The following is a 72089-nucleotide window of genomic DNA, read 5'->3' on the forward strand; positions in this document are numbered from 1 at the left end:
AGAGGAGCACACACACACACACTGTATACGCCCGCACCTGGACAGGTGAGAGGAGCACACACACACACACACACACACACACACACTGTATACGCCCGCACCTGGACAGGTGAGAGGAGCGCACACACACACACACACACACACACACACACACACTGTATACACCCGCACCTGGACAGGTGAGAGGAGCGCACACACACACACACACACACACACACACACACACACACACACACACTGTATACACCCGCACCTGGACAGGTGAGAGGAGCACACACACACACACACACACTGTATACACCCGCACCTGGACAGGTAAGAGGAGCGCACACACACACACACACACACACACACACACACACACACACACTGTACACCCGCACCTGGACAGGTGAGAGGAGCACACACACACACACACACACACACACACACACACACACACACACACACTGTATACACCCGCACCTGGACAGGTGAGAGGAGCACACACACACACACACACACACACACACACACACACACTGTATACACCCGCACCTGGACAGGTGAGAGGAGCACACACACACACACTGTATACACCCGCACCTGGACAGATGAGAGGAGCACACACACACTCTCTCTCTCTCTCTCTCACACACACACACACACACACACACACTCTCTCTCACACTCACTCTCTGTCTTTCTCTCTCTCTCACACGCACACTCACACACACTCTCTGTCTTACTCTCTCTCTCTCTCTCACACACACACACACAAACTGTCTGTCTTTCTCTCCCTCTCTCACACTCACACACTCTCTGTCTTTCTCTCTCACTCTCTCTCTCTCTCTCACACTCACACACACACTCTGTTTTTCTCTCTCTCTCTCTCTCTCTTACTCTCTCTCTCTCACTCTCTCTCACACACACACACACTGAGGGAGGAATCTGGATGAAGTAATATAAAGCAGACTACATGTACCTTCATATATAGACACACAGGTAGACAGATAGAGAGCAACTGTAAGTAGGCTAAGCATGCTAAATTCGACATCCAAACAGTATTCTAACGTTAGCTTTGAGATACTGCTTGATTTCATAACTTAACTTAGTTTAGTCTCTTCAATGTAGCCTACTATGTTGTGATAAGACCTTAACAGAGTTCACTTCAATGCAGCAGTTTTGAACAAATTTGCGCAGCATGGTCACGATGCTAAGCGGATTTAATAGCAATAGAATATTCATCTGTGGCGGCCGATTTTTATTTCGTGGCGCCCCGCCACAGATTAGTCAATGTATGGGAAACACTGCACACACACACTCCATCCATTTTGTTTTGGTATTCTAAGAATATCCTCCTGTTTCTCTCAGCAGCAGTTCTGGAGTTGACTACCCCCTCTCAGGACCCTGTGTGGATTGAGGAAGGCTCTGGGTCTGGTGAAGACATAATGAGTAAGCAGTCACTGGATGAATTTGGCAGGGGTCAGACACGAAGGCCACTGCGAGATCATCTCTGGCCATTTCTATGTTGCCCAGGGTACTATTTTACAACGGTGCAGCAACACTTCACATCTTCAGCTGGTTTTCCGTATTACAGATCAGGCATCAGATGATAGAGTGGTGTTCTTACACCAGACTAGGGGAAGAGAGGGCAGACGTATCTTTCTCTTTCTTTGGCTCTTCCTTAATCCCTCTTTACTTCTGACTCTCCACAGCAGATGCAGCCGTGTCCGAGGACTCGTTTGACATGTTTGGCAGCGTGTTTGGCGTCTGCGTGCTGGCGGGAATGGTCATTCTGCTGTCGGTGTATGTGTTTAGGTATTGACCGCTGCTTATTATGGAGTGTGGCCATTCCATACTCCTATGCTAATGATGCTAAGTCTTTTGAAGCTGCATCGTTTTTATAAGACTTTGAATATGTGTGACTATACTTCCCTTTCTCTGTATTTTTTTTGTCAAAATGTCAGTCATCTCTTTCTCACTTTTTCTCTCTCCTTCTTTCTCTCTGTCTGTGTCCCTCTCTCTCTCTCTCTCTGTCCATCTCTCTTTTTCAGACACAGGATGCGTTTCGCGTCCACGCTGGGTAAGCTGGGTTCAGCCTCAGCCTCTGCGGCGCCCCCTGCTGCCCGTCCTCAGCCACCCGCCCTGGAGGAAGACAAGCCTCTGATGTCACCCGTCAGCCCCACGCCCTCACAGTTCACCTTGCAGCATCAGCTCCCGCCTGTACAGGAGGACAGTGGCCAGAATGTCCATTTCCACAACATGGGCTACTTTCTAGTGCCCAAGGAATGAAGATGACACAAAGGACTCAAAAACACTTTGCTGATTCGAAATGAATCCAACCGTTTCAGAAAGTTTATACTTTACCTCTGTACCTGTTTACCTCAAGTTTGTACTTAGTTTTTCATGGCTTGGTTGTGGTCAAATATATATTTTTTTCAGCTTTCTATCTGAGTGAAATGACCCTGAAGTGATAGCAATGATAAAAAACTGGTAAGATTCTCTCAAGTCTAAAGAAAGGTGCTTCCTTTCTCATCTACACTGGGCAATCCTTTACTAAGAAAATGATCCCTGATAATGCGGTCCCACAGTCCCTTGCTGTAGCAGCACTGAAAGTGACACGCCATTTGGCTATTCACAAAAAAAAAATATAGACAATAAAAATGTAAACAGTAAACAAACAACCAACATAAACTATGTCAATATTATCAGCCATTGCATAATTATGTAGCCTAGAGTAAATGTCAGATTCTCTCAACAATGCATGTCCTTTACATCTTTCCTGAAACTTCCTTTACATCTTTCCTGAAACTTTCTTGACTTCCCTTCTTTATCTAGGTCAAGAAAAAGTGCTTATGAAAATACATAGAATGTAATTTTTTGACTATTCAACCTCAGCCTCTGTACAGTATATTATCATGTGTATGTGTTACAACTTTATTTTTATTGATGTCAGACAATAGTCAATAAAGTATTTTGATACAAAACAGTGTCTATGATGTGCCGTGTGATTCAAGTTAATATACCAGATCTTAATTGTGATGTCATAGTTGTCTATGATGTATTACCACAATTCATTTGCTTGGCGGATCAACCAGTGGCTACTTGGCTGACCACCACCAACACCCATAGTTGGATCAACCATACTACACCTACTATGGTAATAACGCCTTGGCTTGAATATATTTCATATTGAGAGAAACAACCAAAAACAGATTAATTTAATAGGTTTCCATGTCCTGTGGCTTCAACATGTTTTTAGACTTTTAGACTAGCTATGATTTTAGGGATATTGGAAATATGGATACTATGATGGGATCGTGATTAATTTCATACTGCAATCTATAGCTTCACACTTAAAATGATGGAATGAAAGGTTAAAGGCTTGAGTGTTCAACTATTTCTCCATTTCTCAATGTTGTGAATTCAAACCAATGCCTTCATACAACACTGTAGACCATGGAGAGCAGGCAAGTGTAAAATGGCATTGCTGACAGGTAAACACTGTTGCTGTTGCAGTGCTTTACAATATTGATACAGTATTAGTACATATCATCCATTTCCCATTATTTAATCCATCATTTGCTCTCTCTCTCTCTCTCTCATTTCCTCCTGAATGCCAGGCTCAGTCACCAATTCCTTCTCACACTGATCCTTTGCAGTACTCTCAGGAAGAGCTCAAGGTACACTGTCAATGGAACTGCAGAGTACTCATCTACCAAACGTATGATTCAAAAGAGCATTTGCATTTCAGGGAATGGTATTCTGTTGTATGAGTACACATAGGTAGGACAGCTATTAATTCCTGTTTTATTTTACTCATTTAGAGGTACCTGTAGGATCACATCAGATGGCAGAACATTCTGACACTGGTTCCATGGAGTCATATCCAGAGGAGCTTATGGTAGGCCTAATAACGGAGAACGCTGATTAACCACTTTTGATTATAATTGCAAAAACAAAATTCTAATCTATGTAACATATTCCTAGATGCAGAAAGTAATTTTGTTTGTTTGTTAAACACAATCAGTCAATCTTATGGAAGTGCTATTGGTTACACAGTTGTCAGACCTGTCTTTGTCTCTAGATATATCCTAGATCGGGGTGAGCAAACTGCGGCCCGCGGGCCGGATCCTCCAAGCACTTTCATCCGGCCCGCCGAGCATTTCATTTGGTTATCAGGCTGCTCGCTATTTTTTCCTGCGATAGCGACGACGTTGGTTAGCTTTACTGCAAACTGCGTTTCACTCTCCTTAGAGAACGTTTACAATGTCAATGTCAAAACATCATGATTAATGTTAAATAGAGATAACATCATGTTAACTCTTAGTTATCTCCTTTGCAGCAGATCTAACGTGAACATTATGCGATCCATTTAATTGGGAACGCGCCTGCACTCACGAGAGGGAGAGAGAGCCGCAGGTTCCAGCTGGCTTGTCATTGTTGATAATTGATATGTCCTTCTTATAAGAAAATTTTAAAAGGAAATCATGAAGGCAACAGAAGTTCCCACTACTGACCATTTAAAAACTGTGAGAGGGCCTAGCCGTAGTGCGGCCCGCCGGCCAGTTTTCAAAACCCAATGTGGCCCTGGAGCCAAAAAGTTTGCCCACCCCTGTGATGTTTATACACCTGTGGGTTTATGGAACTGGACTAGGAGGCTGTAAAGAGACCTCTATTTTTCTCAGGTTGAAACAAATGCAGATTGTGGAGATTATGTGGTTGAGGGAGATGTAGGGGAATGCAGCCTACAGCCCATCTGTCTCCTCACGGAAGGTCCAGGTTAGTAGAGGACCTCCCTCAACACCGGTTATTCACACTCATGATTGAAGCAAGCATGTTAAGCCAGGCTATTAAAGACATGGCATTCATTTAGTGAGGTAATTATAGTTTCCAGCGTATTAGATGTAGGTTGCAAGATATGGATCTGTGGATGCCCTTGTCTGGGATGCATCATCAGTGATGTTCAATGGAGGTTTCAGGTCTTTTAACATCAGACCAACTCGCCCAGGTAGTAGTAGCAACAAGCTACATGCTCGCCCGCTTAATCCGCCACCTAGTGGCTTTCCCTACAACATCCCTAATCTGTTAAACTTTCCTTAATAAGCGGGAAATTACATTACATTACAATACATTTACGCTTACTTGCTGGTAGTTTTATCTCAAACTGTGGACAAATGTACAATATACTACATTTAGTAAATCTGTAAGAGTTCTCTCCGGGTCAAACCTATGACCTTAGTGTTGCTCAAACAGTTCAAACCCATGACCTCAGCGTTGCTTGCACCTTGCCTTACCAGACAACAAGACCGTAGAGTTGTTATGAGAGCAAGCCAAGGCATGAATAAGAAATGGCATCTCTAATGAATCCTGTGGGGCAGATGAACTGTGTCTCATAACACCTCTGTTCCCCATTTAGCGGTAGCTTTGAGACCAGAGCAGGTAGCAGTGCCTTCTCAAACTCTACAGTCTACAGAGTTCAGCGAAGGGGACTTGGAGGTAAGCAGAAACGGTTGAATGCAATAATGATAATAATAACAAATAATAACAACAACAACCTGTAACTTTCTCCCCTCGGGACCAAAGTCATACCTACTTATGTGGCTATTAAATGGTCCAATTTGCAGAAGAAAAAAATGATATAATGTATATATTATTATATGTTATATATTACTTATATTGAACTTAATGTGATACATTAACAGATACACTTATATTCCACAGGTTGAGTCTGATGATACATGTGTGGACTGGGTTATTGAGGGCCTGAATTTGGGGGAGAGCAGCCATCAGCTCAACCTCCCTTCTGCTGTGAGCTCCGGTCAGTACAAAGTCTTTACCCAATCTAACATGCTTGAGTACGGCATTGATTATAGATAGGGGAGGTGTGTGTGTGTGTGTGTGTGTGTGTGTGTTGAATGAAGATACTGTACAGTAGGTGTACATGGGGCCGGTTTCCAATCACTGGATGAATCCCTAGTACTGAACTTGGAGGTCTCTATTGAGAAAAGATTTCATCCATACAGGAATCTGGCCCATAAGGCCTCAACGAAGCCAAGCACATAAACAGCAGCAGGCAATAAGACTTAAGTACTTTGTTTACATTTGACACAGATGTTTTTTTATCCATACCAGTCATCAGAAAGATACTTCTCTGGGAATTGTACATCGTATGTTGTTTCACAGTAGGGATGATCAGCTTGCCTTTGTGTACAGAGGCAACATCTTAACCCAACATCCATTCTCCTCCATATAGCCACCAATGGGCTTGAGGCTGCCTTGCACGAGCCGCTGAGAGACCACTTATCTAAATATACTTATTTAAATATTTAACGTCATTCATGATGATAATGGGGCCATAGCAAAGCAAAGCAATGTCCGGGTGCACACTGGCAATATCAGAGACTTCTTTCTTTTTATTGTATGCCATTGTGCATGGACATTGTGTTGATTTAAGTTGCTTTGCTGTAAGCCTGAAACCTGAAGTCTGTCACTACAGCAAGATGCACTCCATTCTCTGACATGTGTTGTTGTTCTGAATGTTTCAGTTCAGCTACATCTTTGGGAGAAGATGAGGCAGCAGGAGCCTTTCTGACACATGATGGTGCTCAAGCCACAGACACGGATGAAGCTAGAGGAGAGAGGACGCCACACAGGGCCCAGAGGCTTCCACCAAAGGCCTGAGGGAGATGATGAGCCGAGTTTGTTGTTTCATAAAATGGGAAGAGGTGTATCTGCCACCTTCACCCAGAGAAGGTTTACGTTTCTGCAGCGCCTCACCAGAACGGCTCCCCCACCACACCTTGGATGTGAAATGCTCATTGACCTCGCCAGGAACTGCTCCTGCTCCCATTCCAATCAGGGGACGGTAACTGTAGTGCCTAGCAGCTCGAGGGAACCCTAGCAGCTCGAGGGAACCCTAGCAGCTCGAGGGAACCACAGCAGGCCAAAGCACCACAGAGCCCTGAGAGGATAAAACTGGGATTTTGATGGAGGTCATACACATGTCCAGATTTTCTGTAAAACATCAATAAATAAATAAATAAATAAATAAATGCAATTACATGTCCAACTTTGCCTTCCTAAGTTAAATGAGTGAGTTGAGTTACCCCCCTTTTGATCATCTAAGATTGTTCCATCTCATACATATGCACAGTGTGTTCTTATTTGTGTGTTCCTGATTGAAAAAAATAATATATGTGATATGTAATAATGTATATGTAATAATACAGGTGAAACTAGAAAAAATAGAATATTGTGCAAACGTTCATTTATGGCAGTAATTCAACTTAAAAAGCTGAACTATATTATACCCTCCTGGGAACCAAGAAAAAAAAGTGTCCAACAATCTCTTTTTTTTGTGTGATTTCCTTTCTATTTAGGATTAAAAAAAACATCTTACAAATTTTATTTTTTAAAATGTATTTTTATTTCAAATTTTATAGCATGTCCCCTGTGGTGGACAAAAGGACCGTTTTACTATGAAAAGGTAGCCATGAAAATAGACAAAAATGGACAAATTATGCTTTTAGTGGTATTAAATTAAGGGTAAACTTAACCAAATATAAGGGAAAATATAATTTATTTGCCTTTTTGGACAGTTGTATTTCTTTTTTCTGGATTGTTCATTTCATTTTCATGTTTTTCTTTCATCTGCGATAATTCATTTTTTTGTCTTACTCTTCCTCGCTATCTTCTTGAGGCACAGGATCATAGTCCTCATCTCTGATTCACTCACTCATCACCTGAGAGCTCCAAATCTCCCCCCCCCCCCCCCCCCCCCCCCTCATTCATCCTATACAAATGATCTCCTAAGGGACCGTTTGTTATGTATAAACGGGGTCACCGGAGGAAAATAGGGGAGGGTCATATCTTTTTTTCTTTGTTGAGGGGAGGGTCACCTAACTTTTTTTTGTCTAGGAGGGGGGGGTCACCCATCTTTTGTATTAATGAAAACAGCAAAAAATCAAAGTGGCTTGTTTGATTGTTGATTTCTGTCGCCATATAACGTTCTCTTTCGTTCCTTAGCTCTGTCAACATTGAACAATGAAAATAAGGGAGATTTTCCAGGTTTCTCACGCAAAATACGGAAAATGTCAACATCCGTCCCCATTAACGTTGGAAGGGTTGGGGCAACAAAGTAGCCTACTTTATTCAAGCCTAACAGCCTATATCCATTTGGTCAACTTTATCCAGCCCTAAAAAAGCTAAATTTTACTTTGGTTTACTTGTAGTTTACCGTGTAGCCTAGCCTAACTTTAAACAGTGTGCATGCTTATAAAGCCATTCAAGTCATTTGAGAAGGAAGGAGTGTAGCAAGCTTCCAAATTGACGCTCGTCTGAGAAATTGAGTTTTGGATAATGTTCAGCTTCGACAACTTTACAATGACTGAGGAAGCCTAGAGACGAGTCCATAGCAACAAGTTCATGTGTTGAATTTGTTATTACCCAGTGTGCTTTGTTGAATGGTCTCAATGTTTTATTGTTTTATTTCATGTGAATTCTTACTGGAGGAGTAACTTATTTCAAGTAGGCTAATGCAGTTGCAGGAAGTGTGCATTTAGGGCCCGTCCACACGGAGACGCGTTTTAGGTTAAACGCAGAGGTTTTGCTTCGTCTTGGCCGAGCGTCCAAACAAATCCTGTAAACGCACTGCCCGAAACTGCACTTTTCTGAAACCTGGTCCCAGAGTGGAGAAATCTGAAACCGTAACCCGTTTGAATTCGTTTAGACAGCGAAACCGCACATCCTGCTTGCGTATCGATGATGTCACCTCAGCTGCCCTGGACTTGCACTTATAGTATTGCCTAACAATACTAGTTTTCATACATGACATTACCTACGATTACAATCCGTAAGATAAATATCACAACTGGTGCTGCGCAGCGCCGATAGCTTATGACTTGGTGGACTGAACACTGTTTTTCCCGTTTTTTTTTTAATGCATTCTAGCTACTGTCAGTGACGCGAGAGAACTTAAGTTATTAGGAAAGTGCGGTGTAAGTTCAGGCTACATTGATTTGTGCGTAGTGCCAGTGTCATTCATTTATTTTACATGTCTTACAACATATGTACATGCATTCACAGTCGAGTGAAATCAGATATAAGCATACAAAGACGCTTAGAACTCATGTTAAGCAGATGGTAGCACACTGATTGCAAATGCGCGATTTGATTTGATGCAGGCAACGTATTGTTACTAACAAAGGTTTTATAGCAATATTATAAATGTGGCGACAGAATAGCCTAGAACTTGGGTAAGCCTTGCGTTAAGTGATCGCCAAAACTAATGTGAATCACTGACTACAACCAAAGAAAGTAAATGTGATTATTAGGCCTACCTGCATTAGCCATATAAAGGACGGGACTGCACCCTTCACAAACCGTAAAATAAAGTTTATTAGTTTTACAGTTGACTACAGTTGACAGTTCACCATCAGTCCACACAAACAATTCTGGTTTCCTTGCACTAGCCATTTTGTCATAGCTTATTCTGTCTGTTTGTACAGCACAAACTTTGGTCAATTTCTGTAAAGAAACAGTGCCACCTATAGGCCTGGGGTATGAAGTAACGTGTTGAGTCGTGTTGAGATGGATCCGTTTGGACGCAAATATTCTTGATGCGGTTTCAGGGAAGACGGAGGAAAAAAAGATTGGTTTCGTACGTGTGGACTAGGCCTTAGTTTCCATGCTTATTGTGTTTCCACAACAATGTTAGTGAGTAAATCTACTGAAATGGCCACCATCTTGGTGAAGTGTGATGTGTAAGATCAAAAAGCAGAGGGTGAGTTTAGAACGACAGCTTAAGTTGATGTGTTTTCATAGCGCTCTATAGCGTGGGTGGAAGGTATCGACAATTAGCTGGGGAGGGTCATGTCTTTTTTGAAAAGGCTGTTGGAGGGTCGTTGATAATTTTCTTGCAGGCAGGAAATCCCTCCGGTGACCCCGTTTATAAATAACGAACAGTCCCTAAATTTCCCAAAAAATCTAAATATTTTGGTCCTGGTGTCCATTATAATGGACATTCATAAAGTCACTATTATTTCAAAATGTAAATAACTTAACTTCTTTCAAAATGAATCATATATGATTCCTGACATTTTCATTAACAAGACCATATATTGCCATCATAATGAATGCTTAATAAGAAGACACTATTTGACTTATCTCTCCTCCTTCCATAAAATGTGCTTGTTTTGATGTCAACCATTTTTGAGAACCAGGAAGAGGAGGTTCCCAGCAACCCAGCCAATCACATGATATATCATTAGAAAGCCCAGGATGTCCTCTTTAAAAGACCACGGGAATTGATAGAATAGCTCAAAGGGGTAAAGGGGTATGCTTCTAGAACTTATGTCCACTACAGAGGACATAGGTCTATGGATTGGTTCTCAGGAGGATATAGTACTCATTACATGCCAAGTGAGATATTTCAAGCCTTTATTTGTTATAATTCTGATGATTATGGCTTACAGCTTATGAAAACCCCAAATTAAAAAATCTCAGAAAATTAGAATATTGTGAAAAGGTTCAATATTGTAGGCTCAAAGTGACACACTCTAATAAGATAATTAATCCAAAACACCTGCAAAGGGTTCCTGAGCCTTTAAACCTCCACAAGGAGAGAAAGCCTCAAAGGGTCATTAAAAAAGAAGTTGGATGTTCTCAAAGTGTTGTATCACTTTAATAGAAAGTGAAGTGAAAGGGAAAAGTGTGGAGGAAGAAGATGCACAAGCAGCAAGGAGGACTGCAGCCTGGAGAGGATTGCAGGAAAAGGCCACTCATGTGTGGGGGAGCTTCACAAAGAGTGGACTGAGGCTGGAGTTACTGCATCAAGAGCCACCACACACAGACGCATCCTGGACATGGGCTCCAAATGTCGTATTCTTGTCAAGCCACTCCTGAACAAACAACGTCAGAAGCGTCTTACCTGGGCTAAAGAAAAAAAGAACTGGCCTGTTGCTCAGTGGTCCAAATTCCTCCAAGATGCTTGAAGTCCAGTGTGAAGTTTCCACAGTCTGTGTTAATTTGGGTATCCACGTCACCTGCTGGTGTTGGTCCACTGTGCTTTATTAAGACCAAAGTCAACACACTTAATTTTCCAGCAGGAGTTGGCACCTGCCCACACTGCCAAAAGTACCAAAACCTGTACCCAAATCAAGTACTGAGTACAAGTACATGAATACACTTTTCAGAGGGCTGACATTTCTGTATCCATTTTTTTTTATTGATTTCAAGGATACAAGGATACAAGGATACAAGGAAGTTTATTGTCACATGCATATAGTTACTGGAAGTAAGAAATGCAGTGAAATTATGTCTGGTGTCAGCCTATTTGTGCATTAATGGGGGGGGGGGGGGGGGTAAAAAGTGCAGTAGAAGAGGGGTTTAGTAGATTAAGTGGCAAGGGCTGCATAAAAAAGGTGGGGGAGGATTGGGATTGGGTGGGGGGCACCAACAAGGAGCATGATTTCATGTAGTATTCTAATTTTATGAGATTTTGAATTTGGGGGCTTCATAAGTTGTAAGCCATAATCATCAAAATAAAGGCTTGAAGTCTATATAATATATTAGTTTCAGCTTTTAAGTTGAATTACTGACATAAATGAACTTTTGCACAATATTCAAATTTTTTGAGTTTCACCTGTAGACACACAAGTGTGTGCATGCATGCGTGTATATAGTATTCTGTGTTCTGCTCGCAAGTATCCTTCAGTAGTACATGAGCTAATTATTCAGCTCGGACAGTGAGAGAATTAAGCTAATTATGTTGCTCTAGTATTGATAAAAAAGAGGGCCAGATGTTACCTTGCTATCATTAGTTCCCTTTATGCACACAAGGGGGCAGTATTACCCCAGTGAGAGCAGAGTCGTATACGGCTCTGAGTGAGAGCGGAGCCGGGCATGGGCGGATTATGGGGGTCCTCCCCCAGAATTTTTTTTATTTGTTTGATGTGATCCCTGTATTCTGGTGCATTTTGGGGATGGCCAGTACTAAATTCAATCAGATTCATAGGCTACATCCTGATTTGTTGATATTGAGGCAATGATTCCATGCAAAGGCTTAGGCTTCAGGGCCCCCTGACCCCTTGGGCCCCTGGGCCTGGGCCCAGTAGGCCCGTGCAGTAATCCATCCCTGGTATGAGTGACAGTGGACAAAGACGGTTCATTGAGTGTGTCCTCATATCAAGACTAGTCTGGTACATCAATCATCAGAATTAATTTAGGATCTGCTTAAAAACCACAAGGAAAATAGTTTATTACAATGTATTATGAACTTTCTGATAATTAATATTTGAGTCTCCTGCCAAATCGAACAGACATTAATTTTGACAAGCTGACACTATGTGAAGATTACCAAGATACACTAAAGTGTGTGCTATGCATTGAAAAAGTGCAATATCACAGAAACAACCGTTCTGCTGACCTTAGTTACAATAATGATACTGTGCAAATCAAACTGTGCACTGGACCTTGAAGCCATGGTTGCGTTGCAATTCTGGCGAAAGATTATTGATGTTTTAAGCTCTTCAGCCACTCCGCTCCACTGCGCTCTTCTCCTGCTGCAACATGTTGATTGTCTGGAATTGTGAAAGGCTCCGTCTGAGACGCGTGGGGCACTGTGAGTGTCTTCCGTTTACAGAACAGTGGCACTGTGCACTAACTGAGCACACAATGAACAGACGATTTTAGGACAGTGAGGAGTGATGGTTGAATTTGACCAGAAGTGAACATCTGAGAGCTGCCCTACACAGATTTCCCTGCAGTGCAGGAAAAGACCGGTGCTTGCTTCCTGCTTGAATAGTAGCCTAAAATAATAGGCCTAATGCCTTTTGTAATGCCTTACATTACCACGTTACAACAAAAAGCAACACACAGTAATTAGCCTACATTACTTTTGTAACACGTTACTCCCAACACTGAATAATTAGAAGACAGATTTAGAATCTCTCCGTGATAATAACAAGAAGAACATTTGATCATGCTACACGCAGGGATGCTATCATAATTCTTGTTCCGTGCAAAAGTGACCGAGGGCTAGGCTACTTTAGCCTACTCCTTTGAATTGTAGTGCCACTTAACATTATATTCCTTCATTATATAAATGCATTTATATCATGTTAACGGCATGTGATGTTAACGGCAATGTAGCCTAAACAAATATTTTCAGTCCATTCCGGGTTTTCATTATTATTTTTTATTTTTTGACAGAGACATGGTTAACTGCTCCCAACGCGTGAATGTAGGTTATGGGTGCTTTCGTAAATTGCCAATCTGAGCGCTCCAAGCACAATCTGAAACTTTTTAACCGTGCGTTATTCTGTTTTCAGAGTGTCAGATTGAATTTATGAACGCACCCTATATCTGACAGCTGACAGGCGCGAGCCGCGCGACATTTCTGCAGCCAATCACTGCTGTCTTTTATTTTATCGATTAGGCTATAGCGTAGTCTTGAAAGCCAGATATTAAGTTAGTTTGCGGGCTGATCGCAATTAAATCCAACTGGCCCGCGGGCTGCTAGTTGAATAGCCCTGGACTACTTAATCACTATTATGACGACAATTTAGGCTAAATTGCCATGGAGACAAAACGTTCCTACACTTGTTCAGTGCGTCATAATGCGCCGAGTTCGGTTTTTTATTCACTTTGATTTCACACTGCGATCGTTACTACACGGTAAGTGCAGTGTCCCCTACAGATATTAATTAATTTGGATGCTTGCATTGTCCCCTACAGATATTAATTAATTTGGATTAGCTTGCATTGTTAGCCTACTAACCAAGAGTGCTTGAACCCTCTAGCTATCACTTTACAAAGACCTTTACGGGATCTTCAAACAATATTAAAGACTTACTCTATGGGGACAAATCATCTTGACAATTTTGTCAGTGATGGACCAACCACTGTGAAGATTGCTGGGTAAGCCTTACTACAAAGGGTTCTTCTTAATGCAAATCATAATGTGAATCAGTACATTAGTGATATATACCTTCACTTCTCTCCACAGGGACCCACCTGTGTCTTCAGACATGCAGGGTGAGGCTGGCCAGCCTGCAGAGTCCTTTCCCAGTGATAGTGGTGATTTCATTCCAAGAAATTCGAGTTACCTTCAAGATTACGCTGTCACCCCATCGTCAATGGACTCTTGTTCTACTGACTCTGAAACCATCACTGCTGCCCAAAACCTGGTCAATGAGTAAGTATCCATGCTCAAATGAATACTGAACTTCTGCAATGTCTTGTGATATATAACATACCTAGATCATGTGAATGCTAATGCCTACTTGTCAAAATAGACTACACAAGATAATATTTACATTTACATAAACAAGATAACACTGTACATAATACACTTTAAAATAATAAAATGTTGTTGTTTTTTTCGCGTTTCAGGTGTCTCGACTCTGCTGTCGAGGAAAGGCCAACATGTAAGCTCGACATATATGAGGTGATGGCCAGAGCTGGGGGCAGAGAGGAATGGGACATGGACCTGGGCTCGCTGGACTTTGATACGACCTCCATCACATCGGATACAGTCATGTCCAAAGAGATGGCTGAAGCCCCGCGGTTATCTGTTGTGCCCAACAGGTCCCAGACTAGCGGGAGGCCTGCTGTTGTCCAGCATTTCCTCGCCGCATGTCAGCGGCTCAGGGGCCTCTTCAGGGAGTGCTCGTGTGTCCGAGTCTCATCCGCAGGCCGTCAGCCCGAGCGGCCCCGTACGGACAGGTTTGCGGTGTCCAGTGGCGTTCGACGCCGTGGCCACATCGAGGAGACGGCTGCCTCAGGGTGTGTCGACCTGACCGCAGCCATTGATGCCACGGAGGCCGTGGTGGGCAGGGTGGTCCTCAGTCAAGATGATGCTGCCACCGTCAGGATCAGGATGGAGCACCTTCTGTCCACCGGAGCTCTGAGGCCATTGACAGACATGTTGGTGGAGCACCTCCGTCACCTCATTTCAGAGTATGACTCTTCACTCACTTCTGAGGTGCCTGGCACATCTGTGTCTGCTTCCACCATTCCTCAGTGGAGAGAGACTGATCATATCTATGCCATCGTTGAAAGATTTTTGAAGCCCTTCCTTGGCCAGCTTCTGGAAGATGTCCTCGCTTACTTAAACAAGGCTGATGTGGAAGGCAGTGAACGTGGCTCTCCTTCAGCAGCATCTAGGTCTTATATTGACATCACTGAGGACGCGTTGAGTCTTTTGGCCACCATGATGGTCCAGGAGATCATGGATGATTTATTTAGCAGGCCAGACAAGGAGTCAGGTCAGAGGTCGCCCCACGGACGTTTTACACCCATGACCGGTGGAGCCAGCGACCAGGAGGCTGTGGAGGACTGCAAAGCCACTGGCTGTACCGAGGCAAAGGGCAAAACCACTGTGAGCTTCGAGGGAAATGACTACTTTTCCCTCATTAGTAATGTGCTGGTCCAGCTGATGCGGAAGATTGAGCCCACCACTGAGGACTCGGCTGATTTCACAGCCTTCCACTGCGCCCTCACTGAAAAGATCCTCTCAGAGCTGTGCTCGGCATCAGGCCTCTTAAGAAATGAGCTGCATCCACAATCTGTCAACATCCAGAAGATATGCAAGAAAATGCACAAGGACCTTTTGAAAACTTTTGTCTCCAAAGACATGATCCATAAGCTTTTAGTTTATCGGCTCCCTGTGTTCAGCTCGATCCTGACCAAATGTTTAGTAAAAGAGCTCCTTCGGTTAAGCCAGGGGGAGGCTGAGAGGGCACATAGATGCAAACTATTTAACTTCCTTCAGAGATTTCAACTCTGCAGAAAGGTTTGCGCCGCTTTCAAGAAAAAGGTAGAGTTGTTTGTATTTATCCTCAAAATTCAATCTGTAAAGTATTATTAGTGTGGTAACAACAACAATAATTATAATCAGCATTGTTATCATTATTACTGTCATCATGATTGGTTTGCTTTCATTTCCAGAACTCCAGAACAAACTTCCAGAGAACCAACAAAGTTCAGCCCATGGCCGGGGAAGTCACAGCAGAAAATTAGCCATCCTGTTATGAAAATGGGGGTAAGTCTTCTAGAAGAGATAGATGGATAGATAGATAGATATTCTTTATAGTGTCATACATGTTAAATGGTATCTTATTGCAAACCTTAAATTATTTAAATTATTTTTTCCTCTGCTAATGCACTATAGCATCTTGAATTTCCCCTTGGGGATCAATAAAGTATCTATCTATCTATCTATAGGTCAGACTTGCTCAGCGCTCCTAGAGGGAAATCCCCCTGCACCCTCTTTGCCACACAGGGCCCAGGCTTCTGCCAAAGGCCTGAGGGAGATGATGAGTCGAGGTTTTTTTTTTTTATAAAATGGGAAGAGGTGTATCCGCCGGCTTCTGCAGTGCCTCACCAGAACGGCTCCTTCACCACACCTTGGATGTCCAGAACAGCTCCTTCACCACACCTTGGATGTCCAGAACAGCTCCTTCACCACACCTTGGATGTCCAGAACAGCTCCCTCACCACACCTTGGATGTCCAGAACAGCTCCTTCACCACACCTTTGGTGTCCAGAACAGTTCCTTCACCACACCTTGGATGTCCAGAACAGCTCCTTCACCACACCTTGGATGTCTGCTCTGGGCAATCACATCCAAATGATCCATGAAATGCTCACGGACCTCATCAGGAACTGCTCCTGCTCCCATTCCAATCAGGGGACGGTAACTGTAGTGCCTAGCAGCTCGAGGGAACCCTAGCAGCTCGAGGGAACCACAGCAGGCCAAAGCACCACAGAGCCCTGAGAGGATAAAACTGGGATATTGATGGAGGTCATACACATGTCCAGATTTTCTGCCAAATCATGTCAACAAATAAATACATTTATATGTCCAACTTTGCCTTTCTATACCCTTTGATTAATCTGAGATCGCTCGATCTTACGCATATGCAGTGTGTTGTTTATAGATGATATAAGATATGTCTTAGGCCTACAGTGTGTTGCAGTGTGTTATATATACACCTCTGGACCACTGCACATGTTTCTAAGAATACAATAGTGTTCACATCATGTCTAGGATAAATGAGTAGATATGAGTAGATCCACAGTATCTATCCAAACAATATTGGATAGTAGTGTATGCTCAGAGCCTAAATGATAACAGTGCTTCATGACAATGGTATTATTTAGCCTAACAGCAGACGTAATGAAAGACCTGCGATAGCGTTCCTTCTTGCAAGATGGATGCAGAAGTCTGTTGCTAAAGGAGCTGCTTAGCACTCCCACTGTGCCGTGCAGGGGTGACAGGTTGCATTAAAGAAGAAAAAGGTCACACAAATATGTTTATTGCACAAATAAACACATTTGTATGCAAAGAAAAAGACCAGATTGCTGCCCCAAAGACTGCTTTATTGAGACGGTTTATGTTTAGGCAACAACATCAACTCCCAGGTGAGTCTGTCCATCAGTCTCCTACTTGAAAGGTTTAGCCAGCCATTGTAAATTTGCCATCATGACTTTCGCTGCCGGACCGCATCAGAAGTGGTCATCACTGTTTGAAGGGCTGGGCTGTCTGTCTGCCTTCGCCCATCAACCCCTCACTGACTCCAGTCGTCCGGCCACTGCACCGTATTCCACTGCGTCGTACTGGCCCTTAGCGATGGGGTGTCCGTTGAGCTGTAGTGGCTGCTGGATGCCAGGATCATTGAGCCGCTTCATGCTTCACCGTGGATTTGGAATTTGGTTGTGGTCAGAAAGAAAACAGGGGCTCTGCGCGTCTGTGTGGACCTCCGCACACAGTATGTATATTAGTGCTGTCAGTTAAATATGTATATACTTATATTACTTTTCCTGCTGTAAGTGCATGTTGTGTGTGATGTCTGTATGCTACTGAGACCTTGAATTTCCCCTTGGGGATCAATAAAGTAACTATCTATCTTATCTATCTATCTAACAAAGCAGTCTTCCCAGACAGATACCGGTTGCCCAATGCCCACATCTGAGGAGCTCACGGCACAATCCCACGGCTCGACCGTCTTTTCAAAATTGGACCTCAGAGAGGGCTATCTCCAGGTGTCCCTCCACACTGAAAGCAGAAACCTGACGGCCTTCGTTACACACCTCGGTGTGTTCCGCTACAAGAGGATGCCTTTCGGCCTTAGCTCCGCCCCCTCCTTCCTTTAAAAGGTCATGACCTCAGTGCTGGCAGGTATACCAGGTGTTATTTACCTTGATGATGTCGTGGTACATGGTGCTACTACTGCTATCCATGACTCACCAAACACAGTCTAATCCATACCTGCCAACACTCCCGTTTTTCCGGGTTTTCCCGTATTTCAAGGTTATCCCAGCACCCTCCCATTTTGTTATTTCTCCCGGGAAATTCCCGGAATTTGCATGACCATCAAACCTAATTTTAAAATCACAGATCCATTCATTTTTTCTGTTAGTCTGACATTTCCCGGGTTTCCAAATTGGGTATGATATAGATAGATAGATAGATAGATAGATAGCAGGGCTCTACACTAACATTTTTTTCCAAGAGCACTTGTGCGCCCAAGTTAAAAAATGTAGGTGCACAGACAAAAATTTGGGCGCACAGTCAGTTCTGTACTTAACTTACACATAATCTAACACTGCAGCTAACAGTTAAACATGCCAGTGCACTTCAGCTTGTATTCGGTGTAAACAAACAAGCATACGTGGAAGCCTGGAGTTGTCAGTAGCGTTCTACCTTTGAATAAAATGGGAGTATTACCGGAGGCTACTTTTGTGCCTGTTCGCTACAGCTATATTTTGCATATTGCAGCCAATACGTCAACTGGGCTAAAAGGCATGTTAGGTTACCTTTCCTTCTCTCACTGCATTCTCAGAATCTCATCCTGTTCCTCCTATATCTAATGAATTCGGTGGATAGAAGAACTAATTTCTTCAATCTTTGTATCTTGGCTGGCTAGTCTAACTTTCCGCTTTTTCTGTGCGCTCTTGGATTTGATAGAAGCGACTACTAGCAAGTCACAACGCGAAACTGCTAACGTTGATGGGAGGTGTAGTTTTTATGCTGCATTCGCGACGTGATTCTATGGTTTGCACCAGTAATGTTTCTCGATGTTGCGGTGTATTTTGTAGACAAACATTGACATGGTTAGAAGTCATTCGCACCAGTGCGCCTAAATATTTTTTTGCACTCGCACGCCATCATTTTTACTCGCATGTGCGAGTGAAATGGGCGCACTGTAGAGCCCTGGATAGATAGATAGATACTTTATTGATATGCACCCTACACATAGATTACACAATGAATGACTTTCAATTTCAACCATTTTGGCATAAAAGCTGGCAACCCAAATAAGGAAGCGGGTGCTCACTGCACAGCCACTGAGTGATGTGTCCGAACAGCAGCATCTGGTGGTTGAATGTCATCGCGCTATCTATCATCGTTCGCCAAACATTCTATAGCAGGGCAATTCCACAGAAAATTGACTTTTTGTCACATCCATAACGCCAGTGAAATGCCTTGGCATTTGTATGATGTGAATGATAACATTAATTTTTTGTGCATTTTTTCTCATGTACATTCTTCAACCAAAAGTAGCAAATGCTCAAATTTCATGTAATCATTCACATCATACCATACCATCACATTTTATTGGCGTTATGGATGTTACAAAAAACGTAATTTTTCATGGAATTGCCCAGCATTCTTTATCTAGGGAAAAAGAAAACATTTTTGGGGGAAGACGTTCATCTGGCATTTGGATAACCGACAATCAACCTGTCGCATTGAGGTAAGATCATTATTCTCAATTATCTCAATTCTATAAATAGAATAGCCTGTCAACTGTTCGTTCGAAGTATCTGAAATTATTATGATAGTCGTAATTTTTTCTTATCAAGGTTAGTTGTGTTTACACATCGTTGATTGCACATGATTTTCTCTCGCATTGTACACAGCCAAATGGACCAAAAACACAACCTAAAATTGCGGACTTGTTTGTACGACGCAGGCCTACCTCACCATCTGCACCCCCTCGTCCCTGCTACACTACCGGGCTACCCAGCATTCAACCACAGAGGTTCACTCATGCTGGGTAGGGAGTTACACCTACCACTGGACAGGCTCCGCCCCACCGCAGTCCAGAACACACTTACACCAAAGTCAAAGCTTCAGTCACCCAACGTCAGAAGCAGATGAAACAGTGGTTTGACATGAAACAGTGGTTTGACAAGAAAAAGAGTCAGAAAAAGAGTCTGGTCAGGATACCAGATATCATTGTGGCAGACTGGGTGAGAGCTCGCCGACCGCACAGGGAGAACAAGATGGCCTCAATTTGGTCCAGTCCACAGCAAGTGGCCCGCCGACTGGGACCAGCCTCATACCTCCTTGATGATGATACCCGCTGGCATCTTGGAAAAATCAGCTTTTTCAAAAGTGTGTTTAGTTTCTGTCCAACTACATGTTACTCTTGTATGGAAATATACATAGAAGTCCATGAAAGACAGAAGAGCTTCAGGTTTTGAGCAACAGTGTGTGATGTATCAAAAATGTCATATTATGACAAATGTGTTTACAATGTGAGGCAAAAGTTTGCTTTTGCGATGTACTTACAATATTTTAAATGCTGTTTAATTTTGCATGTGATATGAAGCATTTAGCATTTCATGTGAGCAACAGTTGGATTTGTGTGTAGAGAAAAAAGACAGAGCTTTGAAAGCAGTTGTAAAAAAAAAAAAACTAACATCATCATCAGAAGAGGTTCCTGCAATACCATGGTGGCCCACTAGAGGCCGCGGCCCACCTGCAATAGCAATACCAGAGCCCGTCTACATTCCCTGGCAATACCTTCGTGGTCCAAAAAAACGGGACTTTCCAGTTAACGCAACATGTGATCTAATGGGGAAAAAAATGGGCTAGGCTAAAATGGCCAGTTCGATTCAGCCAATTATAACAAGTGCCGCTAGACCCGCCCAAGCACACACTGTAGGGTAGGATTGAGCTACACACTGGTAGCCTAGAGTTTAGACGGCAATGCAAAGGAACCGCTTCCACGCTCGTATCCTAGCCTACATTAGTGCCTATCCATCTTGCAACAGAATGATAACCACGGGACAAATTGTCGTCAGTATATTCACAGGTAGGCCTAAATTAACTTTTACAAACAGTTTATGTTTACTTAGCAGATGCTTTTGTCCAAAGCGAAATCACTGCTTGGCATTAAACTGAACAGTAAAAGTAGGCTAAAGTCATAGGCCTAAATAAAAAATATTTATAGACTACTAGGCTAAATAGATTTTAACAGGATGATAACAATTTCTATACGGATAGGTTAGCTTATCACCTTCCTTTAACTTTGTTATCATTAGCCTACCTTTTCATCAGGGATGTTTTGAGTTGGTGCCCTACGAAGCTCAAGTGTAGGGCGCGTAAATTTACAGTGTCGGTCTTCATCATTAGAACACGACAGTTCTGTGACTAGGCCTACTGTAGCGCATCTGGTTGATGGTGTCAAAGACAAGTCAGGGTCAAATTGATTTGTAACGTTACAGCCTAAAGGCTGATTTATGCTTCTGCGTTGAATCGACGGCATAGCCCCGCAGACCCTCCTGCGTCACCGCGAATCCCCCTCCGTGCCCTCCGCCCTGGCTCGACTTGCACCTCCGAAAATGTAGCCTAGCCTACTTCGTATCGAGGCGACGCAGACCGCAAGGACATGTGATTGTCAACTCGGTCTGTGTGTTGATAGTCGTTGTTTCAAACAGCCTACTAATAGCAACATGGTAGTTCACTGACATAGCCTAAACTTGGCAAATAAACTCAGACATATTTTGGTTACAATGACGGTGTTATATGTTTGTAAAGTGTCTATATCCGTAACGTTTTGAAATTAGCACTTCGTCTTCGCCTGCGCAACATCAGAGAATGTCTAATAAGGGCTCTGGCAACATCAAGCAGGCTTGAAGAGCGGAGTTCTAGAATCTTTGCTGGGACGCAGCACAACGTCTAATGCCGTAACATAGTCTAACAAATGATTGGCTAAGAGCGGTGTCAGATAGATATCTGAGCGGATATCATTGGTTAAAAACGTAAACAAGGCTATGTGCTGCTACGTCATATGTATTTGACAGAAAGTTAGCATCATGCCAAAACGTAAGACCTCGTTCAATTCAGACTGGACGAAAGTGCATGAGTTTATATCGAAAAGCAGTCGAGACTCCTTCCATGGCTTATTCAAACTTTGTCGATGTGACGTTGACGTAAGCAACTCACCCACTCACACACACACACACATACACACACACACACATACACACACACACACAGATGAAGACACTGAAGACAAGTCCCCAAAAGCCTGAAGCACTTTAGACTCACTCACACTCACACACACACACACACATGAAGACACTGAAGACAAGTCCCCAAAAGACTGAAGCATTTTAGAAATGCTATACTTTTTGAGCAGTTGAATGTATTTTTTTTTAAATCTCCTTTTTTATAACAGGTTATTTATGCTTTAAAAAAAAAAAAAAAAAACATTTTTTATTATGTATGTTCGTTTTTACATTTAAGTCCACACACATAACAGGTTATTTATGCTTTTAAAAAAAAAAAAAAAAAAAAAAAAAACATTTTTTATTATGTATGTTCGTTTTTACATTTAAGTCCACACATGTTATGCTTTGTGGCACTCTGCACTTTAAAAGATTCATCTCAGTGGTCAGTTTTTGAACACCACAAGGTATTGAATAACAAATACTGTGAACAAACACTTTTTGACTTTTCATTAATATTTTGTCCTACTCAGCTACACAAACATCATCTTTAAACCATACAAAATTGTATTGTAAATGAGAGTATACCAGAGTACTATGTACACCATAGTAATTTATTGATATGCCGCATAATGTCCTCCTTTTTGGTATTATGGAAGTGGTCACCCTACTTCGTCAGGAAGCAGTAGCCTACTTGGGCAGTTGTGCTAAAGTTTGCTTGCTTAGGCTACACTTAAACCAGAGCCCGTCTAACTGGCTGGCAGACACCTCGCAAATAACCTACTTACTTTCTGGTTACAGTAGCCTAACTAGGTCAGTTGAATGTACTGTGTCTATTTCTCAATACGTTTTACAAAATATAAGCAACAAAAGGCCAAACAAACCAAATTAATATTTTAGCACGACATTCTGGGGTTTGCCATTCTGACCGTTTCGGTGGTGAGCGACGCAGACACAGCGACACCGAAGCCACACACCCCCAGCACCACACACCACACATCGTCATCTGTCACTCGACTGCCAACCATCAGTAGGCTCTGAGTGATTAAACGCAGACATCCCGATAATTGGCAGCATGCCAGCAATAAACAACTCTCTCACAGACGCATCAGTCTAGGTGTTCATGAGAATGATGAACTTATTTCCTCCTCCTTCTACCTCCATCTCCTAGATACACTTGACTTCAGTACTAAAACTTCTGCAGTCATCCTCTGGTAATAGCATTAGGTGTTGTAGTATTTCTTACCTAAAGTCTTCTCTGCATTGTATTTAGTAAATAGAAGCCTATTTATTGTTATGTAAGGCGTCTTCTGCGTTAATAGCTTGAAGATATTCCTCATTTTGTAAGTCACTTTGGATAAAAGCATTTGAATGTATAAATGGGAAATCCATTACATAGATTTGGGTTATTCTTTAGTAGGCCTATATATTGATCCTTCATGGTATGTGGTGTATTGTAGAAGTACATTTTTGATGGTAATAATTTTGAAATTCTGAAAAACATTTCTCAAAATATAAGCATAGGTTTCTGTCATTCATGGTGTAAGCAATCTGTTAATGTTTTTTAATTTATAGAGATTAGCTTACATTCCAAGGGCTGAACGCAAGTTAACAAACACTGTATTAAATCAAGATAGCGGTGAAAAAATATTGTTGGCCCATGGCTCAACAAAAGACTAATTTAACAGACTTAACAGACAATTAGGTAGCCGAGTGTTTGAAAATGTTATTTACTGTGAGTGTATGTGTCTGTGTGTAGCGTTCTTGCTGTATGACATCAGTCTGCTCTCTGCGGCTCCTGTGACACTCCCACTTTCATGTGAGGGAAAGGTGCAACAAGACGGTTTGTTTGGATTTGAACTGCCACTCCTTGTGACTGACCTTTTGAAGGATCCATCCTGTGAAGTACAGCTGATTATAGAGGTAAACGTTTAGCAGAGAGATAAAGCAAGATAAAGAGATAAAGAATTCCTCAAACCCCGAGTGAAAAGATGTTTTGGGGCTACTTATTTCACTGTTTACTTTCCTGTTGTTTTCCACAGAACATTGTAAGGGCTATATATGAGAAGGGGGGTGTGCCTGGCCGTGTATCATCTCCAGTCCTGAGAGCCACAATGCACAGTTTCACTCTGAGCAGCTGCCCAAGCTCAGTCCTACTGGATGTAGACTGCGAGGTAAATTTGTCACAATTTCACCCAAAGATCTTCAGAAGAAACAACATTTTTATTTTACCTGCAATTAGCATCTGTCTGGTAGCCTATCTATTAATGTATTTTGTTTTAATGTATAATAATGCATTTCTATCCCGTCTCTGTTAGGCTAAACTCTCAAGAAAACTACAATGCTTTTGTGAGTACTTTTATACACCCATATTTCTTACAGTTGCATGAGAAGTTCCTAGACATGTTTGTAATGGAGAGACAATGTGAAGGGATGTACTGTGTGTATACATATATTGTCTACTGTCTATATTTTTTCCTGAAGCCTAATGCTAATGAAATATTACAGTGGATTGCATTATAATTCCTTTCTAATGTCTTCAGAGTTGTGTCTGTTTGCTCACAGGTACCTATTCTACCAGGACCATCCCAAACATCACCTCTTTTGCCACATCACTAACTACAGCACTGCAGAGTAAGTTAAAGATAGAAGGCTCTACTTTGATGGTCTGAAGTGTATGGGTTAATTAAGCAATAAGCCCTGAGAGGCCGTAGAATCAGCGTAACCTACGGACTCGAGTGGAACTATCAGTTTTAGAAGCACATTTAGGGCGTGTCCAGTCCACGTTTGCTATTTTCACGGTGGAATAAGTGATCAGATGTAGAGTGCCTTGTTCAAAAGGGCTGTTCTTATGTTTCTTAATTAATCATGGTTGTGTTTTGGGCCTAACACCCATTAAAGCAATGAGTGACATCTCTCCATAAGGAATCTGCGTGTACGCGAGATTGTGTATGTAATACCAGGATTCCTCTAAAGAATGCTTTACTAAAACATGTGTGTGACAAGCACAGTATAGCCTTCATGGATCTGCACTCGCCTAATATTTGAACAATGATTAGGCACGACTAGTATTGCGCAACGACAAAACAAAGTCTTACACTAAGTTATTTACTTTTCACTATTGACTGTCAATTGGTAACAATCAAAAACAAAGCCTAAAAAAAAGCAACACTTATCCCAATAATATTCAAATGACTGAATACAAATCCAAAGCACATTCATCCAAGCAGACCAGTCGTTTTGCCTGGGACTCGTTGTCCCACCAGCTGTTACATGTTGTGACAGTTGCGCCCTTTAGATTACATGTGCCTTTCACTTAAGACCAGATCTATTTTTTTATTTATTTATTGAGTGCGCGCTCTTGATCTGACAACTTGTGAACTTAAGCGTGTCTCAACTGCAGATACATACCCTTGACCACAAATAATGACTGTGAAAACTTAATTGAAAGCCTAGTCCCAAATAAACACTGGCCTGATATGGCTACAGGTTTGGACAAATAAGGCAAGCTTCAATTAGAAGCCTAGTTTGGTTTTATGGATTGCAAGGGGGTTTATTTTTGTTGTATAAAACCTCTTAAAAAAAACCTAATTGGCCTACCTCTTCTTTCAGCAAACAAGACCTCCAGCGATGACCCTGTTGCTACTGGTCCTATGATTGCCATTGGTATTGCCATTGGTATTGCCATTGGTATTGCCATTGCTGGTTTCCTCATCATCAGTGCTTTAGCGGTCCTATATAGGTATGCTTATGGGATGTAATCTGATGCCATGTGATCCATTTTCTATATATCCTTGATGTAATTTGACTTTGTCTTTCATATATGCATCCTTTACTTTGTTGTTGCTTACTTTATGATAACAGGAAGAAGATTATCGCCCTTTACCGCGTCTTTATGGAATGGAAGAACAGAAGCACATCAGCGAGAAGCTCCACTGAAGATCTTTCTGGTGATGAAAAAGAAAAGCTTGAAAGCTTCCCTCATGTTTGAATGAATGTTATTGTCAAGGTACAAAATGTATTTCAGTGTTTCCCACAGAATTGAATTGTATTTGTGGTGGTAGGTGAGTATTCTAGCAGTATTATATTATAAAGGATTTCATCCCATTTCAATAGTACAACATAGAAAATCATTGTGTGGTGATCAATTTTGATATTGTGGTGGGCCGCCACAAATTAGTCAATGTATGGGAAACACTGTATTTGTACAAAGGTGATGTGATCTGACTTATTTCATATGCCAAGGTGGTCTTTAAGGGTAGCTAGCTCACAAGTAGCCATCTTGCCAGGGGCAGAGCCAGATGTGGGGCACAGGCACACACTGTGGGCTTGTCAGCAGGAAACATCTCCAAGTATATATGTTTTCTTAGCCAAAACAAGCGTTTTACATTGATTTGATGCTGGTCAATGTGCTCTTGTCAATTGACTCAAGAACCAGTTTCTATCATTGTAAAGAAGTTGTTCTCCATGCACATGTAGCCTATGGTAGTGTGGTGGAAAACGTCATTCTAGTACTTGAAAATACTCTTACTTGTGGCATTTCATCTACAAACTTGCAAAACTTAAGTTATTGGTTTCTTCATATGTCAAATTGTGTATTTTCAGTTATGCTTTACTTAAATCAGTTTGGTTAATAATGCATAATTTGATATTGAATTTAAGTCTTTGATATGTATTGTTTTACTTTTCACTTTATGTTTATGTGCCACTGACTCCTCTGAGTCTGGGCCTGGCCACCCCATCAACATTTCTATAGAATCTCCACTGCATCTTGCTTTCCATTTTCCCCATGATGTTCTGGTGCTGTGTATTGTCTACTTTAATCCAAAGTGTTAAGGAGGCATTGGATAGGAACTAGGTTGGATGAGCCTATTGGGAACACATTTAACACAAGATTAGTTGGGACGGTGGTAGCGCAGTGGCTAAGGATGAAAAGTTGTGGGTTAGACTCCTGGCTTCCACTTAATCTCAAGTTGCTCTGGGGATGATGGGCCTGTACCATAATTTACCTTGTAAGTTGCTTTGAATATGAAAGATGCATGATTATGTTGTGCAGGCACATACATTTTCAATGTGAAGTACTTCTAATGTGTCACTCAAATTTAAGGGTGGGTAAGACATAAGTTTAGCTATTTATTTTGTATATTTTTATGACCATATTTATATACATTTAGATACATTTCTAAATATTTACACATATTTATATGTATGTCCATATAATACGTGTTCAGTTAGTAAATTAAAATGATATTGTGACGTTATTATTGTGTAATGTGGTTATTACAATAGTACGAATGTAAACACTATCCGCATGTCTGCTGAACATCAGTAAATGTAATGGCCTTTGAAGAAAGAAACTGTGAAGTGTTGTGACTGTGCAGATAACAACGCTCACTTTCAACAGTGTGACCTGATTCGACACGCATCATATTACAACTCTAGGAAGATCACCCCACGTCGTCACTGAAGACGTCACTTAAAAGAGAAAAAAGAGGGGGGGGGGGGGCAGTGCAGTGGAATGTGGGTGTGTAACTAGCCATAATTCTATAAACAGTATCCATTTACAGACACGCTGGTTCCTGCCACTGCTGTGATTGTACTTAATGTCCAAATCTGTTTGGTTTTGCTGTGCTGCCTGGGGTTGCTCAGTGTCTCTGTCCTCCTCTGTCCACCCAGTACCACTTGGATTTGCTACTTTCCCTGAGTGATGTGTAAGTGATGTGGACGGTATCTGCAAAGACACTCGAGCATGAAGGAAACCGCATGTCCATGCTTAAGTATTTCATGTCAATAACCCACCGAAGACAAAAAGAGAGCCATGACTTTCCTTTCTTTATTTTGCATTTGGCTGATATCATACATAAACTATTTCCCCTATTTATGCAAAAACAGTACTATAGGAATTTAACCATAAGAGCATGTGAGAAATAGCTTAGCTTTTCAGGCTAGCCCGTATAAAATCCCGATACTTTCCCTTGAGGTTATGTAAGCAATGCTGACTAAGTCCTGGCCATCTTTCCTGATCTGCCTGTATAGGGCAGCATGGTGAAAGGGAATTTCCTCAACACATTCTGAGAGAGAGAGAGAGAGAGAGAGAGAGAAACGGTAAGTTTCAAATAGATGGCAAGTAATTTAAGTATGATCTATTCAAGTATGCCCTGTGGTCTAAATTAATGTCCACAGGAAAATATATAAATAGATAAATAAAACACTCAGAGACAGAGTCCTGGCTGAGCTAATCACTAATCAGTTGAAAATGATCAAACTGGTTAAAGTGACTACAGCACAGGCTTTTCTTGTCTCAAGGGGTTGCTCATTTTATTCCCCCAAACACTAGAAATAAAGACTCTTATGATCACACGGTCTGTTAGGTCTGATTCAATATGTCTGTTGTACAGTATATTCAGTTTTTCCAACCCAAATCAATCAATCTTTTATACAAATAATACTGTAACTGTCTCCTCTTCCTTTCACTCACACATTACATCCACAGGGCTATATTGAGCTCTTCAGGCCATTTCACAATAGGACTGTGGCAGGATAGCCACAGCAGTGGAGAAGACGGAGGAGACCAAACAGATTTCAACGAAAGGCTTCGTTTATTTTTTTTCCTTTTCCCCTTTTCTTAAAATCGTGCAAATATTTACAGTGTCAACCATGCATGAAAAATACGCAAAACAAAACTGTAGCAAAACAAAAAGAAATAGGCATAAGTAGCCAGGCTAAGTCCTCAGACCCTGAACCACTATCAACCACAATCAATTGACAGACATGTTCCCATCACTACCATCACCGACATAGTGAGGCTCTGGGGCCTAATACAGAGCATTGCTATCCGTAGCCCCGCCCCCTGGATAACCCCACTGTCAAAAATAATCAATTAACTAAATAACAACATTGTAATTACCAAATAACAAATCAAACAAGAAAACACATAATACACAAACACATACAATAATTGACATGTACAAAAACACCTTACTAAACCCCTAAAAATAGCTTTAATTTATTACCCCTAAAACACCCCCGTAACAATGGGCTGCCCCACAATGAACCCGGGAAACCCCTCTATTTCTTCCCAATGGAACAGTCCATCTGTTTCCCCACACGCAACGCGGAAGTACGTTTTTAACGGCGGGTGAGTGAATGGCTTACGGAGTTGTGATAGAAAATGTTTAATCAATAAATTACGTTTTTAACAGCCAGTGTGCATTATTTTACTTGTTGATACTAGACAAAGAATATACAGAAGAGAAATGAGAATGACAATATATCTTACGTGAATGTTTGAATCAGTGAGCTGCACAAACTATAGCCATCTAGAAGTGCTGGTAGGCCTTTCCCTGCACTCTAAAAACTAAGTTCGGCCCTGTGTAAGTAATCTATGGTAAATGGTGATTAATGACAATGTTAAGAAGATAAACAGTACATACGGTAATGAGAATGAGTAGCGTCAGGACAGGACAGCAGTGATTTAAAGATGCCGGCAAATGGCCGCCTGCGCGCTGCGCGCTACATGCGCGTGTGCGTCACAGCTCAGTCTGTGACAAGGACACAGAAAATAGGGAGGGAGACGATGACAAACAGCCTATTATTGAAGTATAAAGTTAACACAGTTAAAGTTAAAATACATAAAGTATAAAGTATTGTGAATATCTACTTACCAATGAGGCACGCCTTGAGAAATGTCACAGTTCTAAGCTTTATCTTGTTATTCCGAAATAAAGAAGTGATTTGTACACCCCATGCTCAGTATAGGTTGTTGAATAGCCTACACATTTTTGTCTTTGGTGAAATGGATTGCGAAACACGGGCACATTTCTCTTTCCTCTACCCTCTCCACGTGCCAACACGCAGTAATACCCCTATAGAATCTATATATACGCAGTAATACCCCTATATAATCTCTATATACGCAGTAATACCCCTATATAATCTCTATATACGCAGTAATACCCCTATATAATCTATATAATGCCTCGTAAGAGCCTAACCGCGCCCTTTTCCCTTTCCCTCTCTTTCCAGACTATCCACTTTCTCAAAAGAAATCGCTCTTGACGTCAGAGAGAAATGGTTGTGGTGGGTACATGTAAACGGGGTGGAGCCACATATTAGCGTATAAATTACGCTGGACTCAAGGCTTCATTCATTCGTTGAGCTTACTCTGTGACAATGACTATGCCAGAAACCATCAGTGTGATCACTGGTAAAGTATATGTTTTTGAGCAATGCTTATGGTCATCTAGAAATATTCTATTGTGTGTCTTTTTAATGAGTCAATGTGGTTTGACTGACAAGTTCTAAAGAGCCCTGTGTTGGCTGTGTTAGGTTAGGGGTAATAACATCTCATGTAACTGAAAGACTTGAAAAGTTTTTGAGTTGATTGTTGAATGGGTGGTTTAAAATAGATACTGTCAAGTAGAAACCGTCTCTGTAGCCTAATCTGTGTTTGAGCATAGGTTGTAACTTGTTACTCTCCTTTGAAATGCTCTTAAAAATGTCTGTTTTAAGTGCTTAAACTTAGTCGTGTGTGTGTGTGTGTGTTGTGTGTGTGTGTGTGTGTTGTGTGTGTGTGTTGTGTGTGTGTGTGTGTGTGTGTGTGTTGTGTGTGTGTGTGTGTGTGTGTGTGTGTGTGTGTGTGTGTGTGTGTGTGTGTGTTGTGTGTGTGTGTGTTCTCAGTCCTGCTGTCTGTCATCAGCAGTCTTCACGCCACTCCTCTAGCATCATCCTGTAAGGCGGCAGTGCAGCCTGATGGCTCGTTTGTCTTTCAGTTGGGGTTAGACTCAACTACACTCTCTGACTGTGAACCTCAAATCATTGTTGGGGTAATTTCACACACACACAGACACACACACACACACACACTAATAGGTACACAGTATAAAATTAGTTTTTCAATCAAACAATTAACTGATTTATTTACTGCCATTCTTCTATACTTTCCAAAGGAAAAGAAAAATGTGTGTGCTGTGTATGAAGGAGGGAAAGTGCCAGCTTCCTGGCTGCCACCAGTCCTTGGGGCCACAATGTTCAACTTCACTTCGAGCAGCTGCCGAGATGTTAAGATTGGCTTGGACTGTCCACACTTATTTGTAAGCAATGCTTACAGTTATTCTCTAAACATGTTTACTGTGGCTTTGTGTTGGTGTGTGGCTCCTTTAAGAAGCTTTATGCAGAGTGTGAGTGGTGGAGACTAGAGTATGCATGGTTATGTAGAGTATGCATGGTTATGTAGAGTATGCATGATTATGTAGAGTATGCATGGTTATGTAGAGTATGCATGGTTTGGGCCACTCCACATTAAATGAAGTTGTAACTCTTCAATTCCCCATTGCTTCTAGTTATGATCTGAAGCTAAAGCAGGAAAAATTAACAACTGAAATGTCTATTTTTCTGTTCTTTTTTTAACAGCCCCGTAAATACCTGCCTTGCTCCTGTAAGTGTAGACCTATTTGTATACTTTACACCCTTGGTTTACAACAGAGTTTGTTCATATTTAAAAACGTTTTTTTATTAAAGATAGAATATATCTCTGATAATGTAAATGGTCATTGTGACCTTACTTCACTGCTTTACAGTTTTACATTTGTATACACTTATGTCTGGTCTGCTCAGCAAGGCCCATGACAGGCTACAATATGTCCAGAACTCAGCTGCCAGGGTCTTAACACGCACAAAACCCTGGCAGTAAATTATTACACCCATCCTCATACAATTCCCCTGGCTGCCAGTCAAGTCACAAATCACTTTTGAAATCCTCCTCCTCACCTACAAATTCCTCCACACACTTGAAGCCCAGTATCTTACTGATCTCCACCCCATGTCAACCGCGGCCCCTGCGGTCCTCTGACTGGATCAGCTTGCCATTCCCTGCACCAGACTCCGGACCTTTGGGGACAGAGCCTTCTGTGCTGCTGCCCCCCCAGTCTATGGAACAAGCTACCCCTCCATTTATGCACTGCCCCCTCACTAGGCGTGTTCAAAAAACACCTACACAGGGTTCCCGCGGATCCTTAAAAAGTATTAAATACATCTTTCGGTTTGTAAGGCCTAAAAAAGTCTTAAATTGACTGGAATGTCTTGAATTTTCGAAAAGGAGGTATTGCAGTTTTTTTCTGATTGCTTAAGCACATTTTTTGTAACTATGGCTTTTTTTGCAAAACTCTACACACAAATGGCAAAACCTCTCACCCAATCAGCAAAACATTGTAGTTCTCTTGCAAAAGCTAACACACCTTGCTTAACTCTTCACACCTTCGTAAAAATGGTGTTTTCGTATCTAACAGTAAACACAAGCCATCACAATAGTAAGCACACAATGTGCCAACAACACACTGATGGTATGAATAAAAAACACATCTGGCTTTTGCTTTCTCTGTGCACAAGGTAGACTATGTCAGTTTGAGGTCATACTTTTGTCATAGTTCTGTAAACATACAGGGATCCCAACTTCAAGTATTAGTGTTTATTTACACACATCAAAACAAACACAAGTGTGTTTTTCCAAGTCAAAACACAAAATAGCATTTCACTGAGACAAAACAAATCAGTCTACATCGGGTCGTCTCTCAAAATTGCCGTATCCAGGCCTGACATGACAATATCCCCACATGTAGACTGTTTTTTTGTCTGTTTTTTTCTCTTCTCACTCTTCCTGCTCACTCCATCGTACCCATTGTACATTACCCGTGGCTTATTTATAGTGCTTAGGCTGATTGCAAAGTGAACTAATTATCTAAAACAGTTTTCACATGAGAAAGTGTGCCAGAGAGTTGGCAAAATAGTGTAAATAATAGCCATTGTGCCTACAGTTGTGCAAACTGAGTGCAAAGCAGTGTTTGTGCTTTTAGTTTTGCGAACTCAGTGAGTGATTTTGCCATTTGTGTGTAGAGTTTTGCAAAAAAAGGCATAGTTACAAAAAATGTGTTTAAGCATTCAGAAAAAACTGTAAATTTGTGTATGGGACTGCCAGCGAGTGCGAGAGAGCGAGTGAAATGTCTCCATCCGGTTTCGTGTAGGCTAATTGTGGCTCTAAGTGCAGTCTCAAGCCGGACGCTCATTTGTCCTCCTTTTTGGAGTTGCGCTGGGCTTCTAGAATCTTTGCTCGGACGCAGCATCGTTTCACAAATTATGGACGCGAAGACTGCTGGTCAAATTATGCGCGGTGCTTCTGTCACTCGTCTGATAATTTGCAGCGCAATTGATAAAGGAACCACAGACCGACAGAGGAAACACACATTAAGTTGATCTGTTGCATCTCTAGCGTGTTTTGCTGGCCTAGCCTAAGTAAATATCTGTCTAAGTTATAATAGGCCTACCTGTAATATCTGTCTGCATCTTGCTTTCCAGCCTTTCCCAGTACTTCGCAAAAGTTGTGAAATATAACCGCATAGGCCTATTTTTTTTTTATGTCGGCGACTGGCTACATAAAAAAACGCATCTGTAAATGCATTGATAATATGTGCGTGCTTGAGACCAAACCAGCAGGTTTTACAATGTTTCAGTCAAGCTTTGGTTCGTTTAAATACAACTGGTATGCAAAATGTAAAGAAGTGGATTAACTTTGATTTGCTGTGCTGCATATGGGACAATAGATGCCAAGTTAGTAGGCTTATTGAAATATTGAAATAGTCTACCTTTGAAAAAAAAATTGAAGGGAGTCCAGTCCAGTACACATGTTTGGCAAGTAGCCTAGGCTACTACAGACACAGGTGAAGAACAGCCTCAGACAGTAGCACAACCAGATATGTACAGCCAGCTTCAAAAGCAAGCAGCCCAGACCCTAAAATTGGGCATTTATAGCTGTGACGGTAAATACACAATTATTTGTTTTTGCCAAAATATATTTGGTAACGTCTGTAGACATCCAAAATGGGGTGGGTGTTAAAAGTAGTAGAAAAAAACTATTGCATAAAACAGTTTTAAGTTGTATCTTTTTTGCCGTGGTATAGTCTTAATTTTTCCATTTAGATGTCTTGAAAAGGTCTTAAAAGTCTTTAAATTTGCACTTGGAAAATGTGCAGATACCCTGCCTAAAAAAACACCTGTTCTCTGAGGCCTTTGGCCTCTGACCCTTATTCCCTACCCATCCCTTGTTTGCCAAGCGACCTGGGTATCCTGAAAGACATATACATTTAAGCTATTATTATTATTATAAATATACTCAAATGTCTGTACGTACTGTGCAGTGAAATTCAAGTTAATATGACATTCCAGCACCTTGTATCTGCTCATCATCTGTTTTGATTACAGGTGACTCCTCCAGTAGCATGGCCCAGACATCAAGCTCCACAGCCAGGCCACTTGCCTCTGTGTCAAACTGTAAGTCGAGGATATAAAACCACAACAGGCTAGATAATTGCCATCAAAGTGTACTGAACGTTAAATGGGTATTATTTTGTCCTTCTTCCCTCAGCGGCCGAGACCCTCCATGACAAGTCCCCTTTTCCAGTGGGTGCTGTTATCGGGTGCAGTGTTTTTGTAGTGATCATAACTCTTGCCTTCATTGTCTTCAGATGCAGGTATGCTACTCAAACATTTCATCCAGATTATCTTACTTGACCTGTTATTTTATTCATTAACACAATTTTCTATTATGTTCTAATTTTTGTTGTTCATTTTGTTATTCATGCATTACATAAGGAAGAGGATTAACAAAGAGCCCACAAAAGCCAGCACATCTGCATCAAACTCCAACGAAGACCTTGTTGGTCCTTTGAATCCATAGTCCTTGGTCCTGACATCCATTTTAACAAGAATTCACTTCACTGCCTGCTTTTCTATGTATCTCAATTGTCAGTGTGATACAGGACAGAATATGCTGTTCGGCCAACCATTGGCTTTTGGTTTTGGAGGGGGCGAGATATGTGTTGATAACCATCATCATCATCACACACAGAAAATATTGTTGACAGCCATGACTTCAAGTAGGCCTAGCTAGTGCACAGAGCCAATAGTTCTACATTTCCAATGAACAAATACAACCACTTGGTTTTCACGTTCATGTCAAGAGGAAATGACGTGGCCACTATGTAGACAGTACATTTGTATGGATGGATGATTCTGGGTCTTTGTCATCTCTTAGGCTGCAACTGTGAACACTTCTTTCATTCATATTTATTTGTTTTTCTTACATGTATTTATTTTTCTTTTTTAATGTATTGATATTATGTTTATATTTGTGTACATGTTTGTTAATAATAAATTAATGTTCATAATGTCTCAATTGTTGTATGTATTTGGATGATGTGGGTATTTATTTTTGCAGTGCAGTAAGTTTCTGCATAAGAAGAGTGTAAACAAAGTAGGACAACACTTTGAGGAACTCCAAAAGGTGCAGTCCAACACATGAAGACAAATGTAACTAAATTCTCCTGTTATGTGTGAGTGAGCTCACAAAGAAACGGTATTCACACAGTATGGCTCAGTTAATAAAACCAAACCAAGTCATTATTCTAGCAAATCAACACTGTGCTTTAGGAGCATGGAAGGAAAGGGGGCATCAGACTGTTTAGCTAAAACACCAACAACCTGATTGGCTAGTGTGTTGTGGTGTGATAAAGTGATGTAATGGTAGCGCGATGAGGCAACACAGATCATGTGGTTCAAACAGCAGGATGTGGGGAGTCAGGTGAGGTGTTGATGTCCTCAGCAATGAAAAGGTGTCTATCTGAACATTCCCATACTTATCTATAAGGCTCTGCTCTATACCAGTCCCATTGGGTACAGACCTCTGTGTTCATATGTCTCATAAAATATAAAGGCTAATCAACCCCTTAAGCTGTGTTAAAGCATAATTCATCTCAAAATTCCCAGCCATATGTGTGTTGTACACAAGTAACCCAGGGTTGTTACACCTACTCTATAGATATAATCAGGTTTTAAAATTACTGGCGTGTTTGCATTGTGAACAAGCAGCCTGAGGTTCACTCTTTGCTGCTCAATAGAGACCTGGGGTAGAGGGGTATTACAGTAATATGATACACAGGGTTCTGAGGGCTTGTGTGTTATGATCTTCATGGTTCCTGAAGATCATAACACACATAACACACAAGCTCATCAACTTGTGCTGAACATATCTCACTCAGGTGGGGGTGGGGGGGGGGGGGGGGGGGTGTTGACTGGGGAGTCCCGTTCTCTGCCAGCAAGATGGATGTCTCTCTCTCTGACATCCTTGCCAAGCCATGAGGGGAAAAACGGTTGTTTATAAGTTCATGTACAGAATTCACTTCTAGCATGAAAGCGGAGTCTGAAAATGGAATGGAGGTGCTGGAATTTTGAAATAGAAAATCTGTAGGAATCCTGTTTACCACAAGTTGTCTCTAATTAAGATAGAACTTAGGAGTAGGCTATCAGTGTGTGGCATCTTGGAAAAGGTGACTCATGCTACCATATCTGTAACTGTCTACCATAAAGTGTACAATGAACTAAAAACACATAAACTATAAGCATTGCAAAATGCACATATTATGTGCCTTTATTTTTGCATTGTTCAGACAAAAGTAGATACGTTTTATTCCCAGTTACAACACGAGGCTACTACAAAATGTGGAATGTGATGAGATAAGGTGACGCAAATATACATGGCTTAGTGTCAGAATGTTGGCCAATATTTCCATGAGTAGTTAGGCCTGTTTTACACCAGATGTGTTGTGCGTACAGTACATGACGTCTGTGTACCATCTAAGTTTTACACACACACACACATTTTCACACCGCCTGCATGAAAATCATTGAAAATCTTTCTGAATCTGAAAACTTCCCCTGACTGGCGCAATGTGTTTACGTGCATCAGGCACCACAGACCGGAATCATCCCACTGAAGACATCACTCCTTTCTATAAAAAAAATTAGGCAACAACCAAGAGCACTTTTTTTCTGGCAGCAGTGGGCTGTTTTGCGATGGTGCCTTAAAGTGATGTGAAAAGTCATATCTCAAAAAAGGGGGCAAATCATTGGCGGAGCGAAGGGGTGGCTTCGGGGGCTCAAGCCCCGAATTTTTTTAACTTTAAATTTAACTTCCCCTCGGTTTCTCTATAAATGTTAGCAAATATCCCTTATTTTCAAAGCCCAATATTGACAGATAATGTGATTTCCCACACGATGAGTTTAGGCAAGAAAAACTATTGTCAAGACATTAGGCAATTAGGCTACTGTACCCCGGAATACAAAAATAAACTTCAGAAAGACATAAAGTTTGTTGTAGGCCTACTGTATTCAGAGTCTCAATGACCGAATCAGTAGATTTACCTGTTGACAATAGTTGACGGTCTTATTATGTATATTATGTTTATATTTTTGTACATGTTTGTTAATTCACGGATTGGGATGATTTGGGACATTTTTTCTAAAATACCAACAACTATTGAGAGAGAATATTCCAAGATTCTTTGATTCATTTTTCAAAACAATCAAGAAACTATCTGGTATCAAAAACTTGTTTTGCACGTCCTCTCAGGTCACGTGAGGGATGACCCACCTCCACTTCCCACTACACAGGCAAACGAATGTTTCAACAAACAATAGGAGACCAGAGGGGTATTTCACAAAGGCAGAATTAAGACATCCAAGATAAGTGATAAAGCGAGGTTTGACATAGCGTTGTCTGGTCATCCTATCTAAACTCGTTTCACTAACGCCAAGATGAGTAGGAGCAACTATGTCAAGCCAGGTGTAAGTTATTCAGGATGTGTGCGCATTCTCGTTTCTGCTCCAAAATGCCCACGGTTGGAATAAAAAAGACGCGGAAAATAGCGTCATTCACACAAAGTGAACAACCGCTTTTGATATAGACTAACAATGAAGTAAAGTTGTCCTTTTTGGAATGGGGAATCATGGCTATTTCTGTAAAACAGCGTGAGTAGGCGTGGTAGACCAACTGAATGCAAATTTACGTATGCACCCACGTGTGAGTGCTTTCTTGACTTGGCACGCAACGTCATTAAGAAAGCGCTTGCCTCTGCAAAGATGCACATAGTATGATATACCTTAATATTATAGTTGAAAATACCTCCGAGAACTTGCCCCTCCACTTCCAATCAACTACAGTAGGCTATTCATCAAACGTCTATCAAAATAAGCAAACAATAAAGTACCTAGGCCTATGTTAATAATTATAAGGTTATCACAATTAAAATAATAACTATATGGTAGTAGGCAGACAATCTGTTTTGTTTTGCGAGCAAATACATTAAGCAAATGGAATAAAGCTCCTTAAAAATGGGCACGGAGGTCTGATGTGAATGACAGCTAGCTGAACCAATAAGACAACATAATTACCATTAGAATTAACTTAGCTTGGCCGTTAGCCTGGTCGGGACCAGGCTAGGTGCAGAGAATAAATCCCCATGGTAACTTATGTGCCATCTCTTTTGTGAAACCAAGTCAAGGCTAAGTTCATCCAGGATAACCTAAAAATCCCAGCTTAATCCCTTATCTAGGTTTTGTGAAATACCCCTCAGGATTCGAATATCATCTAAACATCTGTCCTCTGCCACACTGCTTGACCAATGTGTGTTTTGATTAGTCAGAGCAGTTGATGGCTTCTGTCTGATGCTGTTTGCTATACTGCCAAGACTGATCAGTGCCTAAGGTTTTTGGGTACTTCCCATCACTTCATTGAGAAAACCAAAACAACTCATTCATACTTCCTGCTAGTTGCATAGCTTTCACCACAAGAGAACATATTGACCTGATTCTAAAATTATCACACACACAGATTTTGGTGCATTTTTTTTGCGCCAGTCAGCTTCATATCGCCTCTTTGCCCCTTATGCTGTGTGAGAGCATAATTAATCTCAAAATTCCCAGCCATATGTGTGTGTGCATGTGTGTTGTACACAAGTAACCCAGCGACTCATGTTGAAGAGGATGAGTTATGGGGTTGTGACCCAGGGTTGTTACACTATACAGTCGATATAATCAGGTTTTAAAATCACTGGCATGTTTGCATTGAGGTTCACTCTTTGCTGGTTAATGACGGTAGAATTTATTTTGTGTGAGAGGGGAAGATAAGTGAACATACACAATCAAACAATACAGGCAAATAGAGTAATACACAGGATTAAAAAAAATGCTTGTGATGTTGGAGGGCAACTTCAATTTCCTGTCACAGTCCGGCCCAGAATCCCCACTTGGTCTGTGATCTGTCATGCCTCATCACTTATGCTCATGCTCTTTTGGATTACTGTTTTTTGACCTAAGCCTGTTTTTTGGACTTGTGAATTGGACTCAACCCTTTTGGAAACCTTTGCTTTGACCTTGCTTTCTCTTGTTGGCAACGTGCGGAACTCTATGGCATAATCATACACTGACCGTGAGCCTTGTCGGAGTCCAATGATCTCTCTCGCTGCTTCTCTGCCAGAAAAAGAGCGGTCAAAACTCTCCTCATCTCATCAGTAAAGTCCTTGTAGCTGGAGCAACATGGAGCATTAGCATCCCATAGGGCTGTCCCCCACTCTCGGGCCCTCCCAGTGATGAGTGTGATGATGTAGGCTACACGGGAGCGTTCTGTGGGAAAAGCTAGAGACTGCAGTTCCAAGGACAGAGAACATTGAGACAAGAAAGACCGACAGGTACCTGGATCTCCATCATATGGCTGGGCAGCAGGAAGCCTAGGCTCTCTAAAGGGTGACGGAGACGGAGTCTCAGCTGTTCCATCTCTGCTGGTTCCATGTTGGCCAGATTGTACTGTCAGGGCCGGTGAGGCCAGGTGAGTTGCTGTGGAACCAAAAGCAGACTCGGGAAGCAGAGAGTATATTTAGTGGGTTTTAATGACAGAACACAGGAATCGGCAGCCAGGCAGAGTGACTTGACAAAACAGTGCAAACTCAAAAAATCCAAAAAACGGCAGAGGTACAGGCAGGTTTCAGTCAAAATCCAAAAGAGCATGAGCATAAGCGAGAATCCACTGCGAAAAACATGACAATCTGGCAAAGAGTGTTTCTCCTAGCACTGCTCAAATGCTATGGCTGACGAGGAGAGTGGCAACAGGTGTGACAGTGCAAGCGCTGATGATTGGGCAGCTCCCCTGTCAGTCAACTAGGATCCAGGACAGAGGGAAAACCTAGAATGGAGTCCAGGGACAGCAGAGGCACAGACAGATCACAGACCTGGAATGGAGTCCAGGGACAGCAGAGGCACAGACAGATCACAGACCTGGAATGGAGTCCAGGGACAGCAGAGGCACAGACAGATCACAGACCTGGAACGGAGTCCAGGGACAGCAGAGGCACAGACAGATCACAGACTAAGTGGGGATTCTGGGCCGGACTGTGACATTTCCAACGTGTATTATTGTTGTGACTGCTTTGAGACAAGACATGGGGGTGGATATGCTGAATGTGAGTGCATTGCCTGCTTTTGAAAGGAAAAAAGTAGAGTAAGCAGAACTGGTATCAGAAGCATTTATGGAACATGACTAGAAAGCACACACAAGACCAGTGACCATCTTGTTTTGCCACCTTATGGTCATTTCCTGTCTTGTTTTGCCACTAGGGATGTAACGATTACCGGTATAATGGTAAACCGCGATAAAAATGTTGACTATAATAATTACCGTTTTCATTTCAAACATCATGATTATCACTGTTGATTACCGCGGTGTGGAAACCGTGTGTTTAATCCTTCCCAGCTACATCCAAGCCTGCTTTTGACATACAGTAGGTCTGGTACAATGGAACAAAACTGGTACTCTACTGATTCTGTTGTCTAATTGATGGTTTTAACTACGATTCAGATTAGGCTACACCTGATTTTAAAAGGCGGAACTTTTTCTAACTTATGTGCACTGTATCATGTAGCCACTCTGCGTCTTTTTATGTTCGCATCCACATTAAATCCATTCCACTCACGTTATCAGGAGAATACAGTAGCCTAAAGTTTTATTTTGAACGCTTACTTTGGTCTCACTCATTGCATCCAAATAATAGAAATAGCAAACTCCAAGTCATGGTAGGGTAAGTTAAGCTATAAGCACATTAAACATGAAGAAAAAAGTGAACGGGACACTTTTTGAAACTATTTCAGCTTGTGTAGGCCTATCAGTGCTTTCTGAACATATTGAACACACTTTTAGAAATACCGTGATAATACCGAAAACCGTGATCATTTTGGTCACTATAACCGTGAGGTTAAATTTTCATACCGTTACATCCCTATTTGCCACCTTATGGTCATTTCCTGTCTCATGTCCTGCTCTATGGCATGTTCAAGAGGAGGGACAGGTTCATGCAACTTGTTTATGCTAAGGCCTAAGGTCCTGGCACAACTCTGCAATAGCTCCACGTTATACAGGACATTTGCAGAGTCAGAGTGTTTGTAGGGATCACCCCACCAAAGAACTCCTCCTCGTCACAACATTCAAAGTGAGTGGAAATTACTTCAGACTTTCCTTGACAAACAGCCTCAATCATATTCTCTGGCACTAGACACTAGAGCTTGTCAAAACTCAAAGAGATGGCTGACATGAGCTTGGCTACAAGACCTCTATATATTTCAGTTTGAAACACAAGCTGTAATGGAGAACGGTCTCGGTCTCTGGTAAAGGAGCGGACACCTCTCTCTGATGCTCCTGCCAAGCTGACATGCACACACACACCTATCACAGTTAGGATCTACTTCCAAGTTTGTGCGCCACACGTAGGGCTAGCGTGTAGGGTAACTGTTAGGCCTTTCTGTGTTTATTTCTTTCATGTTGCAAGTAGCGGAATGCTTTTAGTTTTAAACAACTCCTAGATATTTAGAGCATTGGCCTGTGCCACCACGTAACAACACACACACACACACACACATACAGATTGCAGGCACACACACACACATACACATGATGGGAGATAGCAAGAATTGTCTAAAGATAACACTGTATGAAAGTCACCCCATGACTCATATTTAGGGGTATTTGTTCAGCTAAAATACAAACAACCTTACACCAGGATCAAGGACAGAGTCTGTACACTGCAAAAAAGGGGTGTCTGAAAACAAGATAAAAACACTAGATTTGAGGTAAAATGTACCCAAAACAAGTGAAATTATCTGTCCATGCAGCAAGATAATTTCACTTGACAAGATTTCTTGAATTAAGATAATTAAATCTAGAAATAAGCATGTCTACAGAGGTATTTGGAAGGCTTAACATAAGATGAAAATGCTGGATTTAAGATCAGATTACTTATAATTGTACTTTATACAGCCCCAAATTAAGTGAAATATACTAAATATAAGCATAAAATGCTGGTTGTAAAATGAGATTTCTTAAATTTAATCTTTTTACAGCCTCAAAATAAGTGAAATATACTAAAATATAAGCATAAAATGCTGGTTTTAAGTCTAGATTACTTAAATGTAAACTTTTTACAGCCTCAGAATGAGTTAAATATACTAAATATAAGCATAAAATGCTGGTTTTAAGATTAGATTACTTAAATTTAAACTTTTTACAGCCTCAAAATAAGTGAAATATACTAAATATAAGCAATTACATATTTTGTTTACTTACTTTTAGCAAATTAAGCTTAAGTTTAGTAAAATAAATATATCAAATTTAGAAGAAAATACTCAGTATTAGTGAAGAATGACTAAGCTCTGTCTTAATGCAAGCTGGTTTATCTTGAAACAAGGTTTACTGCATCTTTAAACCTTCTAAAGCCTGTCCTTATTGTTAGAATAATGGTACAGAAATAACCAGAATGGCTTATAAGACAACATTTATTTAACGTCAGCAAGTCAAGGTTGCTATAGACATTTGAATACTTTTCCATAAAAAAAAAAATCTAAAAGCAAAATAAAAAAAATAAAAAAAATAAAAAATTCTCAGCCCTCTCCGTTATGTTTTTTTTTTATTTAACATATCCTTTGAAATACAGGCCTCAATGAAGTAATACCTCAGTGACACTGTATAAGCTTGCGCAAGACACACAAAACTATTGTTGGCACAGCTAACAATAAAAAGAACTGACATGACAAAATACTCAGCTACTTCTCAATGAAAGACTTCCAATCAGCCATTGCTTTCTTGTAAGAACTAGTGGCATCTTGATCGTGGATTGTGTCACCAATTACCTCTGTTTGAATAACTGACAGGAGAGTAGCAACACATTTCGGATATCTTAAGTGCAAAGTGTAGTAATATGCCATTAACACCAACATCCCGTCTGAGAAATCTTCCTGAGGGAGGGTGGTCACAGGTACGTTACCCACAGCCACGATGATGGTTGATCCATCAGAAAGCAGAACTGGGGAGGAGAGAGGACGCTTCTCCAGGTACAGGGTAGGGTCTTCGCCTGACTGGAACAGAATAAAAAGAACAATGTGTAGAGAGTGAGAAGACATAAAAATGTATTAAAAGTCAGGTGTATGTTCATTATAAAAATCATTTTAGATTAAATGATCAGGTTTCAACCAATGACTTCAGCACTCTTAAAATAGTCATTATTAAAAACACTGACAAAAAATACTGATTTATTTGCACCCTGGAAGAAATAAGCATGAATTACTTCAAAATGGGACGGGGGGACGTGTTTAAAAAACATTTGTTTGACAGATCAAGGTGTAGGAATTTAGGATGGATTAAAAACTGATGCAAGGTGGTATATTTTTAATGTTTCTGGAATGAATGAATGGATTAATTAATCAAAGGTTTTGAAACATGTCTTGGTATTCATTTCTGTGAACACCATTTGAGGGACACAAGAGGCACTTATGTTTTCCCCTTTTTGGAAAAAGTAGGTCATATCTGTGATTGTGAACTTAGGGTGTATTGTTATTTGAACATGCACAACAATGTGAGAAAAATAAGAGACAGTAAGGAATCAAGACAAAAATGTTCTTACCTTCAGGACATGAAGAAGTGCCTCACAGCTATTCCCAAGCTTCTTTGGTGGTGAAGTTGGTGAGGGGAAAAGGGATGGGAGTGCATTGAAGAGGGCGAGCATGAACTCCACTAAAGAATAGAAAGATTGGTCTGAATGGTCTGAATATGGTATAAATCACAATACATTTGCATATGGAACAGCAACTTACCTCCACGGACATCCAATGGAAAAGGGGGTTTCAGGGCTTTCTTCCACACACCATAGAACTGCACCTTGGCACAAAAGTCTGCCCATCTTCCTTTCACTTCCTCGATGTATCTGCTGTTGGTGCCACCTACTATGCGCCGCAGCTCATCCATTGCCTAAAACATTGTGCACAGTTATTAAACCATCAGCCATTTAGAGCACAGATGGATAGACAGTAATTCAAGTGCAAGTATTGAAAAAAAAAAAATTCATACATTTCGAACATCTCTAAAGCATGGATATGCCTCAAAGATTTTTGCAGGTCGGTCTTCTTCCCTTGTAACATCTGCATCAATGAAAGCCCGTCTGGCCTCAAACTCAAGGTCCAAAACTTGAGCAACATCGCTTTGATTGGGTTTTGCATTTGGCTTATTGTACATGTTGCTCAAGGTTTTGTAGTGCCTAGCCTGCATCTTCAGACTGTCCTGGCCGACTGAAATGGCAAAAAACAGAGTAGACATTTCAATGTAAACACAACTTTATTGCATTATTATGCAGGTCGGTCTACTTCCCTTGTAACACCCAAATCAATGAACTTAATTGAAATAAGGTCAATACAATGATTTTATGTTGTTATATATAAACAATGGGAGTTGTCTGAAAAAAGTGTAACATCCACAATCTAAGGAAATTTAAATTGAATCTCCAACAGTTTAGACTCTGATTTGCCACTCTGAAAGCCATTATCATGGATAACAGGCTGAGAGGTGTGCTGAGGTGGGCTTACCAACATCATCCTTTGCAGGCGTGGTTGGTGAAGCGATCACAGTCCCAAGTGAGGAGCCTGAGGATGATGCAGATGGCAGCAGCAAGGTTTTGGTCTTTGGCTTCCTTGGCACAGAGGGGGGTCGTTGTGCTGGGGATGCTTTTTTGGGAAATAATGAAAAAAATCTCAACACAATTAAAAGCATGATAACAAGCAAAACAGGCAGATAAACACAGTGCATGCCTAGCCATGAACTCTGGCTCGACAAATACGGACAACTATAGTTTCATTACATGATTAGACAATTTTTAGACAAAAAACAAGTTGTATGACAGCACCCCTTCGTTTTTTGCACAGATTTGCACACCTGCACTGGAGTTGTCCTCGCTAAGGTCATCATTGCTCTCAAGTAGTACGGTATCATCACTCGAGTTGCTTGTGTCTGTCCAATCCGTCTCTATGTCTTGGTTGTCTGCACTGAAGAGAGCCGTCTTTGCCACTCCTCTTTGTGGTACAGAGCCTTGCCTCTTCCGTGGGGATCTCATATTTTGGAGTCGCTTGTACATTTTGGTGTAGATGGTCAGCTGTGGTGAAAGAATGTTAGATACGTTGTTTGTCTTGTTGCTGACCTGCCCACAGTTTTGGTTTAGATAAAAAATAATACTTACATATGGCATGTTTGGATCATCATCCCGTAACATTGGGTAATAGTCTATAATCTTCTGTGACATGGCTCTCATTTCCAATTTTGACGGGTATCTGACTTCTTTCACCATGGGACTAGCACGCAGGATAGCAACCATACTGGTTATTGTGTTCCTTACAAGTCTGCAACATAGCTCCTTGGACATTTTGTAATTGTTTTCCTTTCCGTTGCAGAGCAGTGCAAAGTATTGACTACGCACCATGTCTAACTCTGAATCAGTGTACACCACATACTCTGGAGGGTCTGGCATTTTCATTTTTTTCTCAGAAGATATGGGGGTTGAGGTTTGAGGCTGGCATGGTGGCATGGCACAACTGTTGGCATCTTGGTCCGTTGTATTTTCACACTATTAGGATCGTGTAGGATGAAAACGAAATGCATTTGAACCATTAAAATATGGTACAATTCATACTTTACTAATTTTAACTCATTCCAATTTGCGTTTACATTTTCACTGATGAAATTCCAAAGTTTCTTTCTTTTGAGGAAATTCTCTGGGCCAGGAAAAAGATCCCTCAGGTCATCCCGGCTAAGGCCTTTCAAAGCCTCCTCATCAACACTGGCAGCTGTGAGATATGACAAATATCTGTCTTTAGATAAAGCTACAGTAAGCTACAGAACCAATCAATTTATTTTGTAAGGCTATACACTGCAGCTAGAAGGTAGTGAAGCAACAGAGACAGAGGGCATTTTTGGTTAAATTTAATTGAGGCATAGTTAGATTAACCTGCTTAAAGCTTTCAAATGAGGTATAATCACTATGCTACATAACAATCTGATGAATGGCGGATGATTTACAATGTTGGGGGGTTGGGGGGAAGGGTAACCTTCCCGCCTGCCTGACACTGCAGACCGCGTGCTTTTAAATTGTGGGATTTCTATTTCGCAATCATATATTTTGCTTTAGAATTCTGACTCTTACTTAAAATGTTTCATCCTAAGCATATTTTAAATTCGTTTAGCAAATGAAGGTTGAGGAAAACCCCAGCAAGCATATTTCAAATGAGGTATTCAGTTATTAATTATGTACACGCTATAAATAGCATCAATACATCAGATATAAACTTTATTCATGACTTACCCTCTAACAGCGATAGAGTGGCATCGTCAAAAGTATCCATCCTAGATTCATCAGCTCCCTGAAGCATTAACTACTGTACCTAGGAAAACCCATAGGCAAACAGAGCTCATTAGCTAGCGGCTAGCGTAAAAGTGCACATAAGCTAACAATTAGCTAGCTTGCTAAGCATACCGACATAAGGACAACGCATGTTCTTCTTCTGCTTCTTGGCAGATTTTGTAATACTGCCACAACAACCAATATGATTTTGACAAGTAATAATTACCACTTCAATAAAGTTTACTGACCTTGAGCCGCTGTTCTTGCACTTCTTCAAATGTATCGCACCCAACTCTTTCAGTTACTCAAGCGGAGAACCGAGATCACTGACGTCATTGAGGTGGGACCGTTGGAGGATGCGCTGAAATTATCGGATGTAAACATGAACTTGTTAGTAAAATATTAGTAAAACCAAACATTTACCATCATAAAATTAATTAAGTCACATTTATAATTGGAGAAATGTATTGTTAAAATAATAACAAATGATTGCATGAGTGCCCCCCTTTGCCATCCACCTCAAGGTCATTAGCCCGGGTGCGTCATGGTGGTGGAGGATATGTTTCTGTCTTTTACTTTACTTTTACATTCTGTGCTTTTACTATATGTTTCGTCTTTGTTGCTTTAAGTCTTAAAGTAGTCCTTAGCCACATTAATGTAAGTCACAGTCCCAGCCCGGACTTTTTGGGTTTACTGTGGTATTGACAGATGTGAACAGGACTTTAGAGTTTTCAACTCTAACATTAATCATTAATCACATTAATCGCGGACGCACCTTCAGTAGCCTAGGCTATTTGAGGACTGGATGCCCAACAAGTGGATGGAGTACGCCTTCTTCTCGGTCTTTGGGACAGGAAACATTTGGTGTTTCAGTATTTGCCAGCTGTAGCACTCCTGCAGCGGCCAGCACCTAGGCTGTCCCACCTGATGCCTCTCTAACTGAACTGTCACCGCAGCCTGACGCTGACGGCCGCCTTGAGTACGTAAGTTTCCACAATTCAATTTATTTTTACCTTTGAGGGCTTATCATGCCAAGTAGGTTTCTCTCTGTGTGATGCTGACTTGTGTTAAGTATTTTAATATTTTTGTCCTACATATAACGATATATTTAAAGGGTGGCCTTATGTCCACACTGCGAGTGTGCACGTTAATCATGCATGAGTATCCTATATGATGCACACTTTCTCTTTCATATTATTGTCTCCTGTGAATGCTATACAAGTTAAAGCAGGCAACAATAATTGCAATACAATCCGAGAAATTAATTATGTGCTCTTTGCACACAGGAATATACATTAAAAAAATGAATGAATAAATAAATAAATAAATAACATTTCCTTACCTTAGATGATAGAGCTGCAGGTCTCAGACCAGTGAAGCGAATGTGGGATTAAAATTAAGTTAAGTTTTCTCCTCTCGCGTGTCTTCTCAAAAAATCCATTTAAAATCAATAACAACTTTGACTGTGTCCATCTACTCACTCTTAAAAATGTACTACTCATTTTCTAAAGGAAGAAGCTGTTGCTGTGACATCCAGAACCAGCAACATTCGCCATCAGTGTCCGGGAACAGGGCCACTTGTCACAGGTAAATTTGTCTTGATGGGCAAATGCTTTAATGGTACTATTAATATCATATTTGTGAATAATTCTTTGAAACAATATTTATAAATAATAATTAATTTCAATATTGTTATATTTATATAATTAAATATTTTCCCAGAGACGCAGTGTCATCTCAGGTAAAACAGTACCAAGCTGTTCTCATTGACACGCTAAGGGAGATGATCAGAAGGGTGTTTGAAGAGAATCCAGACACAACTGCTCAGCTCCAAGGTGAGGCTTTGGCTACGTTTGATGCGTTCATGGATCCTTTCTCAACCACAGCATGGACAGAATAAAACCATCCGGGAACTAATCAATCCAGTCAACCCAGAGGAAGTTGTAGTATCCCAGAAGATTTGTTGGGTAAAGGGTGGTCTTTCAAGAGTCATGGCCTTAAGAGGCAAACGTTTTTACTATGTACCACTCATTCAAAGTCTTAAGCAGTTACTTACTGACCAATCCAAGAATCTTCACCATGTTAACCACTGTACCACAAAGAAATGAGGGATTCTTGTATGATTTTACTGATGGAGCCCTTTTTAAATCTCTATTATATTCTCAAAGGTTAAATGCATTGCAAATACTATTGTACACCGATGAAATTGAAATATGTAACAATTCCATGCACTGTATGGTGAGTTGTGGTGAAGGCTGTTTAATTTATCTTGATATTGTCTGAACATACTTGAAGTCAGAGCAATAATAAACTCTATTTCTTTCAGATGCTTTTTGTGTGACTCTTGAATAAGCAACTTGAGTTTGTTACTGAATCTTAAAACAAGCTTTATTTTGATGAGAATTTGGGGGAGAGATGTAAAAGATCTTATTTTAACAGTTATTTAACTCATTTTAAGATGAGGTAACATTGTCTGAACATACTTGAAGTCAGAGCAATAATACATTCTGTTTCTTTCAGGTGCTTTTTGTGTGACTCTTGAATCAAGCAACTTGAGTTTGTTACTGAATCTTAAAACAAGCTTAATTTTGATGAGAAATTGGGGGAGAGATGTAAAAGATCTTATTTTAACAGTTATTTACCTCATTTTAAGATTTCATGCCTATTTGAGACAAAAAAGATAAGGTTGTGCTTGATTTAAGATTATAGTGTAAAGTTGAACACTTAAAATAAGAAATTCACTCTTAAAACAAGATAAATTATCTAACACTTCTAAATCTAAGTTTTTTTATCTTGATAAGAATCAAATAATTTGCAGTGTAAGGTTGGATGGCTGAGAAGAACAAGCAAAGTGAAGGAAAGAACAAACAAACAAACAAGTGTTTATGGCTGTGAAAATGCATAGATGCATGTAGAGGAAAGAACAAACAAACAAACAAGTGTTTATGGCTGTGAAGATGCATAGATGCATGTAGAGGAAAGAACAAACAAACAAACAAGTGTTTATGGCTGTGAAGATGCATAGATTAAGTGTTGAAGTGAGATCATTAAGTCACCATGCCATTATTTATCACAAATGTTCTAAAAGCTGTTTATTCAAAGTATTTGCCTACAAATTGACCTCAAGAAAATGTGCTTGTGTGTGTAATTCAGCTTCCACTGAACATTATTGGATCTTATTGCACAGTAAGTGAGATTGTGATATTGTGGTATTGAGTTGGCCTACATAAACATTATGATTGTTATTATCATTATTATAAACATTTAAGAGATTTCCTCTTAACATCGATGGGTTAATGAGAAGCCATTGAAAATGTGTTCTATTCCTGAGCTTTTATTCAAGTTAATAAAAGTGACAAGTACTACAAGACAGAAAGTCCAAAGAGAAGGGCATGGGGGCGGTGGAGCTTGGAGGACGTGGAGCACATGGTAATACTGCATGAATCAGTACAGAAATGGAACTGACTGTAGGCCAGCGATGTGCGTCTGTATCTTCAGGGAGGTGGAGATAAATCTGCCACTGCGTGTCCACCACGAGAGTCACTGTTAAGAGAGGGAGAAAACATGATGAGTTACGCGCTGTCATTGTCATGACAACATGCCTGTTAAGAGAGGGAGAAAACATGATGAGTTACGCGCTGTCATTGTCATGACAACATGCCTGTTAAGAGAGGGAGAAAACATGATGAGTTACGCGCTGTCATTGTCATGACAACATGCCTGTTAAGAGAGGGAGAAAACATGATGAGTTACGCGCTGTCATTGTCAGGACAACACACACCCACACACAGGAGCAGTGAACACACAGTGAGTACATGTGACGTCATGAGGGAAGGCTCTCCTCTCAGCCGTGGTCCACTGGTTAGCGCTTCGGACTTGTAACCGGAGGGTTGCCGGTTTGAACCCCGACCAGTAGGCACGGCTGAAGTGCCCTCGGGCACCTAACCCCTCACTGCTCACCGAGCGCCGCTGTTGTTGCAGGCAGCTCACTGCGCCGGGATTAGTGTGTGCTTCACCTCACTGTGTGTTCACTGTGTGCTGAGTGTGTTTCACTAATTCACGGATTAGGATAAATGCAGAGACCACATTTCCCTCACAGGATCAAAAGAGTATATATACTTATACTACACTCTCACTCATTAACTCTGACAGATATCCCAATGTGCTTAACACCACAGAGCACAAAACAAAACATATGATGAAAGCTCACTGTGTAGGTGTTTCTTCAAACTTTGTATTAGCCTCTGTATTGTTACAAAAACAATGTCCCCATCTGGAGCCAAAAACCTTCAATCTCCAGCTTCAAGACTAGCACTCCCCCTTAAGACACCATTCTCATGTAGATTCACAACACTCTTTAACATGACTGTTTTCAAAAAACAGCCACAGCCAGATCTCTGCAGGCTAGTCTGGCCTACATGATTTATGAGAGGAAAGTTGTGGGTTTAGACTGAAGTGGCGAGGGAGGGTGTCCGGAAGCTATAAGAGTAGCTGAGCACTGTTATAGTGATAATCACACTGACCACTACAGAGGAGGTTAAAACACCACTAAATCATATCTGCTTGTGCGTTGTGGCCACATTACCACCTCAAACATGCATTATCTTCTGATACCCGAATGCCGTGTCGTCCATTATTCCTTACATAACAGGCATACAGCTAAATAGGCTATACTGGAGGAGTTTTTAAGTACCATGCCTCTTCTTTTATAAAGTCTCGTAATTTCTTCGGTGAGCCGTAACTGTGAAGGCTTCTCTCATTCATATTTATTTGTTTATATTTATTGTATTTATATTTTTGTACATTTATAATTAATTAATACATGTTTGTAATGTATCTTTGTGATATGGGTAATTATTTTTGCAGTGCAGTGAGTTCATACTCTGCATGGGAAGAGTGTAAACAAAGTAGGACAACACTTTGAGGAACTCCAAAAGGTGCAGTCCAACACATGAAGACAAATGTAACTAAATTCTCCTGTTATGTGTGAGTGAGCACAAAGAAACGGCATTCACACAGTATGGCTCAGTTAATAAAACCAAACCAAGTCATTATTCTAGCACTGTGCTTTAGGTGCATGGAAGGAAAGGGGACATCTGACTGTTTAGCTAAAATATCAACAACCTGATTGGCTAGTGGTGTGGTGTGATAAAGTGATGTAATGGTATTGTGCAACACAGATCATGTGCTTCTTCAAACAGCAAAGGATGCGGTCCACTGTAAAAAATGCCTTGTCTTTGGTGTTATCTTAACTTCTATTCTTTTGCTCAAACAACTTACAGTAGAAATCTGTGTTAAGGTAGTGATAGTTGATACAAAATAGAATGTGATGTTATGTGCACTCTGTAAAAAAGGTTTTGACCAATATGTGTTTTCTTAAGTTAGTTCAACTTAAAATGTATAGTTAAAGTTATAGTCCTAACTACAGCATTTAGGGATTATGGGTAAATGTGTCTTTCCTGTTCATAATGTTTACTTTTCTGAGTATTGTCAGGAGTACCATTAAGGATAAAATGATTATTGAAATAGGACTACTGGGGCAAAAGTGACTACTTTCTACTTAACTTGCCAATTTGGAGCTGATATGAATGAAATATGGATATGAGAACTGTAGCAATTGAACTACTAGATGTAAAAGTTTATTTTCACAATGACAACACAGTTAAGTTTGTGTATCTCTTTCTGACTCCAGCACAGAAAATGTTTTAGGCCCTATGCACAGGTTAGGTTGTTGTGGATGGTCATCTACTTGATTTGGTTTGTGGTACAACGAATAAATATACAACAACATGACAACAACAAGTGTAGCCTTTAGTGTCATTGTCATTTAGTTATGTATTTTATTTCAATATTACAGTTCAGTAAGGATTGAAACAGTATGTGATTATCTGTGACGTAACAGTGCTTAACACCACAAACCACAAAACAACATGGCTTCTATGATGGAAGTTCACTGTGTGGATGTTTTTTCAAACTCTGTATTAGTGTCTCTGTGTGTGTGTGTGTGTGTGAGAGAGAGTGTGTGTGTGTGCGTGTGTGTGTGTGTGTGTCCACAATCTTCTGACTCTGTCTTCACATGCCACACTTGTGGTAAGATAAGCAGATCCAGAATAGGATTCTACAACCACACACAGTGGCACCTCAGACAGAAACGATTATGTTATTGTCAGATTATGTTATTGCATCCTACAAACTACTATCTGGCAATCTGGGGCTTGTCACTCAGTCGGATCAGTGGGTATTTTCCTGCACTCCATCTCCAACAGGCAGCTTGACAGAATAAATTCTTATGAAACGTCACTGGACATTTTCAAGAATGTTTTCTTACATGTTCCTTTTTGAAATGTATAACCACATGGACGTATGAACGCCCACATGGACAGCCATACTGAAGGATTCCAGGCTGTAGAAATCGACTTGCTTAAATGACCACATCACATCGTCTAACTCCTAGGACAATGAATTGCAAGAAGTGAAGTGAAACATATTTGTGGTGGTACAAACAAGAGGACAAGCTATTGGACTCAGGCCACAATCACAGGGACAACACCTCCTCATTCTACCAACCCAGAGACGCCTCTGCCCCAGGCAAAGTCATTACTATTTGGCCCCCGGCCTGTTTCCAATGTGACAGGGAATTCCCTCAGAATCGTGAATCGTGTCTGGTTGGAATTTAGCTAGTCATTTATTATTTCAAATGTGCGACATGTGTTTGGATGGCATTAAGACATTGTTGCCTACATAAAGTACTATATGTTTCTACATAAAGTAACTATATGTTTCATATTCTGTATAAGAGCCATGTTTTGTGATAGTATGCTTTCTTGATGATATGTGTTATTAGTTTAAAAGACCTTGGAGACCAGACCACCCCCGCAATGGAGGCTTTCGCACTAACCTGGAAATCCGGAGTTCTCGCGAGTCTCTGTGAGACACTCTGGCAAAAAGCAATGATGCACGTTACTTTTACCCCAACATTCCGGGGAACCAGCTAAACTGATGGAGACAGCGCTGCAACGTTGGAGGACAGTACACATTGGTCTAGTGTTATCCAATTGTGTGCCATGAGATTTTTAAATGCATACTTGTTGCCGTCCCTCGAGTTGGGCCATTACATTGTTCTTTGCCAGACCCTTAATCTTTCTAGATTATCAGGGTCTGGATTTTCCAAGATAATTCGGACTGGTATAAAATATAAAATGCCATTAATGCTGTCATCTTTCTCAGCCACTATACATTTTGCAATGATTGTCTCTATATTCTACAGTCACAGCCAGACTGATTCTACCTCACAGGCAGATCTCTGCAAATCAGGCTGATGAAACAAAGAACAAATGAGTCAAACACCACAAAATAAAAACAACAACCCCACACGGGATGAAAGTAAGTTCTAACTTTACCATTTGGTCGATACGGATGATAAAGCAGGCTTCAAAGGTCTAAAGAAGACATAACCTCAAAGTAATGGTGTCATGTCAGCTGGAGTAACACTGCCATGTGGGCAGTAGGCTCAAGCTCTTCAGCTCCAGTAAACAAACCAGTATACCAGTGCTTTCCACCACAGACCACAATGCAAACACTTCTGTTAGATAACAGATCACTGTTTAGTATTCTACATCTAACTTCCACATTACATGTCCCACCTGCTTTTCCCCTCTTTTACACAGAGCTTCCATTCCCCTTTAAGCCCCCGAATGTACATTCAGACTGGTTTTAATATCAAATGGCAATACTTAAATGCTGCCATATCCATATCTACTGTTCTTGTGGAGACAGTCACAGAGGGATCTGTGAACTCCAGTCTGGCAAGATTGACTACAGTTTGGGTTGAGTACAGAGTTTGAGAGCAAATCACAGACAGATAGGGCAGATGGAATACTAGTGCATGTTTCATGTCTATTGACAGACCAAGTGTGTGTGTGTGTGTGCAGAGAAGAAATTAAGGTGTGTGTGTGTGTTTATGAACCATGGAAGGTTTACCAGTAAATGCAGAGAAGAAATTAATGTGTGTGTGTGTGTGTGTGTGTGTGTCATACTGGCCTCTGAGACACGATTTACATTTTTACTGAGCCCAGTGCCTTGGTAAACACTTGTTTAAGTTGAAAAGCAAGAAAACAGAGGACAAAATGACACATTCTGCCAACCTGACAAAGATTTCACAATTCACATGAGCTTTACTAGGATCGTTTGTTATATTGTTCACATGAGCTTTACTAGGATCGCTTGTTTACATTGTTTACATGAGCTTTACTAGGATCGCTTGTTTACATTGTTTACATGAGCTTTACTAGGATCGCTTGTTTACTGTTGCTTGAGTGGCCTGCAGATATCACACTGCTAAGTTTGCCTCATAGGTCAGGGATATTGACCCTACAACGCTCCTATGTGCTTAGTTTGCCTCATACAGTAGGTCAGGGATATTGACCCTACAACGCTCCAAACTATCTGAAGCTTAATATATAATATGCCATTGCCTTCATCCACTGAACACCACCCTCTATAACCCATCACTGCAGTCTCAGCATGTCTTCCATTGTGAGAATATGCCAACAAAGGCAAATCTGGCTTGAACGATTTGGCTTGAAATGCTGACAATAACACAAACTGTGTGCTGAATCATAGGCTATAATATGGGGTAGGTGGCATTTCCTCGGTAAATCATTTTGTGAGATGATTCAATGACTGCTAGTTCATATTGGGGTCAAACAGATATTCATGATAGTATTCATGTGATATGTGTTACCTCGGTAGTAGTAAATTACAGAACAATGGAAACAGGAAACATCCTTTTTGACACTTGAAATCGGCTATTGCAGCTATTTCAAAACCACAAGTATACACTAACCATTTTGGATCAACAACATTTGTGACTTGTTTCAATGGCATTAACACATAGTTGCCTGCATAATGGTTTGAGACAGATGGTTTGGTATGTGCGTATTTGTTTAAGAGGCAAATATTTTTTGCACTTCCTCTTACTTCATTGAAAAACAAAACAGTCTAAGAACGTCATGCAAGAGCACTTCCACTTTCCCCTGCTCACTCTCACTTTACGCATAAACAACAAGGTACATGCATTTCTCCTCAATGGTAAGGCAAGGCAGCTTTACTTGTATAGATTTCACACTAAGGCAACTCAGTGTTCTTTTCAACATGACATTGTCATGTCATGTGAAATGCCATTAATGCTGTAATCTTTCTCACACACACACTTCTCATGTCACGACTGCCACTACAGTCACAGCCAGATCCCAGCACATCAGTCAGTTAAACTGATAAGAGAAAGAGGACAACTGAGAGTCAAACACTACAGCATAAACAACCCAACACATGGGGAAAAGTCCTAGTAGTTTTATTATTTAGTTGATATGGATTGGATGATAAAGCAGGTTAATCTGACATAAGTATCATTACAATTAGGATATACTGTATATAAGAGTAATTCGGAAATAGGAGAAGAGAGATGTGAGTTGAAGTAATATCGGCATGTGGGCAGCAGGCCCAGGCTCTGTCAAGCCAGTGTAACAGTGCTTTCCACCGCAAAGATATCTGAAATCCAGTCTGGCAAGATTCACTACGATAATCAAACAGTGCACAACAATCTAACAGTGCACGTGTTTGTATGTTGTGAGAGGTAAACCATGGCAACCATGAAACACACATAACATGTGACAGCCTTTCCAGGGGTATGGACTTTACCCCAGATTACATTAATATTCATTATATATTATTAATATTCATTCAAGTTCATTCTTGGACTTGGTCTCTTCTGCACGTACAGTAGGGTGTGTCTGTTGTGCTAGGTTGTGTGTGTGAGCTTCCTTCCACCACTAAGTGGACTAAATTGAAGTGTACTTCACAAATCACTATTAAGCATGACTAATATTTTTTCCTACCATGTTTATTCTAGTCTACCATGTCTATTGACTCTGTCCCTGTCCATTCCTTTACTACAGAGGATTTGCACATTTGCACAAGGCTGAAAAGCTGTCCTGCCCCATTCTGTTCTGTCACATATGACCACTTACGTGATTTATCAGGTGATAATCATTATTTGAAGTACAATCCACGTACCATGGTTTCAACATGACTATGTCTTTTTCTGAAGGAGTTCTTAAATCATATGCGCTGCAGAGGTGGTACTGTACTTCCTCTCTGATAGCTCATAGCTGGTGGAGCTTTACCTACTGTAGTGGCAAAAACTTTGTTTGTCCCTATGACACTTCTAATTCTTCGTCTCACCACTTCTAAGGAATACCGGTGCTTGGGATTCTTGACTCGTAAAAAGATTGTCTGACCAACGTCGTCCGTGAACTGATGGTATTTATTTCTTTGTACAAATGAAATAGAACTTAAAACATAACGTATAGTCTCTATTGTCTGGTTGAGCTGAGCTGAGCTGAGTTCACTCCGCGCGTTCGCGTTGCTCCTGTCACGCTCACGTTGAGTTGATGTTGACGCAGTTGACGGTCAATGATAGTTGGCTCAAGCACCGGAACCCCTCCTGTGGCCTTGGCTTGACACCTCTTTTATCGTTGTACCCCCATTACCACTAGAGGGAAGGCATACTCAAAACCATTAAAACGTTCTAAATCAAATGTTGAAGGGAAATTAAATTAATAATTATTTATACATTAACTAAAACTGAAAATATGAATATGGCTCCTACACACCGGCCCCTAATTGTGTGCATGGGCAACAATTACCAAACATACATATTACAAAGGAGCCTAGTTTATCAAGATACTACAATTATTAAACACAACATGAGTGGGTTATACTCATCCTTTTCTCCCACAGAGTGGTTTCCCCATCGTCTATTCTGCAGCTTCCAGTAGCAGGCAGAGCTTAGTTACTGGCCTCTGAAATATACCAGTCTTGGTTCTAATCTTCACGGTCCTCACTAACCCTCTGGAATCTGGTAGAACATCTTCAATTCTTCCAAGACTCCAGGAACCCCGAGGTGCTGTACTGTCCACAACCATCACAATGTCTCCTACTTGGAATCCTCTTCTGACTGTTGTCCATTTTTGCCTTTCCTGTAGCAAAGGTAAGTATTCTTTCGTCCATCTTTTCCAAAACAGATCGGCAACATATTGAACTTGTTTCCAGCGCCGTCTGATGTACATGTCTGTCTTTTGGAATAGTCCAGGAGGAAAAGCAGGATGACATTTCAGAAGAAGAATATGATTAGGTGTTAGTGCTTCTAGGTCGTATTCATCTTCTGAGACTGTGCTGATGGGACGGCTGTTTAGAATGGCTTCTACTTCACAAAAAAGTGTATGCAAACCTTCATCATCAAGTGTTTGTTCTTGAACAGTGGAGTGGAGAACTTGCCTCACCATACGGATCAACCTTTCCCACACCCCACCATGATGTGAGGCTGCTGGCGGATTAAAGGTCCACTGGATACCTTTCTGGAGCATCGCATTGAGGATCTTCTCCTTGTTCCAAGTTGAAATAGCATTTTGCAATTCTTTTTTAGCTCCTACAAGGTTGGTTCCATTATCAGAGCGAATATGCATCACCTGACCTCTCCTACTTATGAACCGTCTTAGAGCATTGATGCATGAGTCTGTATCTAAGGAGTGTGCCATCTCTAGATGCACTGCTCTACTAGACATACAGGTAAATATGACCCCATAACGCTTGACTAGGCATCTCCCTCTTTTGATTTCAAAAGGCCCAAAGTAATCTACACCTACATTGCTGAAAGGTGGAAGATCGGCTTCAAGTCTTTCTTTTGGCAGGTCCGCCATTTTTTGTTCTCCAATCTTTCCTCTGACTCGCCTGCACACTACGCACTTAGATATGACTTTGCGAGCTGCAGAGTTGGCATTGACGATCCAGTATCTTTTTCTGAGCTGGGAGAGAACATGGTTTCTTCCGCCATGTCCAAGCTGCTCATGTATGTGCCGAAGGATGAGTGTGGAGATATGAAGACCTTTGGGTAGGATCATGGGACGCTTGGCCTCGTCTGGCATTGCTGCCTTGCTCAGTCTTCCTCCTACCCTCAGAACTCCATCCTCCAGTACAGGGTCCAACTTGTAGATGGTGCTCTTTCGACTCATTCCTTTTCCTGTGGATTTGTTACTTTCCAGCCTTTTCATTTCCTCTGGATATCTTTGGTGTTGACAGAACACAATGATGGCTTTCTCTGCCCTCATCAGGTCATCCAAGGAAATGCGTTGTCCGCCAAGTTTGTTCTTGAAGGCTTTCATCTCATTGTCCAGCATTTTGCTTCGAGTTCTTGTCTGTGACTGTGGGATGACATTAGACTGGATCTGCTTTCTTTTCACACAGAGTGCTCGTAGAATGTCTTTCAGCTTCATGTACCACACGACAGCCCTCTTCAACCTATTCCAATTTGAAAAGTAATCCAGTAGTTGGCATGTGGGATTGTCGTTTGTCTTGATCACAGCACTGTAAACTGCAGTGCTCTTTTTGATCTCAAGGTCATCCTGGGAGAGTGACAGTGATTCTAAAGGATTCTGTGGCCACTCTCTTTCTGACTTCCACAGGAACTCCGGTCCGTGGATCCACTCATTGCATTTCATAAAGCTGCTTGCATTCATTCCTCTGGATGCTAGATCAGCTGGATTCAACTTTGTTCCAATATATTTCCATTGTCTGACAATTGTATTCTCTCTTATAACAGAGATCCTATTGGCTACAAATGTACGGAATCTTGTGTTTTCATTTGCAATGTATTTTAACACTGACTGGCTCTCTGTCCAGAAAGTTGAGCTGTTGAGCTTTATCTCTAACTCTTTTCTGAGCATCTTGTCAACTCTAACAGCTAACACAGCCGCTACAAGTTCCATACGGGGTATTGTTATCTGCTTTAATGGTGCTACTCTGGCCTTGCCAAGCATAAAAGCTACATGCACAGTATGTGTCCCTGATGTCAGTCGCAGATAGCTCACTGTACCATATGCGTTGTCACTGGCATCTGAGAAGTGATGCAGTTCAGCTTGTGTGGATGCTCCAATTCCACTTGGCTTCACACAGCGTTCCACTCTGAAGTCCTCCAATTGGTCAAGACTGGCCATCCATTTCCTCCATCTTTCTGATGCAGCCTCTGGTACTTCATGATCCCAGCTGCACTTGTTTCTGCAAAGATCCCACTTGGTTAGATGGAATCCACCTTTGTGACAAACAGTTGTGAGGTCTTTCACCAGGTTCACTGCTTCATGTTCTGTTCCAATAGACTTTAAGCAGTCATCAACATAAAAGTTGGTTTCAATAGTATTTATCACCTCTGGACTAAAACAATTGACATTGTCTTTGGCTGCTTGTCTCAATGCAAAGTTTGCACAGCTCGGAGAAGACACTGCTCCAAAAAGATGTACTGTCATACGATGCTCAACAGGAGGTAGAGACGCGTCACCTTTAGGCCACCACAGAAAGCGTAAGAAGTCGACATCAGACTTTGAGACTCTGACTTGATGGAACATTGATTTTATGTCGGCCATCATAGCTACAGGCTGTTGTCTGAATCTAGTGAGAACACCAAAAAGAGTGCTCGTCAGATCTGGGCCTTGGAGGAGTTCAGCATTTAGAGATGTTCCATGGAATGTTGCGCCACAATCAAACACCACCCTAATGGTGCCTTTCTTGGGATGAAAAACACCATGGTGTGGAATGTACCATACCTTTCCATCTGATCTTTGAAGTTCAGCTTGTGGCACCACCTCTGCATGTCCTTTGCTTATCACGTCCTCCAGGAATTCTGTGTACTCATTTTTGAATGTCTCATTTCTTTGGAACTTTCTTTTAAGGCCTATTAGACGCTGTTCTGCGACCTGACAGTTGTTGGGCATGACTGGACTTTCACTCCTGAAAGGTAAGTCTATACTGTAATGTCCATCTTGCAGCTTAATTGACTGCTCAGCGATTCTCATAAATCTTTTATCTTCAACTGACATTTCTTTGTCATCCATTGTCTCGTTAAAATCATAGTTGTACTGCTGTACAAGCAAATCTTCCAGCTTTGCAACTGATATTCTGTTTGCAGTAACACCACAACGCCCATTGCTGTCTGTAATGGCACTGCTTTCCAGAGGTCCATTAATAACCCACCCCAATAGGGTTTTTACTGCATAAGGCCCATCTCCATGGCTGTTGATTATTTTCCATGGCTCTATGGCTTTAGGAGCGTTGTTTCCAATCAACAACTCCACTTCACCTTTAAGTTCTGGGATGTGGATGTCACTCAGGTAAGGCCACCTAGATAGCTCTTCTTTCCTTGGAATGCTGTTGGTATCCACAGGCATACTTTTCTGTGTGTACACTTCTGGAAGCACAATGAAGTTATTTTCATTTAATGCACTAACCTCTAATCCATTCACCATGTAAGTATTCACAGATTTTTCTTGATTTATAGTTCTTAGCAGGATGTTGGTCTTTTTCCCTGTGATGTTCAGTCTGCTGAGTAGATTTTCTGTGCAAAAAGTAGCAGAGCTGCCAGTATCCAGAAATGCATAGGTATTAATGATCTTACTACCTTTTGAACTCTTAACCTGTACAGGTACGATGGACAATGTGCATTTTGGGAAATTATGTGTATTACCGGCCCCAGAATGCCCTCCTGCATTGAGAGAAACCTGCATAGTGCTCACTGGTGTTTGCTCTGTTGCCTCTTTCACTTTGATATGTAAGGAACTGGGATGTTGCCTATGACATATGGAGCATTGGAGACGCTTGCTGCAGTCCTTGCTGACATGTCCAGCCTTTGTCAGGCATCCGAAGCAAACCCCATTCTGTTTGAGGAATGTTATTTTATCTCTATGTGGCTTTGACTCAAATTGTGAACACAACATCAATTCATGCTTACCAGTGCAGAAGATGCATGCTTTGTCTGGTGTTATTGCTCTTTGTTGTGACAACTTCACATCTACATTTGTAGCAAAACTACCTTTAGCAAGGGATATCATTGACTATTTGTAGTGGCAAAAACTTTGTTTGTCCCTATGACACTTCTAATTCTTCGTCTCACCACTTCTAAGGAATACCGGTGCTTGGGATTCTTGACTCGTAAAAAGATTGTCTGACCAACGTCGTCCGTGAACTGATGGTATTTATTTCTTTGTACAAATGAAATAGAACTTAAAACATAACGTATAGTCTCTATTGTCTGGTTGAGCTGAGCTGAGCTGAGTTCACTCCGCGCGTTCGCGTTGCTCCTGTCACGCTCACGTTGAGTTGATGTTGACGCAGTTGACGGTCAATGATAGTTGGCTCAAGCACCGGAACCCCTCCTGTGGCCTTGGCTTGACACCTCTTTTATCGTTGTACCCCCATTACCACTAGAGGGAAGGCATACTCAAAACCATTAAAACGTTCTAAATCAAATGTTGAAGGGAAATTAAATTAATAATTATTTATACATTAACTAAAACTGAAAATATGAATATGGCTCCTACACCTACATATGAGTTTTCCTCTCTTGCAATCTAACAGTGCATGTGTTTGTATGTTGTGAGAGGTTAACCATGGCAACCATGGCAAAAACAACAGGGGCGGGGGACCATAAAACACTCATAACATGTGATGGCCTTCTTCACTTTCACACTCATTTTTGGGCTTGGTCTCTTCTACATCCAGGGTGTGTCTGTGTCTGTCTGTGTGTGTTGGTGTGCAAGGTGTCTCTTAGTCTCTCTTCTTTTGTTGAGAAAAAAAAACTTTCTTTCACGAGTGCTGACCCACCTCTGACTTCCTTAGACAACCGGTTTCAGAATGGTTGGCACTTCCTGAAATAATCATCACAGGAAACATGACATCTACGTGATTTATCGGGTGATAATTATTATTTGAAGTACATGTACCAACATGACTATGTCTTTTTCTGAAGGAGTTCTGAAATCATATGCACTGCACAGGTGGTACTTCATCTCTGATAAGTCTTCAGCAAGATCTCTTCAGTGTCCTCCACAACAATACTACTGACACTGTAGTTGAGTTGAGTGCCTTTTTGTTCCCATGCGTTGAGTTGCAAAAACGCAATATTAATAATAAAATTGGGATAAATGCAGAGACCAAATTTTTCTCACGGGTGGGATCAAAAGAGTATATATACTTATACTTACATTGTCTGTATCTAGTTTGATGAAGAGCCGAAGGGCTCGAAACGTCATGTGTGTTGGGGATTGAACTGAAATAAAATTTTAAAAAAACGGAGAGCAAGTGTGTGGACCTTCTGTTACGTTCAGTCTAATGCCAGACATATTCCATTGCCAAAATATGACAGGAGATGTGAAAACAGCCTTGGCTTTAAACAAGCTGTGAAGGCTTAAAGGCTACAGCAATAATGGGGAAGCGACAAAGATGACTCACTGACTGTTTATGTTCAGGTCGGAAGGTCAAAACTTGGCTACTTTTGATGGGCCTTCCAGAGGGTTATCAACACCTCCCCGAGTGGCTGTCCAGGGAAGGCCTCTCCAGGGAAGGCACTGAAAGACCCTTCCCACCCTGGTCATCATCTGTTTACTCTGTTGCCCTCAGGAAAGCGCTTTCTGTCCCAGACAAATAGGCTGAAAAACAGCTTCTACCTCATAGAAATCCATAAACTGAACTCCAAGTAACAGCAACAATTAACACTACTGTATCAGACACACTGCATGTAATAACCACCTGCTTCATGACAGCTCTGTTTAAAATGTCTAGTATACTGTAGTAAAACAAAAGGTGTGTAGAAACTTTTCATTACCAGTTATTGAAACAACACACAAGGCTACAACAGAATGTGATGTGGTGAGATAAGGTGACGCAAATAAGTTGCACTGCTTGTATCAGGTGGTCATGATAAGTTGCACTGCTTGTATCAGGTGGTCATGTTTGAGGGATGGAGAAAGAGAGAGAGGGGGAGGGACAGGAGATCTGGTGGATGAAAGAATGAGGAGCATGATGAAATCTATCCTCAGTAACAGGAGCCACCCGCTGTATGACACCGTGGTTCCCCAGCAAAGCAGCTGCAGTGTAGCCTGACGAGCCAGACCCACATTAGCTGCAGTGACGACTCCCCTCCAAAAGTTTTTAGCCTGACACGTGAGGTGATACCCGCTGCACTCTCTGAGTGGCTCAATTTTGTGGCGTTACCCCTACTGATGCTATACCCCCCCCCCCCCCCACCACCACCAAGTCTATAAGAGACTTCATTAGGTACAAAGTGAACAGAAGCCTTTGAAAGTCAAGAACGACAAGAAGACACCTACCAAGACACATGATGACGAGAAGACTCTGCAACACAGCCATGGGTAGGGTACAATTTGCTTCTCTCTAGGCGTAGACAATACGTTGATGCTACAGTACTTTGGTACAGCTGGGCTACTTTCTTTCTTATTTTTCTCCTTTGACATGCCAGGTTGTTCTATGAAGCTGACACCACAGTAAAACAAACACACGCTGCTTCCGGAGTAGCTCTGCGTTCTGAAGTCTGACAGCGGGCTCTTGCAGAGGGCTTTGGTCAGACGGTCAGTTGAGCATCCCACCGGATCGGCAGTAATCACACATCAATTTTAACGACCCATGGATTATAAATGCACAATAATGAACCTTAATAGATAGACGTACTGGACATTGTTTTTAACCAACTGGGGCTTTCCTTTCACCATCTCGAAGTATTACCGAGGCATTCACACCTTGAAATCTGATAGATGACTCCACATCTAGTACCAAACAAAACAAGATGATTGCTTCACTCTACAACTATGCATTCACAGGTAGGCTACTGTTAGGCCTAGTCCACACGTACCAAACCGATCTTTTTTTCCTCCGTCTTCCCTGGAACCGTATCAAGAATATTTGCGTCCAAACGGATCCATCTCAACACGACTCAACACGTTACTTCATACCCCAGGCCTATAGGTGGCACTGTGTCTTTACAGAAATTCACCAAAACTTGCAAAACTTGCGCTTTAAAAACAGACAGAATAGGCTACGGCGAAATGGCTAGTGCAAGGAAACCAGAATTGTTTGTGTGGACTGATGGTGAACTGTCAACTGTAGCCAACTGTAAAACTAATAAACTTTATTTTACGGTTTGTGAAGGGTGCAGTCCCGTCCTTTATTTGGATAACGCAGGTAGGCCTACTAATCACCTTTACTTTCTTTGGTTGTAGGATAGTCCGTGATTCACATTAGTTTTGGCTATCACCGCAATTAGGCTACTAAACGCAAGGCTTACCCAAGTTCTAGGCTATTCTGTCGCCACATTTATAATATTGCTATAAAACCTTCGTTAGTATCAGTCAATACTTTTGCCTGCATCAAATCGTGCATTCGCATTCAGTGTGCTACCATCGGCTTAACGTGAGTTCTAAGTGTCTTTGTATGCTTATATCTGATTTCACTCGACTGTGAATGCATGTATATGTGTTGTAAGACATGTAAAATAAATGAATGACACTGGCACTACGCACAAATTAATGTAGCCTGAACTTACACCGCACTTTCCTAATAACTTAAGTTCTCTCGCGTCACTGACAGTAGCTAGAATGCATAAAAAAACACTGGGAAAAACAGTGTTCAGTCCACCAAGTCATAAGCTATCGGCGCTGCGCAGCATCAGTTGTGATATTTATCTTAACGGAGTGTAATCGTAGGTAATGTCATGTATGAAAACTAGTATTGTTAGGCAATACTATAAGTGCAAGTCCAGGGCAGCTGAGGTGTGGCGATGACATCATCGATACGCAAGCAGGATGTGCGGTTTCGCTGTCTAAACGAACTCAAACGGGCTACGGTTTCAGATTTCTCCACTCTGGGACCAGGTTTCAGAAAAGTGCGGTTTCGGGCAGTGCGTTTACAGGATTCGTTTGGACGCTCGGCCAAGACGAAGCAAAACCTCTGCGTTTAACCTAAAAAGCGTCTCCGTGTGGACAGGCCCTTAGCTTCTCTTCTCTAGGCAGACGATAATATCAGACTACACTAGTCTAGGTAGCCTAATAAGCATGCATGTTGCTAACTGTTTTAATGTGTTTTCTAGCTTAGTCTACAAGATCGTCAGAAAGAGAGAGAGAGAGATGTTGCTTGGTCAAAAATGTGTATCGACCTCTGTCCCTCCAAAAATGTATAGTCTATTTGTTAAAAATGTTCTCTTTTAGTGTTTATGCTTTCTGTGGTGATGGGTTACACGGATCTTGTTCAACATTCCACATGTGAGGGCAAGCAGCTGGCAGACAGCTTCCTGTTCAATCTGCCCATTAACCTCACTAAACCCATCTTGGAGTCCCATTGTGAACTTCAGCTCGTTATTGAGGTAATGATTTTATTTTTTGCACATGCATGACAAATCTGACGTTCCTGTAATGGTATGCCTCTATTCTGTAGAATTACAAATGAAACAAATACCATTTCTGATTATTTGTCAGGCCTGTTTAGAGTAGACTGCTGAGATGCAACATTCAGATACTCTGTACCTGAAGTGCTCTTGTCTGTTTCTGTTTTTCCAAAGGGCATTAACCGGGCTATTTACGAGAGTGGTAAAGCAGTCAACGTGCAGCTGCCAGTCCTGGATGCTACACTTTCCAACTTCACCCTGGCCACCTGCCCTGCATCAGTTGTGCTAGACATGGAGTGACCAGAGACAGCGGTAAAGTACCACAGATATTTTGTTAACTAAACTAACAGTTATGACTTCTTAAGTAACACAACTGATGTGATTTTCATCTTTATTTTTTTCTAGGTCACCCTTAAAATACATTGTTCTTGTAAGTAAATCATTATGGCTTTCCTTGTCTGTTCTTTTTGTGCCATCATATAGTTTGAAAGAGCAAAGAGCTCTTGAACACAAAAATCACATACACGTGTCTGCATACACGTGTGTGTGTGTGTGTGTGTGTGTGTGTGTGTGTGTGTGTGTGTGTGTGTGTGTGTGTGTGTGTGTGTGCACTAAACCTCTAAACCTGTAACATACTTCTATTAAAGGCGCAGTCAGCGATTGCGCAGGAAGTTGCATTTGAATGTTTATTTACATTTATTAGCAGACATTTTTTCTCTCAAAACAGTGTACATTATATTTTAACCAATGACCAAACGGAACACACGAGGGAGGTAGCTCACCCCTCCCTCCACACAGGGTTTTGGGGGACAGGCTGTGCCCGCTTTGTTTCCAGTTTTCGGAGCCTGGGCTGCCTACAGAGACCGTTTTCTTGTACAGCGTACTGACAGAATAGGCAGCTAGCAGGTCGTGAGGAGATGATTGCTGAATGTGACAAAAAATTTTATGGGCTTGAAATCGATGACTGTACCTTTTAATGTTTGGATCTGTAATTCTTCCCTTGTGTTAAGATCCAAATAAAAGCATTACTGTACATTAAACTGAGAGAAGGTTGAGACCATTTAACCTTCACTGTGTGTTAACTCTTGCTCTAGGTCTTAAGTCTACTGCTCGTCCTACCAACTCTCTCCTGACAAGTGAGTCCTGTCCAAATATTACATCAAACAAATGCTATAGGATAATCTATAGGATAAAACAGCCTTTTAAACGTCTAGACATTGTAGCCTTGTAGCACACCAGAGAAAACCAACAATAACAAGAGATTTGTGTTACTACACTAAATAGCAGATGTAACCCAACTCAAAACCTCTGTAGTTAGCACCTTTTTGACATCTTTTTGTCCAGACCACAACACTCTGAAGGACAACACTCCCTCTCCTGGTAGACATCATGTTGGAATATCCATTACTGTGGCTGTCATTGGCATTTTGGCTATAGGCCTCATCGCTCTTGGATTGGGCATCTACAAGGGGAGGTTTGAGTGCTTTCTTTTTTGTTACGGTTATCAATGCTGTGAAATTGTTTTTGCTCAATTAACTAATCCCACTCTATTTCACACTGGTTTTGTAATTACAGGAAGCCAGAAGATGCTCTCCATGCTCAGGATGATAGCCCAGGCTCCTCCACCAAAGGGTCCAATGACCACCTCATAGAGGCGCAGACCTTCATCCTAAATGAGCCAAAGACCAAAGATGCTTCATCTTGAATACGAAATAGATAAAAAAGGAGACCAGCAAGTTGTTGACCACCCAAACCAGTTCAGTGTAAATATAATTACATTGCAGCACAGAAGCACTATGAGGAAAGAAATGTATTAAAATGGTTCGGGTAGCTCCAGTTAATATAGGTCATTATTCTTCATGGGGGTCCTCAGGAATTCCTCCACCCTGAATTTGGAACTGTAGGCCTGTACTGCCACCAGCAATTGTAATGGAAGTAAAATGAGCACTAGTGATGATGTCAACGTCTAAAGGACTGGACAGTCTAAAGGACTGTAACCTGCATTGTGTGGCCTACACTGGACGTACAACCTGTAACATTGTACGGGGGTGCTAGCTAGTGGGATACTAAACCCCATATGGTGCTAATGTCTGTGGGTAGCATGTTGCAGGTGTTGGGGAATCACTGCACATCTGCACCCACAGGCTACCGCTACATTTACTGCTGGAATTACATGTTTACCTCCTGCCTTCCTGCTTTAAAAGGGAAGCTTATGCGATGACATTTACATTCATTCATCTAGCAGACGCGTTTATCTACAGCGACTCATTTTAGTTTTGAACATTTAAGTTACAGAGTTACAGTTGCAGCATTAGAATAACATTTAAGTTGTACTTGCTACAGATGACATTTTTTTAAGGGGCCAGTACAAATTACATCGTGGGCCGGACATGGCCTGCAGGCTGCCAATTAATTGGCCCTGGTCTAATATCTTTCCTAACTGTTCTAAATCCAAAACATTGTTCCAATTGTTCCAATGTTTTTTTTTTAAATTTATTTCAGATATCAAATGGTATTTATATTTTATTTATGACATATTTATACAATTGAAGGGATTTAAAAATGAAGTAAATTAGGGTTTTGCCACTTCAACAATTCAAAGCATATGAGAGTAAGAGAAAAGTATATAAATACTTCAGAGTACTGCTGGATAGGACTCGATAAGGAATTAGGTGTATTTTATGGAATTCATCACCGTGCATTATTCATTTCTGTTGCCGAGGAATGGGATTCTTTGACTTTTGTATAGCTGTTTTCCTGTTATTTTCTAATAATAAATTATTCATTTAAAATATGAAACAGACAGGTGTAGATTAAGGGTAACGTTGGCTTTGGCCAAGGCTATTGACAAAGGCCCTGGAGATCAACAGAATGGCAACACCAAAGCAGCTTTCAATTTGACAGATACTGACGGTGTCCAGAAACCACTTGAATCATGTGAGTGACTCGTAGAGTCATACAGACCCTTTTCTTGCAGTCTAAAAAACAACTTAGAATGTGCGGTGATGACGCATTTAGAAGACGAATCACATTTATGTACTGAACCAAATGCCTATGGGTCGCCTATAGTAGGGGATTAAGGCCACAATCACAGGGACAACTCCTCCTCACAATACCAAGAGTCATTACAAAGACCATTTCTCTGGTCATTACTATTTCCCAGCTGCCCCAGGTCTGTTTCCGGTATGATGCAACGCTGCTACTCCCTGGCACTGAACCCGGAATGGAAACAGGGAACACCCTTTTTGACCCTTGAAATCAGCTACTGCACTGCCAAGAATGCAAAACCATAAGTGTACACTGTGTGACCATTTTGGATCAATAACGTGTGACATATTTGGATGGCATAAACACATAGTTGCCTAATATTTTTGAAACATGTTTTCTTGATGGTATTTGTTTAAGGGCCAACTATTTTTATGAGAGAACTTTTGAGTGTTTTTTTGCACTTCCTCTTACTAAATTGAAAAACAAAACAGTCTAAGAACGTCATGAAAGAGCACTTAAATGTTCCCCTGTGCTGACTCTCACTCATCTATACGCATAAACAACAAGGCATTTCTCCTCAATGGTAAGGCAATGCAGCTTTATTTGTATAGCAGATTTCAAGGCAACTTAATGTGCTTTTCAACATCCAAGACCAGAGACAGCACGATGAGTAGAGCATAATGGACACACATTATTTGGTTGATAAAACTGGTTAATCTGACATAAATATCATTAAAATTATGATATACTGTATATAAGGGTAATTTGGAAATATGAGAGACGAGAGATGTCAGTTGAAGTAACACCGGTATGTTGGCAGCAGGCCCAGGCTCTGTCAAGCCAGTGTAAGTGCTTTCCACCGCAAACCACAAAGCAATGGATGAGATAAGAGTTCACAGTTTAGGGATTACCTCAAATTCTGTAGAAGCATGTCAGAAAAACAAATAGGCTCCTAGTATCTAACTTCCACATTACATGTCCCACATATATTTTTTTCTTTTACACACAGAGCCCCTTAAAGCCCCTGAATGTACATTCAGACTGGTTTTCAATATCAAATGTCAAGATTTACTGCGGTTTGGTAGCTAAGATAAGCCTAACGCATAAGAGAGGTGAATGCAGTCTCTTACTATAGATATACAATGGAGTTGTTGTGGCACAGAATCAGCTGCATAGACCAGACAGGTGAGGAGGTGAGACAAAGATAGTGTGCATTGCAAATGAGATTAGGAGACATCCGGCGATTTTACACAGATCTCCGTTTCTCAAGGTCACCGTGTACGACAACAATCGGTTTTACTGCATGTAAAGCTCTATGCCACTTTTAGTTTGAACAATAACTATGGGGTGTGGCGCTATTTTTAGTGGTTCTTTAACCTACTAATGCTTTTATCTATATACGTCTATATTTTATCTTCTCTATTTGACTGACTTCTTTACTTCCTTCTTTTCTTTTGTTGATATTTTGTAAATTGCTTTTGCATCCCCTATCGCTCCATTGAGAAAATCTTTCTTTGAAGATCACATGAGGGCTGACTCCTTACAAAACAGGTTTACTCATTCACAAAAACGGAGAGTGGTTGGCACTTCCAGGACTTGTCATCACACCAATCATCACAGGAAACAAAACAAGTCACACCAATTCGCCTACAGAGCAGCAAGCATCACAGCGGACCCTACACACCATGACCATATCCTTTTTGACACCCTACCCTCATACAGTATACTGTACCCGCCGTTCCCGACCTCTCTTGTGACAGTGTGACGTCAAAATGACGTCATTTCCAGCTCCTGCACATTATTTTTTTTTCAGTGTCATGTGCGATCACATCTGGTTGCTTCTTGATCGAAAGCAGGATGAGCTTGAAGCCAAGATCAGGGAGCAGGTGTGCCTCTACAGTGCATCAACCACATTCAAGCATTTCATATAGCTTAGCCCACATCTTAAATAAACTGAGTCGTTTAAAAAAAAATACTGTAGTCAAAGTTTGAATAGTCAGTTTGTATAAGTATAAGTATATAAGTATATATACTCTTTTGATCCCGTGAGGAAAATTTGATGATGACATCTGATGACTTTTATGGGAAGTATTGATACATTGAGATATATATATATATATCAAACATTATAGCATTTTACAATACAGCCTATAAGGCCTAAAGAAAACTAATTTATAATAGAGCAAAGTAGATGTAGCCTATAGACCTACACAAGAATAAACCAAATATGCCTGAAATATATAGGCCATCATGATCATTTTGCCAACAGTGACGCAGAACCATGGATTTTTTCCATTTATAACATGTTTTGTTTATAACTTAAACTAACATGGAGTTAAAATGTTGACTAAATTATTTACTATACTCCTACTTGATGATAATATATAGCCTGCCCCCTAACAGTCCTCTGGGCCTACGTACAAAATAGTGAATCATGTGATAGGCCTACTGATATTTTGATGCTGATTGAAGAGGTTGCAACTTGAAGGTTGTTGATATTTCAGTTCCAAAGATAATCAAATTACATCGATTCCTACACCTCTCCTCCTAAAATAAATTGTAGGCTCTGTTTTAAGCTACTGCACCAGGATTGTGTAGGCTAAGCGGCTACAACACTAGTTTTACAAGTGCACACACTAAATGGAGAGCTATGCAGAAATATAGCCTACCTAGGCCCCCACACATGGTGATTTCTTCAGTCTAATGCCAGACATATTCCATTGCCAAAATATGACCCCATAGGAAATGTGGAAACAGTCTTGGCTTTAAACAAGCTATGAAGGCTTAAAGGCTACAGCAATAATGGGGAAGCGACAAAGATGACTCACTGACTGTTTATGTTGTTGGTTGGAAGGTCAAAACTTTTGATATGGGCCCTCCAGAGGGTTATCAACACCTCCCAGAGGATCACTGGCTGTCCAGGGGAGGCCTCTCCAAGGCACTGAAAGACCCTTCCCACCCTGGTCATCATCTGTTTACTCTGTTGCCCTCAGGAAAGCGCTTTC

At 41.1% G+C, this 72089-nt stretch overlaps 4 protein-coding genes and 1 long non-coding RNA gene across 8 annotated transcripts in view; 4 read left to right on the forward strand and 1 right to left on the reverse strand.

Moving 5' to 3' along the window:
• LOC121720555 (interleukin-6 receptor subunit alpha-like) overlaps window positions 1–2969 on the forward strand; it is a 12261-nt gene extending 9292 nt beyond the window's left edge. For 3 of the 4 annotated variants that reach the window (XM_042106800.1, XM_042106802.1, XM_042106803.1), the window contains 3 exons: window positions 1354–1434; window positions 1698–1800; window positions 2037–2969. In XM_042106800.1, coding sequence (XP_041962734.1) covers window positions 1354–1434; window positions 1698–1800; window positions 2037–2274 — 422 coding nt within the window. In that variant the 3' untranslated portion in view covers window positions 2275–2969. The remainder of the gene's footprint in view (window positions 1–1353; window positions 1435–1697; window positions 1801–2036) is intronic. The other variant, XM_042106801.1, reaches the window with a different exon arrangement.
• Window positions 2970–13609: 10640 nt separating this feature from the next.
• Window positions 13610–16853, forward strand: LOC121720558. Its single transcript, XM_042106807.1, has 6 exons — window positions 13610–13659; window positions 13785–13902; window positions 13991–14179; window positions 14377–15802; window positions 15934–16027; window positions 16210–16853. The coding sequence occupies exons 2-5, from the start codon at window positions 13841–13843 to the stop codon at window positions 16003–16005; spliced, it is 1749 nt and encodes a 582-aa protein (XP_041962741.1). The 5' UTR covers window positions 13610–13659; window positions 13785–13840; the 3' UTR covers window positions 16006–16027; window positions 16210–16853.
• Window positions 16854–19677: 2824 nt separating this feature from the next.
• On the forward strand, window positions 19678–35403 carry LOC121720563. Its single transcript, XM_042106817.1, has 14 exons — window positions 19678–20389; window positions 23990–24153; window positions 24273–24404; window positions 24549–24579; window positions 24796–24864; window positions 25843–25972; window positions 26095–26180; window positions 30256–30309; window positions 30910–31055; window positions 31179–31322; window positions 31642–31666; window positions 34483–34551; window positions 34646–34751; window positions 34873–35403. Exons 1-14 carry the CDS (start codon window positions 20149–20151, stop codon window positions 34955–34957), a joined length of 1482 nt encoding a protein of 493 aa, XP_041962751.1. The 5' UTR covers window positions 19678–20148; the 3' UTR covers window positions 34958–35403.
• A 7679-nt stretch (window positions 35404–43082) lies between these two features.
• Window positions 43083–47250, reverse strand: LOC121720559. Its single transcript, XM_042106808.1, has 10 exons — window positions 47066–47250; window positions 46779–46857; window positions 46145–46263; window positions 45660–46043; window positions 45359–45575; window positions 45013–45150; window positions 44501–44718; window positions 44248–44401; window positions 44058–44167; window positions 43083–43512 (listed from the first exon to the last, which is right to left on the reverse strand). The coding sequence occupies exons 2-10, from the start codon at window positions 46843–46845 to the stop codon at window positions 43201–43203; spliced, it is 1719 nt and encodes a 572-aa protein (XP_041962742.1). The 5' UTR covers window positions 46846–46857; window positions 47066–47250; the 3' UTR covers window positions 43083–43200.
• Window positions 47251–69044: 21794 nt separating this feature from the next.
• The window catches only part of LOC121720573, an 18265-nt gene continuing 15220 nt past the window's right edge, over window positions 69045–72089 (forward strand). Inside the window, exons 1-2 of the long non-coding RNA XR_006034587.1 lie at window positions 69045–69093; window positions 70289–70291. This is a non-coding gene — a long non-coding RNA (uncharacterized LOC121720573). The remainder of the gene's footprint in view (window positions 69094–70288; window positions 70292–72089) is intronic.

The sequence above is a fragment of the Alosa sapidissima genome, chromosome 10, assembly GCF_018492685.1.
Source record: "Alosa sapidissima isolate fAloSap1 chromosome 10, fAloSap1.pri, whole genome shotgun sequence".
NCBI classification, from domain to species: Eukaryota; Metazoa; Chordata; class Actinopteri; order Clupeiformes; family Clupeidae; genus Alosa; species Alosa sapidissima.

Coding starts and splice junctions, on each gene's coding strand:
- LOC121720558 (XM_042106807.1), top strand. CDS start 13,841: ATGGGGACAAATCATCTTGACAATTTTGTCAGTGATGGACCAACCACT. Junction 14,180..14,376: donor GCCCAAAACCTGGTCAATGA/GTAAGTATCCAT, acceptor TTCGCGTTTCAG/GTGTCTCGACTCTGCTGTCG. Junction 15,803..15,933: donor GCGCCGCTTTCAAGAAAAAG/GTAGAGTTGTTT, acceptor TTTCATTTCCAG/AACTCCAGAACAAACTTCCA.
- LOC121720563 (XM_042106817.1), top strand. CDS start 20,149: ATGAAACAGTGGTTTGACATGAAACAGTGGTTTGACAAGAAAAAGAGT. Junction 24,405..24,548: donor TACTGGATGTAGACTGCGAG/GTAAATTTGTCA, acceptor CGTCTCTGTTAG/GCTAAACTCTCAAGAAAACT. Junction 31,056..31,178: donor AACCTCAAATCATTGTTGGG/GTAATTTCACAC, acceptor TACTTTCCAAAG/GAAAAGAAAAATGTGTGTGC.
- LOC121720559 (XM_042106808.1), bottom strand. CDS start 46,845: ATGCTTCAGGGAGCTGATGAATCTAGGATGGATACTTTTGACGATGCC. Junction 46,044..46,144: donor GGAATTTCATCAGTGAAAAT/GTAAACGCAAAT, acceptor CGATCCTAATAG/TGTGAAAATACAACGGACCA. Junction 44,168..44,247: donor TCCATTGGATGTCCGTGGAG/GTAAGTTGCTGT, acceptor TCTATTCTTTAG/TGGAGTTCATGCTCGCCCTC.